At 35.7% G+C, this 60,948-nt stretch overlaps 6 protein-coding genes across 8 annotated transcripts in view; 3 read left to right on the top strand and 3 right to left on the bottom strand.

Moving 5' to 3' along the window:
* Window positions 1-1,964: 1,964 nt before the first annotated feature.
* On the top strand, window positions 1,965-3,581 carry LOC112775155 (F-box/LRR-repeat protein At3g26922-like). Its single transcript, XM_025818634.2, has 2 exons — window positions 1,965-3,039; window positions 3,242-3,581. The coding sequence occupies exons 1-2, from the start codon at window positions 2,134-2,136 to the stop codon at window positions 3,536-3,538; spliced, it is 1,203 nt and encodes a 400-aa protein (XP_025674419.1). The 5' UTR covers window positions 1,965-2,133; the 3' UTR covers window positions 3,539-3,581.
* A 15,315-nt stretch (window positions 3,582-18,896) lies between these two features.
* On the bottom strand, window positions 18,897-20,081 carry LOC140182097 (uncharacterized). Its single transcript, XM_072228204.1, has one exon. The coding sequence runs from the start codon at window positions 20,079-20,081 to the stop codon at window positions 18,897-18,899; it is 1,185 nt and encodes a 394-aa protein (XP_072084305.1).
* A 404-nt stretch (window positions 20,082-20,485) lies between these two features.
* On the bottom strand, window positions 20,486-21,298 carry LOC112777774 (uncharacterized). Its single transcript, XM_025822164.1, has one exon. It carries the CDS (start codon window positions 21,296-21,298, stop codon window positions 20,486-20,488), a length of 813 nt encoding a protein of 270 aa, XP_025677949.1.
* Window positions 21,299-46,398: 25,100 nt separating this feature from the next.
* LOC112777772 (uncharacterized) lies at window positions 46,399-46,857 on the top strand. Its single transcript, XM_025822162.1, has one exon. The coding sequence runs from the start codon at window positions 46,399-46,401 to the stop codon at window positions 46,855-46,857; it is 459 nt and encodes a 152-aa protein (XP_025677947.1).
* A 1,780-nt stretch (window positions 46,858-48,637) lies between these two features.
* LOC112775147 (uncharacterized) lies at window positions 48,638-53,238 on the top strand. Of its 3 annotated transcripts, none has more exons than XM_025818623.3 (5): window positions 48,638-48,879; window positions 50,314-50,664; window positions 51,220-51,324; window positions 51,429-51,738; window positions 52,953-53,238. In XM_025818623.3, coding segments are annotated over exons 1-5 (894 nt in total). In that variant the 5' UTR covers window positions 48,638-48,752; the 3' UTR covers window positions 52,954-53,238. The 3 variants fall into 3 exon arrangements, with proteins under 3 accessions (XP_025674408.1, XP_025674410.1, XP_025674409.1); XM_025818624.3 differs by having other exon boundaries at window positions 48,658-48,879; window positions 50,341-50,664; XM_025818625.3 differs by lacking the exon at window positions 51,429-51,738.
* Window positions 53,239-59,887: 6,649 nt separating this feature from the next.
* Window positions 59,888-60,948, bottom strand: part of LOC112779420 (uncharacterized) — a 9,921-nt gene continuing 8,860 nt past the window's right edge. The window contains exon 9 of the mRNA XM_072228011.1: window positions 59,888-60,948. This exon is cut by the window's right edge and continues 2,994 nt beyond it. The gene's annotated coding sequence lies outside the window, so the exon portion shown is untranslated.

Raw genomic sequence — 60,948 nt, 5'->3', positions numbered from 1 at the left:
TAAATCTTATTAAATTACACAAAATATGAATTAATATTTAATTTAACTTTTGAAATTTAAAGTCAGATTTAATTTGATCCTTAAAATTCAATATACTTAAATTGAATCCTAAAATTTATAATGACAACTCACGTTAATCTTTGAGTTAATCTCGTTAACTCTTAAAATTTATTAGAGCTCTGGAAGTTTGATTATTGTTTTTAGAACTACAAAATTTTTAAATTGAACTTATTATTATTATCTTCATGAGAATGTTAGAAAGTCAATAAAATTTCTAAGAAATCTAATAATAATTCTTAATCACATAAAATTTAAGTGAGAAATTCAAATCTTACCAAATTAACATATAAAATTAATACACCATTCACAAAAATCATCTCAAAAGTTAACATAAGTTATTATTGTAAATTTTAGAAGACAAAGTGAATCAATTATAATTTTAAGGATGAATTTAAATTTGAGAGATGATATCTTATGCATAATAAATTTAATCAGTAAAACTATAAATTCTAATACCTGATTACATAGACAGATCAATCTAATGAAATTTTAGAATTAATTTTACCACCATAATACATATACACAAAAAATAAGTATTCTTACAGAATATGCATTAAAAATATCATTTTTGTTCAAAAATAAAAGAAATATATTTCATAAAACAATACATATTTTATAACGAGAACGTAAAATACAGTTAAATATAGAGTTTAATGATAAAATCTTTAGTTTGATTTCTTATATATTTCAAATATTAACTTGATCGGTTTTTAATTTTAACTTCTTCTTTTATTTATTTATTTTTTAAATTAATCCTATCAAATTTGGTAAGAGTGTTAATGGGTCGGGTAAAATTGAGTTTCTCCTAACTCTAAATATACATCCAGTCTATTTTTTAGACCCTAACTCAATCTTAGATCCGATAAATTCTAAACATTTTCTGGTCACAACTATATATACCGGTCCAAACCAGGTGCAAACCAGATCTTTAAAACTTTAATATTAATTTATAAAAAAATTATTTATAAAGAAATTATTTATGATGCACTTATTTATAAAGAAGACACTTGTTACCGAAAATCAACTATATATACCGGTCCAAACTAGGTAAAAACCAGATCTTTAAAATTTTAATATTATTTATAAAAAAATTATAAAGAAATTATTTATGATGCACTTATTTATAAAGAAGAAACTTGTTACCAAAAAGTTGACATCCATATTTCAACTTAAATTTTTCATAAATTCTAATTTGATGCTTCTTTGATCTATTTTCTAATTCAACAAGTGTAATTAAAAATAAAATAATAAACTTATAATTAATATAACACAATATTAAAATTAATTTAAAACATATATACTTTTTTTAATTCTCTTAGGGTGTACATGAGTCGGGTGAAACCGAGTTTATTTTAACCCGGATCCGGCCTGAAATAATAATCATGTCTATTGTTGAGATTCTTATCCAATCTTAAATATGGTGAAATCACACCAAAGTAATTCTTAAAATATTCAAAATCAGACCTAATCTTCCGGCTTAACCATGTGCACTCCTATGATTTGATAGGATGAAATATCAAATACAAAATAAATAAATCAAAACAAATTCTAGATTTCAACCAAATCGTACCAAACATATAAAATTTAAAATTTAAAATTGAAAATAAAAAATTTTGATTGAAACTCAAACTATATATATTTACAACCAATAAAATACACTTAAATCTAGAATTTTAATAATTAATCTTCAGCTTGATTCCTATATATTTCAAATATTAACTTCTAATTTTAATTTTATCTCCTTTCCTTTTTTTAGAAAAGTGCTAAGAAATCAATAAATTTTATAATTTGTAATCATTAATTAATTATTATTAATATTTTTAATAATATAAAATTAAATTTAATAATATAAGAATAAAATTACTTACTCTTTTTCTGCTGATAACTGCTCACCAAACTCCCTTAAACTTTCTCTATTTTCTATTTTTTATTTTTTTAAATTAAATATCAAATACAATAAATTAACCAAACCCTACCATACGGTATATTTTTCATAATATATATATACCACCACCACCTGTAGAAAAAACCAAAGAAAAAACAGTAACACAACCTTTGCTCTAGTCTACTTCCATGGCGGAACGAGACTCAAAGGCGGCAAAAACAACAACAACACCAATTATATCAGTGGCCGACGACGACATTGACAGAATCAGCAGCTTACCGGACTGTTTACTCTGCCACATCCTCTCCTTCCTCCCAACCCCAACCCCCGTGATTGTCGCCACCACCAGCGTCCTATCTCGCCGGTGGCGGAACGTCTGGAAGGATATGGAAGTCTTCAAGTTCCAACAGAAAAAAAAATCGCAGAAGTCGTTATTTTATTCTGTTAAATCTGTCCTGGCCCTCCGCAGACCAGGCCGTATTCGAAAGTTTCGCCTCCAAAGTGACTTCAGCGAAGCAAACTTAGTAACTGTCAAGAACTGGATCAACGCCGCCATGGGGCCACAACTCGAAGAACTGCACCTTCTCCTCTCAAGAGAAAATAATGATAATCTTCCATTGGCTCCCACTTTATTGATCAGGAACAGTATCGCGGCTCTCTCACGTGAATCGTACCTCTTTTTTCCATCGCTGAAGTCTCTGTCTCTGAATCTCGGATCTACTCGGAATGTGGATGTTCTTCTCTCTCGATGTCCCGTTCTTGAAACTCTGAATCTTAAGCTCTTCATCTCCACGTGTCCTGATCTGCGCGTGCAAAAACTTCGCGTGGCTTCTTCTTCCTTGAAGAGTCTTACCATCACCGCTTTGAGTAACTATGTAATTGAGGGATTTGAGTTAGACGCGCCGTCTCTTGAAAATCTTAGTCTGTTATTCAACAGAGAGTTGGAGGGGTTTTCTGTTCGTAATTTGCACAGCGTGAGAAGCGCGTCTCTTGATTTTTGTGATACAGCTGGTGGTTATTCTGTGATCGAGCTTGCCATGAAAATACTTGAAAAGTGTCGTGTTCTTAAAGATCTTACAGTTCACAGGAGAAAGGTTTGTTTAGTTCACTGCTACTCACATTATTAAAATAATTTTAACTATGAACTTCGATAATAGTTAATTGGTATATGAATACTCAGCTATAAATTTAGTTACGATTTCTAAATTACACTCATACATAGATTATTGAGATTTTTATTTTGGCACTCCAAGCAATGTCTTTGTTATATATTGATTTTTTTTCTCTTGCTTGAAGCATGCATATTCGAAGAGATGGACAGAGCCGATCGAAGTTCCCAGTTCTCTGGTGTCACACTTGGAAAACTTTACATTTTTATTGTTAGATCAATTTAAAGAAGACCGAGAATTTATTACTTATATTCTACAGAAAGGGTTAGTTTTAAAGTCAGTTATTGGATACAATACTGATTGTAATTCATTACTATCTCTCTTTCCAGGTGGATCTAAGAAGTGTCAATTTAACTATGTCCATCCTTATTATCAAGGTTGTAATTTAACGTGGAAACTCATCAGGTGTGTTAACTTTATGTAAAGTTAATAACTGAGAGGCATCAGATCAGATGAAAATTTAGTTAAATCATTTAACGATTTCAATTATCAACTTTATATAAAATTGACTGCATATGAATATATACATCCTTGTTATTTTGCCGTGCTTGAAAGTGTAGCTTATAAAGTTATAATCCTTACTTTAAAATATTTTGGTAACTATATTCTCTAAATATTTAATTTCTATATTTAACTGCTTTTAATTTGATTTCCTCTCACAACTTTTGCAATGAATTTATTTATGGTGTCATTGAGTTATAATTCAAATAGTATAATCTCCTCATACTCACTTAAGAAATTGCAGATTCGAGTCTCTTTATTTTTGTTTAAAAAAAAATGAATTGATTCATGGTGGACGTTAAATATAGGAACTATAAAGAAGTAGAGTAGTGCTAGGGAGCCAATGGCCTAAGCGTACAATGGGTACAATGGGCTAAATCTTTGGTTTATGAATAAAATGAACATCATCTATACTATCCAGAGTAACCATCCGGACCATATGTCCTAAAACCACTCATCCCAAAAGCATAACCTGACAGGACAATGTAACACTAATAATCATATCTCTAAAACTTTCTAAACCTTCATTGTACACATTGTACGCTTAGGTCATTGGCTCCCTATACTTTCTCAAAAGATGTAACATAGAGAGGGTGTGAAGAAAAGTGGAGGTGAAAGTAAAAGAATTTAAGAGTTATAATGTGTCTCTCGCAAACCCTTCCCCTCACACCCGCGCCCCACCCCTACTCCCCACAACTCCCCCTCCACCCATTCTCCCCCAAACCACCGCACGCATTTTGGCTCCCTCGTGCATCCGCAATCGCCGCACACATCCGTATTTTGTCGCGCCTCTCCAACCACCACACGTAGCCCACCTTCATCGCGCCTCTATTCTGTCCGTGGTTGCAGGCAGTGTTGGAATAAATTAATTTTCAATATCCCAGATCATCCATATTGAATCATCAAAAATATATATCATACTCGAATGCGGAAGCGTACCTGAATTCATAAACATAAATCATACGACAGGAAGAGTTTGGATCTTGTGGTTCTTTCGATCTTCCTCAACCAAAGCCTTCTGTATTTCTAGGAGGCTGAACTGCAACTCTTTTGATGGGGAAAGAGTAACAAAGGCGGCTTTGGTATATTGGGGACCGAAACCCTGAAGGTCTATTTATATTTGAGCATGACACCCATTAAACTCTTAAGCCCAAATAAAATAGTATCTAAACCCCAAAAGATAATATATCTAAAATCCAAAAAGATAATTATCTAAGGAACAAAAGATAATATCTGGTTTTATTCTCATTTAATTCCAAATCAAAAGTAATAATGACTTATTCAATTTAGCATTTATAACAATAAATGAGATCACCATTATATAAGTCATTTAATTTTGAAATAGCATAATTTGTGATTATAATTAATATATGTATTGCCCACAAATAAGTTAGGAAATCAAATAATTTCCTAACAATCTCCCACTTGGGCTATACATATATTATTTCTTGACATAATCACATCTTTATAAACTTTATGCGCGCATCTGAATGTTATTTCTTTCATTACTTTAACAATCTGGTCCGTCTCATACATTAGATATGGAACTACCGCAGCTTTTATCACATTAAATGCCGTGACTAAACCACGCCAATCACCATCCTAATATACTTAACGACATAGATCAAATTTGGATGAGTAATATGGAAATTACATGCCAAGTGATCTCATGCATGTCTATTTCCAGCTGGTCCAACTTTATTGAGATCAAACATAATATAAATATTGCAAAATGAACATTTCACATAACATGAAATAAACCATCAACTTAATTCTGCAGAAAAATAACTCAATATCTGTCATAGGACATATAGCATAAACTCCCACTAAACCAAGACATCACAACTATTGACACCCATCCGAGCAGTGTGCTCTTGAAAGACTTTAGGGATCAATTCCTTGGTTAATGAGTCTGCTAGCATATACTCTGTTTCTATATTTCCTATGGAAATCTGTTTTTCTTGAATTTTCTCCTTGACAACTAAGAACTTGATGTCTGTATGCTTCGATTTTGTCAAGCTCTTATTGTTATTGGAGTATAGTACTACTGACTTATTGTCACAAAATATCTTTAATAGCCTTTCAATGTCATCCACTATATGAAGCTTAGTGACAAAGTTTCGCAACCATATGCCATGAAATTGGAATCAGAGTACCTAATGATCTCCAAATTTTCTGATCTCCGATAAGTAAGCATGTAATCCTTTGTTCTCTTTAAATAACGCATTACGCGTTAAACAGCTATCCAATGATCCATGTCCGGATTGCTCAAGTATCTACCCAACACTCCCACCATAAATGATATATCGGGATGTGTGCAGACTTGTGCATACATTAAATTCCCTAGTGCTGATGCATAATGTTTATCATGCATTGCTGTCATCTCAAGATCATTTTTAGGGCATTGCTTGAGACTGAAATTGTCTTCTTTAGCTACGGGTGTGTCCATTGGTCTACAACTTTTCATGCCATATCTACTTAAAATCTTTTCGATATAGTTCTTTTGTGACAATCCAAGAATACCTTGAGAGCGATCTCTTAGTATCTCGATTCCTAATACAAAAGAGGCATCACCAAGATCTTTCATTTCGAATTTGTTCGATAGAAATTTCTTAGTTTCATGCAACAAACCTATATCGTTAATGGCAAGTAGAATGTCATCAATAGATAAGACCAAACAGATGTATTTACTCCCACTGAACTTGCGGTATACACACTCATCTATGATATTTACCTCAAAACCATGAGGTAATGACTTGATGAACATGTGATACCATTGACGGGAAGCTTGTTTGAGATCATAGATGTATTTTCTCCTTTCTCTATTAGATCTTCTTAATGACACTTCTTGAGGTTGTTGAGCTTGCTGTATGGGTTGGGGTTGATGAGGATTCTCATCATTTTCTTGTACTGTAGCAGTATCTCGAGCAACAACAATATTCTCATTGTTCTCTTGTACTATAACTGGATCTACAGTAAGATTCTCATTTTGCTCTTGTACTATAACTGTATCTTGAACAACAATAGGCACGAGGACCTGATCATTGTCAGCTACAGAATCCTCATCAAAAGCAACATTCCTAATATTTCCTTCCCCCCAAACTCAACATCCTCAAGAAATCTCGCATTTCCCGTCTCAAAAATAGACCTTGATGCAGGATTGTAAAACTTGTACCCCCGTGAACGCTCAGCGTAACCAACAAAGTAGCAACTAATTGTCCTTGAGTCCAATTTTCTTTCATGCGGCCTATAAGGTCGCGCCTCAGCTGGACATCCCCAAATATGCAAATGCTTTATACTAGGCATTTTCCCAGTCCAAATTTCATATGGGGTTTTGTTAACTGCTTTGCTTGGCACCCTATTAAGGATGTACACTGCGGTCTTTAAGGCTTCTCCCCAGAGTGATTCAGGCAAGGAAGAATGACTAATCATACTTCTCACCATGTCCTTAAGAGTTCGGTTCCTTCGCTCTGCAACACCATTCATGCTAGGTTTGCCTGGCATAGTGTATTGCGGAACAATACCACACTCCTCTAGGAAAAGAGCAAAAGGCCCAGGACGTTGCTCACCTGAACCGTCATATCTTCCGTAGTATTCACCACCACGATCAGATTTGACAGCTTTAATTTTCTTTCCAAGTTGAAGTTCAACTTCAGCTTTGAAAGACTTGAAAACATCCAAGGCTTGGGACTTTTCATGAATTAAATATAGATACCCGTAACGAGAGTAATCATCTATGAACGTAATAAAGTACCGTTGTCCATTCCAAGAGACAGTAGGGAATGGGCCACATATATCAGTATGTATTAGTTCTAAGACATCTTTAGCTCTCTCGGCATCTAATTTCCTTTCGTTTGTCCTTTTCCCCTTTATGCACTCAATGCAGACTTCAAAGTCCGCCAAATTTAGGGGTCCGAGAATTCCATCCGACACGAGCCTCTGAATTCTCTGTTTAGAGATGTGGCCTAGGTGTTTGTGCCATAATGATGCCGAATTCTCATTCAGTTTTTGTTTTGTACCCGTTTGCAGTATTTCATTATTATAGGAATTTAAGTTAAGCCTATATAGATTATCCACCAAATGACCAGAGCAAATATTATTCGAATTATAAAAGAGACTGACTTTATTGTCTCCGAATGAACAAAAATAACCTGATTTGTCCAAACGAGAAACAGAAACCAAATTTCGTCTAAACAACGGTACATAAAATGTCTCTAATAAATCCAAGTAAAATCCACTCGTGGAACATAATCTAAAGGTTCCTATAGCTTCGACTGCAACTATATTTCCGTCTGCCACGTAGATGTATCTTTCAGCATCACTTGGCGGTAGGCTCCACAGGCAACCCTGCATAGTGACACTTACATGAGTAGTAGCAGCAGAATCTACCCACCAAGTATCAACAGGTACATAACTTAAACTAGCCTCAGAACAAACGAAAGTAAGAATTATACCCTTCTTTACACGCCAAGTGGCATATTTGGTACAATCCTTCTTCATGTGTCCCACCTTCTTACAGAAGAAACAGGTTGAAACTTGATCCTGTTTCTTAGCCTTTTTCTGCTGAGAAGGCGCATCCGCAGTAGTATCACGCTTTCTTTTATACTGAGAAGATAAAGCCATGTGAGCACTGAATTTCTTAGTAAAGAATTTCTCAACATCCTTTAGGAACTGTTTGGCATCTTTATCCTCAGTAATTGAGCCCCGAAACGCCTCATGAATTGAGCGTTTCATGATCATAATGCTCATTCGATTGGATCTCTCCCACTTCTCTATTTTAACCTCATTGAGGTTTTCCGGAGTGGAAGTGGGTTTCTCCTCTCGAAGAACTATATCTAGATCCATACAACCGAGGACAATCTCCACGGTATCTTTCCAAACTTTAAGGTTTGAACCATTCAGCATAGGAATACTGCTAATTTGCGCAGAAACATTGGTAGCTAAAGCCATAGTTTCTGGATTAGAACAAAAAGGAACATGCAGTAAACATTAGTTAATTAATGGGTAAAAAATCCATATTGAGATATCCAGCACAACATTAATTTTCAATCTTTGGATAGAAAAATTAACTGTAAGTGATACTCTCATTGCAGTAATCAAATATTGTCAAAATTCCTGTCACACATTAAGCCTTTCTTTGGACCGACTTAATGCGCACATGGAAACTTAAACTTCGCAACCTATTTATTACCGCATATATTTTCTATTAATTGGCCAAACAATAACCTTCCTTTGGGCCGATTATTGACCGCATAATTAATAGAAAATAAACGGAAGTGTGCAATGCTTATTATTTGGCCAAACAATAAACTTCCTTTGGACCGATTATTGTTCGCATAAATAATAAGTATTACTTTATTCTTAATTGGTTATACCCAAACATGTATTTACTATCAATATGTGTATGTAATTCGGCCAAATATAGACCTTCCTTTGGGCTGACCAATATTCGCATGAATTACATATCATCATATTCCTAATGTTTTGAATAAATTAATTTTCACAAAAGAGGCTACTTTGGCAGCATAATGTTCAATCAATTTATTTCAAAACCAAATCTTTATAAAAGAGATGGGTATAATAATCCTTATATCCCAAAAGGATAATCTATTAATTTGTATTAAATTAATAGCACATAGAATTAAAATTAAAACAATCATAATAATACTCTACTAATATTTTAAAATAAATCAATTATTATTATATCAAAACTGGATACGATAACATATATATTTTGAAACCAAATGCCAAGAGTTCATATACGGTCACAATGAACATAAATATTATGAATGCCATATCATATAAAAGAAGGTAACCAAAATATGCTTGTTATAAGCACGCAATAATATATATATGATGTTGCACGTATATATACAAATAATTGCAATCCAGGGCGTTTGCGTTAAAACAAATAATCTTTGTGCTCCTGGATCAATACCAATTATATATGACACACATACATATATCGATCCAAACAAAATAATATAACGCTGATATTTTTTATGACTAAATCATGGATGGCTCTGATACCACTTGTTGGAATAAATTAATTTTCAATATCCCAGATCATCCATATTGAATCATCAAAAATATATATCATACTCGAATGCGGAAGCGTACCTGAATTCATAAACATAAATTATACGACAGGAAGAGTTTGGATCTTGTGGTTCTTTCGATCTTCCTCAACCAAAGCCTTCTGTATTCCTAGGAGGCTGAACTGCAACTCTTTTGATGGGGAAAGAGTAACAAAGGCGGCTTTGGTATATTGGGGACCGAAACCCTGAAGGTCTATTTATATTTGAGCATGACACCCATTAAACTCTTAAGCCCAAATAAAATAGTATCTAAACCCCAAAAGATAATATATCTAAAATCCAAAAAGATAATTATCTAAGGAACAAAAGATAATATCTAGTTTTATTCTCATTTAATTCCAAATCAAAAGTAATAATGACTTATTCAATTTAGCATTTATAACAATAAATGAGATCACCATTATATAAGTCATTTAATTTTGAAATAGCATAATTTGTGATTATAATTAATATATGTATTGCCCACAAATAAGTTAGGAAATCAAATAATTTCCTAACAGGCAGTCCAGTCTTGTCGTGCTTCCATCGCACCGCTGCAAGCAATCCAGCTTCATCCTCTATTGCACCGCGGTGACTGCCTCTGTCCCACTCTTGTATCGTCGTCTTCCATCGCGTCCCTCCCCTGCCGTCAGTCTTCTTCTCTTTCTCCTTCCCCGATGCGGAACACCCTCCACCCTCCATCAATCATGCGTGTCTTTTGAATTTGATGAATGTTACTTTTTATTGTGTATGAATGTTTTTTGTGTTGCGGTGCTTAGATCCAATGTTACTGACAATATTGAAAGCGTGACAAGAGAGAAAGGAGTAGAGTGCCTACGATAAAAATAGGATAATAGAAAAGATAAAAAATATAATTAAAAATAAAAATGAATAATTATATTGAGATTTTTTTTGTATGTTCAGTGAATTTAAAATGCAGTCCATTATTTATATTATTTGTATTTTCTATTGTCTATATAACAGAATCAAATTGGATTTAAGTTGAAACACATCTTAATATTTGAGTTTGTCTTTTCTATGCAGTCAAACGCAAAGTAATGTTCCATAACTAATAATATATAATTTATATTTTAATTAATATTTTTATATTATATAATATTATTTTTATTCGATAATTATTTATTTACATGAAAAAATAATGAACACGTAATTATTTTATATATATATATATATTAAAAATATTATTTATATATCAAAATTAATTATTATATATTTTTTTATAAATATATATTATTTAATTTATTTTTAATATATATTTTATATTTTAACATATATTTTATACTAATAACTAATTATTGCTAACGAATTATAATTTAAAAGCCAAAAATTAAACAAAATCACATTAATTTATATTAATAATTAATTTTAAATTTTTTAAATTCAAAATTTAAAAAAATTTAAAATTAATTAAGTAAACCTAATTAAAACATATAAAAATCTTCTTCTTCTCTCTCACATTAACCTACCCACCTCCAATAATCACACACACATATCTCTCTCACCAATACTGCTGTGCTTCGTGGTGATGGGTGGGTTTGATTCTTATGCTTCTGTTAACAATGCCATGCTCACGAGTTATAGCAAGGAGGGATTCTTGTGTGAGGCGAAAAGGCTGGTTCATAAGATGGGGCTTGGTGGGAGGGATGAGGTTTCTTGGAACTCGATGATTGTGGTGTGCGGACAACACCGCGAGGGATCGGAAGCGCTAGCACTGTTATGTGAGATGGTTAGGATGAGATTGGAGGTTGACATGTTCACTATGGCTAGTGTTTTGACTGCCTTTACTTCCCTCAAGGATTTGGCAGGGGGATGCAGTTTCATGCTAAGATGATTAAGAGTGGGTTCCATAGAAATTCTCATGTAGGATGTGGTTTGATTGACTTGTACTCGAAGTGTGCAGGGGCATGTTAGAGTGCAGGATGTGGACGATGGAGTTCCTATTTTGTATTCAACACACATGTTTGTAATTAAGGGTTTGTTGCAGATGTTGCTCTCTGTGTTTTGGGATATTAGGTGCCGTTTTGATGATTAAAGAGACTGCAAAATTATAAAAAAAAATATTCATTTAATATGAAAAAAATATCCTAATACTTAACAAAAGAAACATTCAATTATATTTTAGCAAAAATAATTAAATATCTATAAAATTTAAAAAAAAATATGAAATTCTTAAAAAAATAGAGACATTCACATTTGCAATACAAAAAAATTCGAAAAATATATAAAAGAACATCTATTTAGTATGAAAAAGAAACATTCTGATACTTAGCAGAAGAAACATCCATATATATTAACTCGTAGAAATTTGTTAATACCCTTTTGGAGCCACTCGGATAAAGATGCTTAAAACGTCTCGTTTTAAAGATATTTTCAAGTAATTAAAATTTAACACATATAATTGATTAAATCGTGTTATTTTTGTTAAAATTAGGTTAGACAAATTGATTTGACCAAAAAATGGTGAATCAAATCTTGAATTGGTCTAAATTAATATTATTTTTTATAGAAAATGACTAAAATACTTCTATTATATATATTAATTTTAAAAATCCTAAATTTTAACTAATTTTTTTATTTAGGATTTATAGTTTGAATTCAGAATTTATAGTTTATAGACTAAATTTTAAAATTTTAAATTTTACTATTTTAGAGTAAATAATTTAATATTTATAACTTAAATACTAAACAAATCAAATTTTCACGATATTCAAATATAATATTTCTTGTACTTCTTAGAGTACATTTTTAAATTTAAACAAAATCTACTAAATCGTATACTTTTACATACTTGATGATAACTACTCTTCAAGCCATTATTTGAAATGTTTGAAATAGTTCAAAATTAAAAATCTTTTTGATATTTCAACCATAAAATTAATTTTGAATTTCTACATATTTTTATTTGAATCAAACTAACTGAAATCAAATGGCCAACACAACCTAACTAGCACTACTGCCATAGTCAAACAACACAGAACCCGGCTTACAAGACCTTTGACCAAGTCTCTCCCATGCTACCATGGCAGAATCATGTAGCAACAAAAGAAGAAAGCTTTTAGAAGATCCTAAACAAATCAATGAGACAACAACAACAATAGCTCCGTCTAACGGTCAACAAAATTGACAAGATCAGTACTCTACCGGACTCTTTGCTCTGCCACATCCTGTCCTTCCTCCCAACCACAACTTCTGTTGTTGCCACCACCAGCCTCCTCTCTCGCCGGTGGCGCGACCCACCCAATCTTCCTTTACCAATGGCAACGGTGAATCTCAGTACTATTGTACGGCCAACACACCATTATTCGCCTCGGTTGAAAATTTTCTTTCCCTCCGCACGATACGTGGCTTTCGAAAGTCATGGCTTAACGCCGCCATTGGATCCAACCTTGAAGAACTACAGCTCAATCTCTTAGTAGAAGGAAAGCAGAATCTGGTGATGCCTCTCACCATATTCACTTGCACGAAGCTCGTGACTTTAAATTTGCGTACTTTCGGCGTTGCCGTTACAGCACTAGACCAAGTCTCATCCTTTCACCTTCCATCCCTCCAGAGATTGTCTTTGCTTCTCAAATCTTCCAATAACCTCGAAGCTCTTCTTTCCGGTTGTCCAGTTCTTGAAACCCTAAACTTTCAATTATCCACCTATGCCCTAACCCTACTATTGAGTGACTCATTTAAAATTGTAACTGTTCTTACCAGCTTGAGCCGAGGTATAGGTCGTCCTCCCGATAAGGTCGGCAAACTCCTAAGGCGCGATGCGAACCTCGTCGGCAAGGGAAGAGTTGGAGAGGTGGGTACTTGCAAAGGCACTCCGACGCTCAAGTCAATAAGAGAATGTGTATGAAGACTTTTTCTTAGAAAAGATTGCCTACCTCTTTTGTTCCTGTTTCTCTCTTTTATACTTGCTCGGGTAAAGATGATTGTTTTGTCCTAATCGTAACGTCTGGGGAGAGAATTAATCATATGTCCGACGTTATGGAAATAAATGCCGATTATTGCAAATGTTCGGTTATTATCGTGGGTACGTTACCGAGCTATAACTCGCAACCGATTTTACTGGTCATATCACAGCCCACAAGCTTAGCCTGGCCTTGAGGAGACGGGTTGAGCTTTTTGACGAGTTATAGCTCGGTATACGGAGCCCCCAGGTCAACGTGGCTCACTCAGGTTTACTTTTAGGGTATAGAGAGGTGCGAAGTAACTTTGAAACATTTTGTTTCATTGGGCGTTGTGCGTAGTCATTATTATGACTTGGTTCAACTTCCAAAGTTACTTCGTAACCGTTCTAAGTGGCTTTAGGTAAACGGCGTGGATTAAATCATGGAACTGAAAGGTTCATTTAATTAGTGGCTTAGGTTCAAGATTGACTCTCTGCGTATTCTGTTTAAGTGGGAAGCAGCAGTTTTTCATAGAAGCATGAGTACCAGAGGTTAGTAAACCTTCTTTACTTCTACTGCTTCTAATCTTTCACTGAGAATGGGTGATAAAAAGAAAAAATTGTTACCTCAAGTTGAAAATGATGAGGATTATAGTTGGGTTGAAAAAGACGTTCACATACGTGCTTCCTTGTTTTTTGATATTGAGAGTGTGAACAGGGTAAACCTGGGTAGAATAGTGAGGACTGGGTTTCGGCTGGAACTGCTGCCATGCAGTTGGTCTGATCGTGTTTTTCATAGAAAAAATGATTTTCAAAGCTTTTATATGTACAGTTGTGTCATGGAGGAATTGCGAGTTAAGCTTCCTTTTACTAGCTTTGAGTGTAATGTGTTGAAACAAATGAATTGCGCCCCCTCTCAAATACACCCGAATGGCTGGGCTTTTATCAGATGTTTCCAAGCTCTAATGGATTTTCTTGAAATTGAAGCGGAGCTGGAACTGTTTTTTTTTTTTTTTTTGTTTATTCCAAGCTAAAGGGGTATGGAAGGGTCTGTGGATTAATTTAAATAGTACTCCAGATTTTTCTGTCTTCAAGCTTTATAAATCGTCTTTTAAAGATTTCAAAGAAATGTTTCTGAAAGTAAAATCGGTTGATGAGGAATTTCCGTTTTACGTTGATGAACATTTGGGGAAAAAATTTCCCATGTACTGGTGTTGCCACCCGCAACACATACTGGGTCCTGAATTCATAAACGGTCGAAATGAATGTATAATTTCGTTTCTGATAGAGATGGTTGGTAAAGGTGGTTTAATCTCGGTTTTTGATCCGCTTTCTTGGGAGGAAGATAAGACTTCTGTTATAAAATATTTCGGTAAGAAGTTGAAAAGATTGTTCTTTGGTTCTGATCTTTAATATCTTTGATGGGCTGACCAAATAATGTTTTTATGTTGCAGCTGGCAACTTTCCTGGGGTAACTGCATCTAGCCTAAGGTCTCGATTTAAGACCAAAAATTTTGAGGGATCGTCATCCAATCAAGACAAGATTGATGGAGGTGCCGAAGTTAATCAGCCCCCGCCGAGGAAGAAGGCGATTGTTTTCAAAAAGAGGAAGTCAGAATCAGTTCTGCCAGAAGAGGTACAAGGTAAGGACGAAAGCGTTCAACTGGAAGATTTATCAAACTTTTTGATAAAACAAGATAGGCTACACGTGTTTGAAGAGGAAGGGGAGGGTTCTTCAGTGTGGAATAAGAAGTTTCCTTTCAATGTTGTGGCCGATGAAGTCGTTCAGACTATGACAAACATTAAGCGAGTGGAGGAAGTGGGGGATATAGGGGTTGATCAATTTCTACAGGTTGTTGTTTTTTTGTTCTGTGTTGTTTGTTTTTTTTTTTTGTATAAGAAACGTGTTTGATAACCAAACATTGACCTGTAAATATCAGGTACTAGGATTTCGATTGGCTAGCATCGGGCAGAGTCAGGAGAAAAAACATAGAAAGTCAATCTGTGAGGCTTCCCTAGTTGCCGAGTTAAAGGAACAATTGTTGCTGAAGGAAACAAGTGTGAGTGATTTAAAGAAAAGGGTGTCTGAGGTTGAAACTGAGTTGAAGGTGGAAAAAGAATGCCATGAAAAGATTTCTGGTTTGTTGAAAAAGAAGGAGAATGACTTGACGAGTTTGAGTGATCAGGTTATCGAGGTGTCGGCGAAAATGAAAGAGCTTGAGAGTCGTAAGGAAGGGGATATCTTAGATGCTTTCGCTGAGGGGTTTCAACGAGCTGTTAATCAAGCAAGGTTTCTAATTCCTGATGGAGATTTTTCCGCTATGGATCCCGGCAAGATAATTCGGGATGGTAAACTTGTTAACGACAAAGAGACTGTCGAGGAGGGAGATGATAATTTGGGTGACTAATATCTTACATATGTAGTGTTAGTAGCTTGTTTTTTGCATAACTGAAAGGTTCACTTAGCTGTTCGAAGTGACTATTTGGCTCCTTTTGCCAAACTTAATGTTCTGTATTTATTGGTAAAAAACTATTTTGATTAGGGTTGTCTGTTTCCTAATCATATATTTTGTTGCCCTGAGTTGGCTTAAACGACAGTTATAATTATGTTTTTCGCGCATTCGTATTATAGTAATGCGACTTTTGATATGATCGGTTCCTCCTTTGAAGGAGTGTAACGTTGTATAGAATAAATTCCTTTCGGAAAAAAGTAATTGGCTTAATGAATATATATGAAATAAAAAGTTACATTTTATTAATACAGTACCTGTACAATATCGTTTCACGGTAAGACAGCCTCATTAAAACCTCCACGAGCAAAAACCCTTTGGGAAAAAATTCTCATGGTAGGAAAAAGAGTACTGGCATGCTGCTTTATTAACTGTAATATCGTTTCAGGGAGCTGACGTTCCATGTGCTAGGAAGTTTAGTGCCATCTATTTCTTCCAATTTGTATGCTCCTCGGCCTAGGACTTCATATATTCTGTACGGACCATCCCATGTTGCTGCGAGTTTCCCATGGGAGGGAGGTCGGCGAGCTTGTTCGGTTTTTCTGAGTACTAAATCACCAATGCTGAAGGATCTTGGGATCACCTTCCGCCCATATCGTCGGCTAAGTTGTTGTTGTAATGCTCGGTGCCGAATGGCTGCTGTTTCTCGGACTTCTTCGATTAGGTCGAGCTCTGCCTGCCGAGCTTGATCGTGTTGTTCGGCTAACGTCTGCATTGAGCCCTGGGACACTTCTATAGGAATCATAGCTTCAGATCCATAGACCAAACGAAATGGGGTTTCCTTGGTTGTCGAATGAGCTGTAGTATTATATGCCCATAGTACTTCTGGGACAAGCTCAGCCCATAATCCTTTTGCATTGTCAAGCTTTTTTCGTAAAGCCTGGAGGATGACCTTATTAGCAGCCTCTGCTAGCCCATTGGACTGTGGATGTTCGACGGAGGAAAAGTACTGCTTTATTTTCAGATTCTGCAAAAAAGTCTTAAAATTTTGGTCGATAAACTGTCGACCATTGTCAGTTGTAATGTGACCGGGTATACCAAATCTGCAAATTATGCTTTTCCAAACAAAGCTTATCATTTGTGTTGATGTGATTTTTGCCAAGGGTTGTGCCTCGATCCATTTAGAAAAGTAATCAATTGCAACTACCAAATATTTTACCTGTCTTGGAGCGATAGGGAATGGTCCTAGAATATCGATTCCCCATTTATCAAATGGCCAGCTTACCACTGAATGATGAAGACGCTCTGCTGGTAGATGAATGATCGGCGAATGCTTCTGACAATTATTACAGGTTCTGACTTTGTGTTTGCTATCTTCCCATATCGTCGGCCAGTAAAAGCCGGCTCGAAGAACTTTCTGTGCTAGGCTTCGAGCTCCGGAGTGTATTCCACAAATGCCCTCGTGGGCCTCGGATAAGACAAGGTCGGCCTCTGACCTGTCCAAACATTTTAACAAAGGTCGAGAGTATCCTCGCCTATACAGAATGTTACTTAACAACGTATAATAGGAGGCATGTCTCCTGAATTTGTTTTTATCTTCAATTTCTTCTGGAATGGATCCAGAACGGAGGTACTGAATGTAAGGCTGTTGCCAACTGTCTTTATTATCAATGTTTAAAACATTAAATGCATCAATGCTTGGTTTATCTAGAGTTGATTGTAAAAGGGTGGCAGTGTGGGCTTGTGTGATTGCTAATTTTGACAGAATATCTGCCCTGTGGTTTTGCTCCCTAGGTATGTGAATAACCTCAATGGTTGAAAAATTTTTTAGAAGTTGTTTGACAATATCTAAGTATTTCAATAAGATCGGGTCTTTTGTTTGAAAACTGTGGTTCACTTGTTGAACGACTAATAATGAATCACAGTAAACTTTTAAATTATCAACATGTAAATCGATGGCTAACCTGAGCCCTGCTATGAGGGCTTCATATTCGGCTTGGTTATTGCTGGCCTTGAATGAGAATCTGAGAGAATGCTCGAGAACTATGCCATCCGAGATTTCGAGTAATATTCCAGCACCAGCACCCTGAGGGTTGGAAGCGCCATCTACGAATAAGGTCCACTCTGTACTTGATGCATCTGAGCATGGTTCCGTGAGTTCAGTAACGAAGTCAACTAAGTATTGGGACTTGATCGACCCTCTTGGCTGATATTGAATGTCAAATTCTGACAGCTCAATGGCCCATTTAATCAGCCTTCCTGCTAGCTCAGGTTTTGAAAGAACCTGCCGTAAAGGTTGTCCAGTTCTAACAATGATCGTGTGGCTCTGGAAATATGGTCGGAGGCGTCTCGATGAGAATACTAGGGCCAAGGCGAGCTTTTCCAACCTTGGGTAGCGAAGCTCGGCGTTCTGTAAGGACTTGCTCACAAAATAGACTGGGTGTTGGGCCTTATCTGTTTCTGTTACAAGAGCAGAACTAATTGCCACATCAGCAATAGACAAATATATGTATAATGGCTCGCCGAACTTTGGTTTTTGTAAAATGGGGGATTTTGAAAGAAATTCTTTTAAGCTCTTGAAAGCCATTTCACAGTTTTGGTTCCATTCAAAATGTTTTGCGTTCTTTTTTAAACATTGGAAAAAGTTTGAGGATTTAGGTGCTAAACATGGTAAAAATCTAGATAGAGCGGCTAATCATCCTGTTAGCCTTTGAACCTCTTTTATTGTGGATGGACTTTGCATGTCGAGTATTGCTTGACATTTCTCTGGATTTGCTTCAATTCCTCGGCTAGTGAGGATGAATCCGAGGAACTTTCCTCCCTGAACCCCGAAGGCGCACTTTTCTGGATTTAACCTCATATTGTATCGTAGGATTTGCCCGAAGATTTGGCTAGGTCCTGGACATGGGAGTCGCCGAGCTTGGTTTTGGCGACCATATCATCAACGTAAACCTCTATATTCCGGCCTATTTGCTGCTCGAAGATCTTATTCATCAACCGTTGATATGTTGCCCCTGCATTCTTTAGGCCAAAAGGCATAACATTATAGCAGTAATTACCATTCTCAGTTATGAAAGCCATTTTTTCTTGATCTGTTGAGTGCATAAGGATCTGGTTATAACCAGAATATGCGTCCATGAAGCTTAAAGTACCGTAACCACAAGAGTTATCAACCAAAGTATCAATACAAGGTAAAGGGTAAGCATCCTTAGGACATGTTTTATTTAGATCAGTGAAATCGACGCACATGCGCCACTTACCATTACTTTTTCTTACCATAACCACATTGGCCAGCCATGTTGTGAACCTGATTTCTCTGATGAAATTGCCGTCGATTAGCTTTTTCACCTCGGCTATTGATGCTTGTCGCTTTTCGGTGCCGAGGTTTCTTTTTTTCTGGGAGATCGGCCGAGCTGCTGGATTGATTGCCAATTTGTGTGTTATAACAGACGGATCTATTTCTGTCATATCAGCAGAGGTCCATGCAAATAGGTCGGCATTTTGCCGTAAGAAACTTGCAAGGCTTTTTCTATCTTCAGTACTCATTGAGGTGCCCACAAAAGTGAACTTCATTGGGTCATCATTTAGAGTGATCTTTGTTAGCTCTTCATTTGGCATAGGCCGATCTTCGAAATCAGCCCGAGGGTCAAGTTCGGCTGGTATTATTTGTTCTGACTTTATGGAGTTGATCTGTGATTGTCCGACTTTTTTGAGGGGCTTTAAGCTCGTGTTATAGCTTTGCCGAGCTTCCTGGAGGTCTCCGTGAATCGTAGCTACCACATTGTCCTGCACAGGGAACTTGACGCAAAGGTGAAGAGTAGATACGATTGCTGCAAATTTATTTAAAAAGGGTCTACCTAAAATGACATTATAAGGGCTAAAACAATCAACTACAAGATATTGAATATCTTGCGTCCTATATAATGGTTGCTCACCGAGTGTGGTTTGTAACCACACCGATCCCAGTACAGGAACTCGTTCTCCTGAGAATCCGACCAAGTCTCCAAAGTACGGCTGCAGAATATTATTGCTCAGCTTCATCTTTTCAAAGGTTGTGAAAAATAAGACATCCGCACTGCTTCCTGGGTCGAGTAAAACCTTTCTTACTATCAGGTCTCCTAAGTGAATAGAGATGACAACAGGGTCATCTAGGTTGGTATCGACACCATTGAAGTCGGCTGATCTGAAGGTCACTGCTGGGACATTCGTCAGTGGCGAGGATTGTTTGGGGCATCCGTTACTGCCAGCATGGCTCTATAAGTGCATTTTCGGGCCGAGCTTGTGTGTCCTCCTCCAGTGTAACCCCCTGAAATACAATTTATTACTCCTCTAGGTTGGGCCGGTGCTTTTTCCTTTCCTTTTGAGGATGTGCCAGCTGCTGATGTATCGGGGGCGGGGATAGTGTTCTTCTGGATATGCCCTGCGATGAATTTGTTGAGATGCCCTTACCTTGCTAGTCTTTCGAGGAGATCTTTAGCAATGACGCATTCGTCGGTTGTGTGTCCGTGTTTCTGGTGAAAAGTGCAATATTTCGATTTGTCAACGCTTTTTGATTCTGGATAATTGCCGGCTTTGCGAGGAGGCTTAATTAGCTTAGAGTTGAGTATCTCCTTGATAATGTCGTCCCTTTTTGTGTTGAATTGAGTGTATGAGTCATAACGAGGGACCGGCTTAAATGCTTTTTTGCCATCCCGGGGTTTATCGTCGTCTTTGCTTGTGGTTGATCTTTCTGTCCTCCTTGCTTGCCTGAGTTCTTCGACATCAATCTGACCTTTGGCTTTCTCATGAAACTCGGCTAAAGTTTTGGGCTTTGTCACAGCGATAGTTTCCTGAAATTTGCCGGGGCGGAGGCCGCTTTTAATGGCGTGGAGGTGGACCTTTGGATGGAGGTCGGGGATCCTCATGGCGACCTTTGTAAAGCGGATGATGTAATCCTTCAGGCTCTCTTGTGGTCCCTGCTTAATAGTCGTTAAATAGTCGGAATTGTGGAGGTATATTGCGGACGCTGCAAAATGGTCTTCAAATTGGCCAGCTAACTCCTGAAAACGGGATATCGAATCTGCAGGCAAAGAGCAAAACCAGTCAAGTGCAGGACCGTCTAAAAAAGATGGAAAACATCGACAAAGAATTGGATCAGATGCACCATTAACAATCATAATAGATCGGAACTTCTTGACATGTTGCTTTGGGTCGCTCAATCCGTCATATAGGGTTAGAGTCGACGGAAGAGTGAATTGTCTGGGGAGCTGAAAGTTCATTATATCTGCTGTAAATGGCCCTGCAAAGTTGTCAGGTTGTTCTTCTTCGTTGTCAGGCTGAGCTTCTTCAATCTGGTGATTTCCTTCATTGTTGCTTGAGGTGTCTCAGAAACATGAGTTCGTTTGTTGTTCTCGTGATCATTATTATTGTGTTCTAAGCGAGCTTGTACCAATTGGGCGAGTTGGTTTTGCATTCTCTGGTTATCCTCCGCCATTCGTTGGTTTGCTTGTTGAAGCTCGGTCACCATCCGTAAAAGCTCGGATGGAGTAGGCGGGGGAGCGTCAGCCATGAGAATGTAAAAAGATTTTGGGGCTTACCACAAGTGATGTTTCAAATTTTCGGGCCCCACGGTGGGCGCCAATGTTCTTACCAGCTTGAGCCGAGGTATAGGTCGTCCTCCCGATAAGGTCGGCAAACTCCTAAGGCGCGATGTAAATCTCGTCGGCAAGGGAAGAGTTGGAGAGGTGGGTACCTGCAAAGGCACTCCGACGCTCAAGTCAATAAGAGAATGTGTATGAAGACTTTTTCTTAGAAAAAATTGCATACCTCTTTTGTTCCTGTTTCTCTCTTTTATACTTGCTCGGGTAAAGATGATTGTTTTGTCCTAGTCGTAACGTTTGGGGAGAGAATTAATCATATGTCCGACGTTATAGAAATAAATGCCGATTATTGCAAATATTCGATTATTATCGTGGGTACGTTACCGAGCTATAACTCGCAACCGATTTTACTGATCATATCAGTAACATTGAAATATTGGAAGAGTTAAATTAAGATTCTAGTTTGGCTTCTTCGGCGATGGAGTTGACTCTAGCTGCTTGTGATCTTATGGATTTTAATCATTTGCTACGACTGCAGCTTACTCTTCAATATTTCGAAAGCGAGGTTGTCATGGACATGCTCGGAAAATGTCATGTGCTTAAAGATCTTACAATTTTGAGGCATCAGGTTTGTTAACTTCTAATTTAATGCAATTATTGTTTGCTCACTACATTTATTTCCATCACTCATAGAAACTACTCTTTTGATCGTCAAATAATTCATATAAGAAAGGTTAAGTATACACAGTGACAGTGACGGAGTTTAAAACAAAATTTTAAGAAAAATATTTAATATAAAAATATAATAATAATATTTATATTAAAATAAAATTTATAAATATAATTATTTTTTTAAATTTGTTAATAATAAGTGTTACGGATCCGACCCACGGATCCTACGCCCGGAATGGTCCCCGAACCCGGTTACCCGGGTCCGACCCGCTTCGCCCTTCTAGAAGGCTCGGAACTGGCCCTCTAGAGCTCCTAACCAACTTTCAAATTCAAACGTCTCCCTTATCTTAGCCAAACAAGATAAGATAAGATAACTACCATCACCTATAAATAGAGGACTCAGGTCCCTCCAGGTATTCATTCATTCCTCACACCTTATACCTCTTAGATCCATTCTGACTTGAGCGTCGGAGTGTCTTTGCAGGTACCTCCCCCCATTGCTCCAGTCAAGTGATCCGGCATCTGCCTCAACCCGCAAGTTCTCAATCCATCTCTCAACCCGTACCAGAGACATCTTGTACATTGGCGCCGTCTGTGGGGACTTTGCAACGTTGTGGCGGCTTGGCGGATAACCCAGAAGAGCAATCATCAAACTCAGATTTCTTGCGTGTAACTGAGAGCAAAAAGGAATAATGTTTTCTTAACTTGCATCACCTTTACATATTTATGCATCCTTTCGCCCTACTCCAACGGCGAAATCCAAAGGAATAATGTTTCCTTAACTTGCATCACCTTTGCAGGTTTATGCACCCTTTCGCCCTACTCCAACGGCGAAATCCCAAAGGAATAATGTTTCCTTAACTTGCATCACCTTTGCAGAGATAACACACCTTCGCCCTACTCCAACGGTGAAATCTCAAAGGAATAATGTTTCCTTAACTTGCATCACCTTTGCATGTTTATGCACCCTTTCGCCTACTCCAACGGCGAAATCCAAAGGAATAATGTTTCCTTAACTTACATCACCTTTGCAGCGATAACACACCTTCGCCCTATTCCAACGGCGAAATCCCAAAGGAACAATGTTACTTGCAATTACCTTCTTAGTGATAACACTCTTTATGCACTCTCGCCCTACTCCAATGGTGAAATTCCAAATCCTCTGAGCCCAAAGTCTCGCCTCCCTTTAGTGGGACACCTCCACCCCTTGGACCCTCTCATTCACCACTCCCTCATCCGTCTCTCCAAGCGCCATGGCCCCATCTTCTCCCTCTACTTCGGCTCCATGCCCACCGAGGTTGCTTCTTCTTTTGAACTCTTCAAGCTCTTCCTCCAAACCCACGAGGTCACCTCTTTCAACACTAGGTTCCAAACCTCTGTCATCCGCCGCCTCACCTGTGACAACTCTGTCGCCATGATCCCCCTTCGGACTTTACTGAAAATTCATAAGGAAGCTCATCATGAACGACCTCCTTAAATGCTACCACCGTGGCCAAGCTCAGACCTTTCAGGAGCCAATAGATCAAGAAAGTTCTCAAGGTTCTTGCACAGATACGGGGGGACAGCCAAATCGTGGCGGCATGACGGAGAACCTCGAGGAGCAATCCTTCACCCGACACCCCAACTCAAACCCACAAAGCCCAACTCCCGAACTCCAAAGATAACACTCCTCCCACCCACGGGAGGATAATAAACGCGGCACATCGCCAACCAACCACAACCTAGCAACAACCAAGAGAGGACAACCATCCTCCCACTGAAGCCCGGCCACCCGATGGCCTAGGAGAGAAGGCGGTCCAGATAATCCAAGAGTTGTGCCTCAGGGTGCAAAACCTCAAAGGCCGAGTCATACCCAAAGAACGGTACCACCCGGAGCATACAAGTCAAGCGACCTCCAGGACCTAATCTCATCGCGATACCAGGAACACCAGGCCCCTGAGCAACAACACTGCAAACAACACGATCGCAACGTTTCCCTAGACCCGAAACACCGACGCGGAGAAGACGACCGACGGTACCATCGGGAGGCCAAACAAGCAGGAAACATGCACGTGATAATGGAAGCCATCCCGTTCACAGAAAAATCCTTGAGAGCCAAACTTCTGAAGGACTTCAACAAGCCCACTGACATGAAATAGAACGGGACCAACGATCTCGGAAACACCTAACGGCCTTCGAGGCCAGGATGAACCTGGAAGGAGCCGCCGACATGATCCAGTGTAAGGCCTTCTCGATAACCTTAGCTGGCCATGCGATCAAATGGTTCAACGCCCTCCCAAACGGGTCCATAGCCAGCTTCCACGATATTACCAGAAAGTTCATGGCCTAGTTCACTATCAAAATCACCAAAGTTAAATACCCCATTAGCTTGCTCGGAATTACCCAAAGACAAGACGAATCTACGAGAAAATACCTAACGGTCGATGGACTTATGAATAAGGACTTCTAAAAGTATCTCACCGCGAAGCCAGTCTGGACTATGCACGAGATTCAGAGCGTCGCTAAAGATTACATAAACGATGAGGAGGTGAGCCAAGTCGTGGCGGCCAATAAACGGCAGAACGACAGTACGGCACCTCGCCAAAACACCCCACCAAGAGAAAACCGAAAGGAACACTCCAAACCGACAAATGCTCAAATTACACCCTCTTGTTAGCTCCCATCACCGAGATCTACCACCAAATAGCTGACCGAGGCGTCCTTCCGAAGGCCCGACCACTTAAAGAAAGAACGGGCGGCAACAAGAATTTATATTGTGACTACCACCGAGGATACGGGCACAGAACACAATACTGCATCGACTTAAAAGACGCTCTAGAGCAAGCCATACGAGACGGCAAGCTCTCCGAGTTCGCCAAGATCATCAGGGAGTCTAAGCGCACAGAAAGAGACAGATCACCAGAGAGGGAAGGACGCAACCCAAGGACACAAAGACAAGCCCCTCGGGAAAGTCCAGAAACAGACCTGACCATAGTCGTCAACGTCATAACAAGCAAGGATAAGCCGGAAAAGTCGAAATCGGCACTAAAAAAGAACTTCAAGGTCCTGGCAGTCAGAAACCAAACCCCAACAATCATCACCAATAATGCGATAACATTCTCCCCCGAGGACTGCCAATACGGCACCTCGGCAAAAGATGCCCCTTCGTTATCTCCGCAAAGATAGGAACCGGGCTGGTCAGAAGAATACTACTCGACACATGAGCAGATTCCAACATCCTCTTCAGGGGATCCTTCGACAAACTCGGGCTCCGAAACGAAAACCTACAAACCCACCATAATGGGGTAACCGGGCTTGGGGATAACTTCCTTCAACCGGACGGCACCATCACACTTCCCCTCACCATCGGAGCCGGGAACCAAAGAAAGACCATCCTCTCCGAATTTGTCATCCTCAAGAACTCCACCACCTACAAACATCATCCTCGGGAGAAAGACCATTAACAACCTCTCGGCGGTCATCTTCACCAAATTCTTACTCATGAAGTTCCAAGCCGATGACGGCACTATCGGCACAATACACAGAGACCGGAAAGTCGCGGTAGAATGTGAGAACACCAGCTCGACCCTCCGCAAGAGATCCCGAGATGCGGCAGGCATCTTCCTCGCCGACCTCGATGTACGCCAAGACCAAAGTTCGCGCAGAACCGTGCGATGAAACGACAAATAGGCAGAGTGGGACCTTGCAGACAAGGTCAGGAGCATAGCACACCTACGGGAGCTAGCCCTAAAACAAAGAATAAGTCTAAGGTACAATGGCAGCACGGTACGATGAGACTTTGGACCAGGAGACCTCGTCTTACGACAAAACGATATCGGTCCACCCACTCCGGAAGAAGGGATGCTCACGCCCAACTGGGAGGGTCCCTACCAAATTAGGATAGTAATCGAAAAAAGAGCCTACATGCTCGAAAGACTAGACGGGACCAAGCTTCCAAGATCCTGAAATTCCACTAACTTACGGTGCTACTATATGTAGAAACATCCTTCCAAAGCAACAAGATTGAGGTCGTTTAAGACTATCTCTTTATATTTTGCCTTTTTTACTTGCATTTATTGCTTAAGTCATTTAATCATATATTTTCTTACTGGGCACTCTTTCCTACCCACATTGGGAGGTTTTAACGAGGCCCAAACCATAAATGGAATTCATTTTCTCAAAAGCATTGCCCCGTCCGACGGCACGAACCAAACGCGGCTACATAGGAATCGATTACCCCGAGGCCAACAAAACGGATATCCAAATAAGTAAACGGCTACACGGGAATCGATCACCCCGATGCCAACAAAACAGATATCCAAATAAGTGAAAAGGCTACCCGGGAATCGATCACCCAGAAGCCAACAAACGGATATCCGAATAACAAAACGGATATCCAAACGGCTACACGGGAATCGATTACCCACGGATATCCAAATAAGTGAACGGCTACCCGGGAGTTGATCACCCCAGAGCCAATAAAACAGATATCCAAAATAACAGAACGGATATGCAAATAACAAAATAGATATCCAAATAAGTAAACGGCTACACGGGAATCGATTACCCGAGGCCAACAAAATGGATATCCAAACAATAAAATGGATATCCAAATAAGTGAACGGCTACCCGGGAATCGATCACCCCGAAGCCAATAAAACAGATATTCAAATAACAGAACGGATATCCGAATAACAAAACGGATATCCAAATAAGCAAACGGTTACACGGGAATCGATTAACCCGAGGCCAACAAAACGGATATCCAAATAATAAAACGGATATCCAAATAAGTGAAAAGGCTACCCGGGAATCGATCACCCAGAAGCCAACAAACGGATATCCGAATAACAAAACGGATATCCAAACGGCTACACGGGAATCGATTACCCACGGATATCCAAATAAGTGAACGGCTACCCGGGAATCGATCACCCCGAAGCCAATAAAACAGATATCCAAATAACAGAACGGATATCCGAATAACAAAATGGATATCCAAATAAGTAAACGGCTATACGGGAATCGATTACCCACGGATATCCAAATAAGTGAATGGCTACCCGGGAATTGATCACCCCGAAGCCAATAAAACAGATATCCAAATAACAAAACGGATATCCAAATAACAAAAACAATGACTCGAAATCGATCACCCGCAAAGCCAACAAAACAGAAATCCAAATAAGCTAAATAAACAAAGTCTTGAAATCGGCCCACCAAGAGGCCTAAAATAAGTTCACAATAACAATCCAAAAAAGGCCACACAAAACAAGCATGAGCTGACGGTCTTCCAACTTGCGGAAAGCCAGACTGACCAACATCCTACCAATAAATGCAGGATGATGTCACGCCCTTTTCAGGCCCCTCACAGTCTCCCAAACTACAGAGAATCAGACTCCCCAATGACTTAGCATTGAGACCAAGAAAGCATACTCTCATGCTCCGAGGACAACTGTTCCAGACCCGATCTCCGGGCCCTTCTTCAGAACGGTCATCAAGCTCGGCATGTGATGAGACGTCCAAACAACGTGCTCCTCGCCTGACCATGAAACGGCCAGGAACTCCCCAAATCCTCGACCTCGACTGGAAAAACCAAATAAATGATCTCCTTGCCAAACCACAAACAGCGAGGAAAAGGTTCCTCCAGCGATGAGACTGAGCACTCTCACTCTCTCGCTCCGGGGGCAACTGTTACGGATCCGACCCACGGATCCTACGCCCGGAATGGTCCTCGAACCCGGTTACCCGGGTCCGACCCGCTTCGCCCTTCTAGAAGGCCCGGAACTGGCCCTCTAGAGCTCCTAACCAACTTTCAAATTCAAACGTCTCCCTTATCTTAGCCAAACAAGATAAGATAAGATAACTACCATCACCTATAAATAGAGGACCCAGGTCCCTCCAGGTATTCATTCATTCCTCACACCTTATACCTCTTAGATCCATTCTGACTTGAGCGTCGGAGTGTCTTTGCAGGTACCTCCCCCCATTGCTCCAGTCAAGTGATCCGGCATCTGCCTCAACCCGCAAGTTCTCAATCCATCTCTCAACCCGTACCAGAGACATCTTGTACAATAAGATAATAAATAAATAATTCTACAGATAAAAAATATAAAATAATTTATAATAGTACTTTTTGAGTTCTTAGTAACTTAAAATCTTCAATAATTCAATGAGAAATAAACTTTTTAAAAATTTATAATATTTATTAAATTTTTTTATCAATTTATACAAATACAATAATATCAATACTTATTGAATATTTTAATATTTTTTATTATATAAAAAATTAAATTAAATAAATAGTAAAATATAAAATAATATTAAATTAAATAAATAAAAATATCTAATTTTTTATATTTGAACTCAAATGTAGAGGGAGTGTTTCTTGTTGAATAGAGAGCTGCGAAATGCGATGATCCTTTTCTATTCTTATGCGACGATTTTTTTTATTCTTATATTTTTTTGTTAGATAACTTTTTTTGCAATAAAGTAAGAAATGAGAATTAAAAATGGGTGTTTTAAGTTATAATAAAGTATTTGAACCAACTAAATTATTTTTTTATTTTTTAAAAAAGTACTACTAATTTTTTTATAAAAAAATTGGGAAAGTCATGGCCCTATTGTCTCAACTAATAAGTTCCACCCCTGATTATACATAAAAAATAATTAGCTATATTAAATCAGTATTATTTAATTATTTTTAATAAATATTTTATATTTTAATATTTATTTTATATTAATAGTTAATTTAATAATTAATTTTTAATATACATTTAACATGGTTAAATTTGTATAAACCAAGAAGGGATAGTTAAATAATTTTAGTGACCGATTTTGATTATGTTGATCTTCAACATTTGGGCCAAATTTTAATTTAGTTTCCAACATTTTAAACGTCATATTTTTCTCTCAAAAATTTTATTGTTGTCTTACCATTAAATTTTTGACACTAATAATTAACAAAATGAGTAATGTTACTAGTTAAGTCATATCTCTTTCTTGAAAAAACATAACTAAAACTTTTAAGTTACACTTTTTCTCCTTAATTTTCTTTTGGTACAAAACTTTAAATCTTAACAATAAATCATCAATGCTTTAAAATTGAAGAAAATTTTTTTATATTAGTGATCGTTGATGAGTCAATTTTACTGACATACTGAAATTGAATGTTATAAACTCTTTAATATACAAATTACTTGTGTTAAATTTAACGGTGGAACAAAATTAAACCCGCTTAAAATTTTGTTGGATTGAAATAAGATGTTTGAAAATTTTAAATTAAAATAGGACGTTTGAAATTTTAAGATTAAATTAAAATTTAATCTAAATGTTGAAAATTAAAATAATATTTTACTCTTAATAAAAAAATCTCTAAAATAATAATTATTGACTGATTTTAACAACGAATTGCTTGACAAGTGAGATAGATAACTAAGTTGATATTATTTTATTTTGTTGTTCTAGAAAGGTGAATCACAAGAATGGACAGAGCCCGAGGAAGTTCCTAATTGTTTTGTTTCACATTTGGAACGTGTTACATTTTACATGTATCATGACTCGGAAGAGGAAAAAGAATTTATTACCTATATTCTAAAACAGGGGCTCATTTTGAAATCAGTTAAAATTTGGGCGGATCCGATGGGATTTGATGTTGTTAGCACTGATGAGGAAGAGTTATATCTTACACCAACTGGATCTAAGATATGCCAACTTGAGATTATATCATCTTAGCTTGTTAAGGTATCATCTCTATATCTATTCGAACTATGGGCCATGTTACATTTCTTGTCTTTTTTTGTGACATATAATCCTTACTTTATGGATCATCAATTTTGGAATCCAAATTAATCTATATATATGTTGACCATGCAATAATTGTGTTGGAATGGTAGATTGATAGTTGATGGCAGTGTTTGATACATGTATGTATGGATGTATTGTTGTACTGTATGTGTTAATAATAATTAAGGTAATGTTTGTTTTTAGAGACTAAATCTGCAATTGAGAGATTGGGATCTAGTCTTATATTTAGTGGTGAAAGATTGAAATTAAAATTTTAGTTCTTTCCGTATTTTTAGAAAATAATAAAAAAAATTAAAATTTTAATGATATTTTTTTAAAAAAATATTTTTATTTAATTTTTTAAATTCTAAATCTATTCTTTAATTATCGTTGGGGTGTATTTCTGTAATCGTTGGGGTGTATTTCTGTAATCGTTTGAATTGAATGGACGCAGGTGTTCTGAATTGAATTGATAATCTCTAAGAGGAGGAAAAGAAAGAGTAGGAAAAAAAGAAGTGATAGTTCTTGTAAAACTTGAGAAGGGGGGTTGAATCAAGTTAGCTTAAAACTTAAAGTTTCAAACTCTGTTTTTGCTGTTGATTGAGTTGCAGGAGATTATTTGAAATTATCTCATACGCAGAACATAAAAAGAGCAGAGAAGAGGAGAAAGAGGCCACCATGTATCCTGGTTCGGATTCTCAGTGCCAGGAATCCTACGTCCAGTCTCCACCACAAACCATGGTGGAATTTTTACTATTAATTCTCAGGTTACATACACCAATACTATTGAATTACTCCCTAATTCAACTTGTATCTACCCCTAAGCTTTCTTCACCAAAGCTTAGCAACTCCAAAGTGATGTCCCAACTTGGAAGGGAAATCTAAACAGATTCAATCTCATCAAGTGCTAACCCAACTTGGCAAGGGGAACTAAGCCTAGTTCATAAACCCAAATTACATAAGAAATTAGTGGCTATTTTGCATCACTTTTGCCTTTTCTCTCTTGGCTTTTGAACCTCACATAATTGCCTTTTCAAAACAAAAAATAACGCAAGACAGCCATAACACAAAGATCAGAATTAAGCTTGAGTAAAAGAAAAAGATTCCAGCTCAATGTATGAGATGGTGCTCTGTATGTGTGCTCTCTTTTTCTTGACTTGAAATGGTGGAGTGAAGCTTGTTATATATCTTCAGCTTGTCTTCATTGTAGCTTCATCCTTTTGCTTATCCTTGCTGCCCGTTGGAGCTGGCACAGTTAGCAAGCTGTCCTTCTTTATCATGCTTCACAACCCTTGCTGCTGGAGGAGCTCGTCCACCACCTCTATGGTCCTTTTCCTTGCTTTCTTCCTTGGCATGCTCTTCTTTTGTATTCTGCTCTATTTTCTTGCTGCTGCCGCTCTGTGCTCTTTGCTCGTTTGTCTTTTGCTCAACCACGATCCTAGTATTGCTCAGCTGATGTCCTTGGGTTAGTGGTTGTCCTAGTGTCTTTTCTTGCTTTTATAGAGCCACACCTATCCTTGCATGATACAGGTGTCCTCTCATAACAATTGGTAAAACATATAAACATTTAATTGCTGAATGGTACTATGAGAAATTGTTGGACTTGTTGACAGCACTAAGGAACAATGTGAGATGTTCTTCTATTTGCTGTGATGAGCTGATGCAGCATGAACTAGAGTATTTGAGCCTGCAACACTAAAAACACTCATCAAACAATATTGGGCTTTTAACCCAAATGAATGTTTGTCATCATAACTTAACCCAAAATCAAACTAGGCTCAACAATTTTTTCCTTGATGACAAACATGATAAAATAGAAAAATTAAGAAAACTAATTTGAAAGAGTTAAGAACACTTCCCTTTGATGACATTTGGATTTTGAGTTGCTCCCCCTCAATGCTAGCATTACTCCCCCTTGATCATGGCTCACATCTTTACCTGGACAAAAACTTTAAAAACAGCCAAGACCAATATTTCCAAGTAATATATCATAGTAATGGAAGCATAGAGCAATTAACACTAAGCACAACACAGGATAAATTATAGCACCACAAAATATTGTTCTTAACTATTACTGTTAACCCCTAAGCCAAAGCTAACATTCCTTTTCTTTTCTCCCCCTTTTGTCATCAAGGGAGGAAACGAAAATAACCTGCACAAAATTTGTTAGTGGCTGGTGCATATAGTTTAAGTAGCATAATATTTAAGGTCTTTACAGTCATCCAGAAAATTAAACAAGTGCAAAAAGTACACTAAGTCATCAATAAAAATTGAAAACGCCCCATAGTTTTCAATAAAGAAAAGCCCATAGTTCCAGAGACTGCTTCAGCACTTGATGCCCATCATTCATTATGGTCAGAATTGAATCCATTAGCTTCATAGTGACTTAATGAAGTTTACTCATCATCTGCCAAAAAAAATCTCACCGCGATTTATGAGGCAAAACACGAAAGATCTCATTATTTGAATCATTAAGAAAACAAAGATGAAGCAAGAATGCCCAATTCAGTTCGTAACTTGTAGAACATCTCCTATATCAATGGTTTGGTGAAAATATCTGCTAGCTGACCTTCAGAGTTAACAAACTGAATATCTAAATTTCCATTTTGCACATGTTCTCTTATAGAATGAAATCGAACTTCAATGTGCTTTGTTCTTGAGTGCAAAACTAAGTTTTTGGAAATATTAATAGCACTCATGTTGTCACAAAATAGTGGAATATTAGAGACATTTAGTTTATAGTCAGCTAGTTGAGTTTTCAGCCATAATAATTGAGAGCAACAAGAGGAGGCTGCAATGTACTCAGCTTCAGCTGTTGAGAGTTCCACTATAGCTTGCTTCTTGCTAGACCAAACAATGAGAGATTGCCCAAGAAAACAGCACATGCCACTTGTGCTTCTTCTATCAATCCTGTCCCCAGTAAAATCTACATCACAGAAACCCACTAATTGAAAGGAATCAGTCTTAGGAAACTATAACCCATAATCAGTGGTACCAAGTACATATTGGATGATCCTCTTGACAGCTGAGAGATGGGACTCCTTAGGCTTTAATTGAAACCTTGAGCAAACTCCATCACTTTGGATGATATCAGGCCTTGAGGAGGTTAGATACATCAAGGATCCAATCATCCCTCTATATCGTGTCTCATCAACATCTCTACCATGTTCATCCTTATCAAGCTTGATATTAGGATGCATGGGAGTTCCCATTGGCTTAGCAAAGTCCAGCCCAAATTTCTTGACAAGTTCCTTTGTATATTTTTCTTGATGGATGAATATACCTTCTGCATTTTACTTGATTTGCAAGCCTAGAAAGAAATTGAGCTCTCCCATCATGCTCATATCAAATTCATTAGTCATAAGCTTAGCAAAATCTGCACACAAATCCTCATTAGCCGAACCAAAAATTATATCATCAACATAAACTTGCACAAGAATAAAATGATCATGATAGTTCTTAATAAATAAAGTGGTGTCAGTGGCTCCTCTTTGAAAATTGTTTTTCAATAAAAATGAGCTAAGCCTCTCATACCAAGCTCTAGGAGCTTGTCTCAAACCATATAGGGCTTTAGCTAGTTTGAAACATGGTTAGGAAAAGATTTGTTTTCAAACCCAGGTGGTTGAGCCACATAAACCTCTCTATCTATTATGCCATTAAGAAAAGCACACTTTACGTCCATTTGGAATAGCTTGAAGCCACAATGAGCTGCATAAGCAAGGAGCAATTTGATGGCTTCCATTCTAGCTACTGGTGCAAAGGATTCATCGAAGTCAATCCCTTCTTCTTGATCATAGCCTTGAGCAACCAATCTGGCTTTGTTTCGGACAATGGTTTCATCTTCACCCAACTTATTTCTAAAAATCTATTTAGTGCCAGTGACTTTCTTCCCATTTGAGTGAGGCACTAATGTCCAGACCTGATTTTTCTCAAACTGCTGCAATTCTTCCTTCATAGCTAACACCCAAGATGGATCAGCAAACGCTTCTTGGATGTTTTGAGGTTCAATCTTTGATATAAGAGCTAAGTTGTTGGATTCAGCTCTTCTCAAAGATGATCTTGTTGATATTTCTTTGGAGGGATCACCAATTATGAACTTCTCAGGATAGTTTTTCAGAAACTTTCATTCCCTGGGCTTTCTTGGTTGAGTTGAGGATTCAGGTTCCTCTTGATCAACAATGGCCTCTTCATCAGTGTTTTCTGCAGTGACAGGAGATAATTCCAAATTGTCTCCTGCAAAATTTGAGTTTTCGTTGCTAACAGGTGCAACTTCATGAGAACTTGAATTTTGAGGAACTGGCTCAGCATTCTTGGATAAATCAGCTTCAAAACCTGGACTATCATCAATGCAAACACTGGGAACATTGTTAGACTCATAGAAAGTGACATGCATGGTTTCCTCAAGAGTTTTGGAGTTTTTGTTATAGACTCTATAAGCCTTGCTATTTGTGGAATAACCCAGAAAGATGCCTTCATGTGTTTTAGGATCAAATTTTCCTAAGTTTTCTTTGATATTCAGAATGAAACACTTGCAGCCAAACACATGAAAATAACTAAGATTGGGAGGATGCCCTTTCCAAAGTTCATATGGGATTTTCTTCAAAAACTTCCTAATGATGGTTCTATTTAAAACATAGCAAGCTGTATTCACAGCTTCAGCCCATAAGAACTTGAGGATTTCATATTCACATAACATAGCTCTAGCCATTTCTTGTAAACTTCTATTTCTTCTCTAACTACACTATTTTGTTGAGGTGTTCTTGGACAAGAGAAGTTATGTGATATGCCTTGTTCATCACAAAAGGATTCAAAGAATTGATTTTCAAATTCTTTACCATGATCACTTCTAATTGAAACAATTTTTAAACTTTTTTCATTTTGAATCTTTTTGCTGAATTTCTCAAAAACAAAAAAAAGTCTCATGTTTATGAGCAAGAAAGAACACCCAGCCAAATCTAGTATAGTCATCCACAATTATCATGCCATAACTCTTTTCTCCAAGACTTTGAGTCCTAGTTGGTCCAAACAGGTCAAGATGCAACAAATCCAATGGTTTCTTAGTAGAGACATCTTTCTTGGGTTTGAAAGAGGTTTTAATTTGTTTACCCATTTGACAAGCATCACAAATGATGTCCTTATCAAATTTTATATTAGGAAGACCTCTAACTAAGCCTCTCTTTACAAGCTTAGAAATTTGGAACATGCTAGCATGTCCTAACCTCTTATGCCACATCCATTTTTCAGATTCCATTGAAGAGAAACAAGTCACATTTTGAACTTTTAGATCATCTAGGGTGATACCATAAACATTGTCACTTCTTTTGGCAACAAATAAAACAGTCCCTGTTTTCTCATTTATGACTCTACAATCAGATTTTCTAAGGGTTACAACATATCCAAGATCACACAATTGACTTATGCTCAATAGATTATGCTTTAACACATCAACTAAAAAGACACTATCAATGCAAGTTGAAAAATCTTTGCCAACCTTACCAATGGCAATTATTTTACCTTTACCATTATCTCCAAAAGTGACAAATCCTCCATTATACTTGTTGAGTTTAATGAAGACAGTATCCCTTCCGGTCATATGCCTTGAACAACCACTATCAAGATACCACATGTCCATTTTCTTCTTGGATGCAAGGCAAACCTCATCTTCATCATTATGATCTGCCATCAGACATAGTTGAGCTTCTTGATCTGAGCTCTCTGAGCCGGTGTCGTTCTCCAAGTCCTCCCATGTTTTCATCATCACCTTCTTTTTGTCTTTCTTAGATTTTTCGCCTTTCTTAAGTTGAGGGCAATCTGACTTGAAGTGACCAGGTTCCTTGCAGTGATGGCATGTGAACTTGACTTGATATTTCTTGACATCTTTGGATGAAGAGCTTCCTTTGCCTTTGCTTTTGTATCTCAATAGCCTTCTCATTTTTCTTGCAAAGAGCACCATTTCTTCATCTGAGAAACTGTCATCAGATTCTTCTTCTTGGGCTGTCATTCTTGATTTTAGTGCTATACTTTTCTTTTTGTCATCTTTGTCTTGAGACATGTGAGTGGTTTCATAGGCCAGCAGCTTGCCTCTCAGCTCATCATAGGTGATTTTGATCAAATCATTCCTTTTAGAGATGGCTGTGCTTTTTACTTCTCATTTCTTAGTAAGACTTCTCAAAATCTTTCTTACTAGAGTTTCTTCAGAGTAGTTCCTTCCCATGGCGTCCAGATTGTTGATGATTATTGAGAACCTTTCGAACATTTGATCGATGCTCTCATCTTCCTTCATACTGAACATTTCATACTCCTTCATCAGCATGTCAATTCTGGTTTCCCTCACTTGTTTAGTGCCTTCATGAGTGAGTTTGAGCTTGTCCCATATTTCTTTAGCCGTTTTGCACCTTGACACCTTTCTGAACTCTTCAAAACTAATTGTGCAGTGCATCAGGTTGATTGCTTTGGCATTGAGTTCAACCTTCTTCTTTTCTTCATCTGTCCATTCACTGTCTTCTTTTGCCACAACTTCTCCATCAGCATTCTGTTTAGTGGGGACATCTGGTCCGTTGAGAATGATCTTTCAGATGTTGTAGTCGATTGACTGCACGAATATTCTCATTCTTTCTTTCCAGTAAGAGTAGTTGCTGCCATTGAAGTAGGGAGGTCTATTATTAGACTTCCCTTCAGTGAGAGTGAACGCCACGATGTTGGGACTCATGTTGTTGGCCATGGATCTTTGCACAAAGCTGTGAAGCTTGACTCCTTGAGACCTTACTCTTGATACCAATTGATGGTTCTTGTAGAACTTGAGAAGGGGGGGTTGAATCAAGTTAGCTTAAAACTTAAAGTTTTAAACTCTGTTTTTGCTGTTGCTTGAGTTGCAGGAGATTATTTGAAATTATCTCATACGCAGAACATAAAAAGAGCAGAGAAGAGGAGAAAGAGGCCAACATATATCCTGGTTCGGATTCTCAGTGCCATAAATCCTACGTCCAGTCTCCACCACAAACCATGGTGGAATTTTCACTATAATTCTCAGGTTACATACACCAATACTATTGAATTACTCCCTAATTCAACTAGTATCTACCCCTAAGCTTTCTTCACCAAAGCTTAGCAACCCCAAAGTGTTGTCCCAACTTGGAAGGGGAATCTAAACAGATTCAATCTCACCAAGTGCTAACCCAACTTGGCAAGGGAAACTAATCCTAGTTCATAAACCCAAATTACATTAGAAATCAGTGGCTATTTTGCATCACTCTTGCCTTTTCTCTCTTGGCTTTTGAACCTCACATAATTGCCTTTTCAAAATAGAAAATAACGCAAGACAGCCATAACACAAAGATCAGAATTAAGTTTGAGTAGAAGAAAAAGATTCCAGCTCAATGTATGAGATGGTGCTCTGTATGTGTGCTATCTTTTTCTTGACTTGAAATGGTAGAGTGAAGCTTGTTATATATCTTCAGCTTGGCTTCATTGTAGCTTCATCCTTTTGCTTGTCCTTGCTGCCCGTTGGAGCTGGCACAGCTAGCAAGCTGTCCTTCTTCATCATGCTCCACTACCCTTGCTGCTGGAGGAGCTCGTCCACCACCTCTGTGGTCCTTTTTCTTGCTTTCTTCCTTGGCATGCTCTTCTTTTGCATTCTGCTCCATTTCCTTGCTGCTGCCGCTCTGTGCTCTTTGCTCGTTTGTGTTTTGCTCAACCACGATCCTAGTATTACTCAGCTAATGTCTTTGGGTTAGTGGTTGTCCTAGTGTCCTTTCTTGCTTTTACAGAGCCACACCTGTCCTTGCATGATACAGCTGTCCTCTCATAACAATTGGTAAAATATATAAACATTTAATTGCTGAATGGTGCTATGAGAAATTGTTGGACTTGTTGACAGCACTAAAGAACAATGTGAGCTGTTCTTCTATTTGCTGTGATGGGCTGATGTAGCATGAACTAGAATATTTGGACCTGCAATACTAAAAATACTCATAAAACAATATTGAGATTTTAACCCAAATGAATGTTTATCATCATAACTTAACCCAAAATCAAACTAGGCTCAACAAGAAGAAAAGACTTATAATTAAAGTTTAGATCCTTACACGTGACACTTTATAGTTTGTTGTTCATATGATCATATCACATTAGCGCGCCATAATAGTAAAACTTATATTATTAGAAAGGTTTATGGTGGAAAATTCTATATATTTTGCATGTTTATCGGTCTTTTTTTTTTTCCAATCGTGAAATTCTATTTAAGAGATCAGATTTGTTACTCTTACAGCTGGCGGAGTTTGATTAACGTAATTGCACACCTCGTTGCATGGTTATTACTAATTCAAATATATTTGAAAGATAATAAAAATTAATTAAAAATAATTAAAAATAATTTTATTTTATATTTATTAATTACTTTTAAAAAAATACATAATATTAAATATAATAAGTAAGTAATTTTTGATATTATATACATAAAATTATAAATATTAAATTAAATAAAATAACTGTGATTATTATCTCGTTGTCATTACTCTTACTAATTATCGATCTTCATTCAATGCCGTGCCTTATTGTAGTATGTATCACATTATAAATGCACATAATAAATTTAGACTAACTTCAAAGTTTGAAATTAAACTACTTAATTTAGAAGCTGTGGGCTTCATTACTTCACTTTAAGAATATCTCTAAATAGATTAAAAGTACGATAATTATTGCATGGATTTATTAAATTATAAAACTTAAGCACCACAAATAATTATTTTAATTATTTAAAGAACTTTAATTCAATATAAAAAAATATTATTTTAACAGCACAAAGAAACAAGCAATAGGTATCTTTTTGTGTTGCCTTAAACAAGTTTTCAGTTATTTCTTATACGCCAAAAGGAGTCTTTTAAGTATATGTGCTTAAATGTAATGGAATTATTCCATGATTCTATGATAATATACATAGATATAAAATTTATGAAAAAAATTATTTATTTTAAAAATTTTAAAATATAAATTTATCATGTATACCCTCATTCAATAGCCATTGAATTAATTTAAATTTTTTAGATTATAAAAATTTTGATATTACATCATAATATCATTTATTCTTATCAAGAATATATTGCAAATATTTTTTTATTGAACAATTATAGTGTGACTAGTCGTTTACTCTAAACCGTGTTTTTTATTCCAAACGTTCTATTTTTTAAATTATCAATTTTTTTTTTAAATCACAAATTATCAACTAAGTATAAACATTTCTAGCAATTATACGAATAAAATTTATATTATGTTATCTTCTTCCAATTTATATGTATACTACTCATCTGTTATACCTGATTGGTATTTTATTGTCCAAGTTTAAATAATTAACCTTAGCTTGTGATTTATTGTTGACTATATATGTATTAAATTAGTAAAAACCAATCATATGAGTTTTGAAAGTTGGTGGCGAAAGTGACAGGTCTTCAAGAACGAATTCTTCAAATCCAACCCCGGAAAGAATGTGATGCCCTTTGAGCTTCTCGTTACAAATTTGCATTTGATCAAATCTATGTAATTATCCTTCATAGTTAAGTTAATTAATAATCCGGTCTCTAATAATATTTCATAGAATATTCCGAGATCAAATTGTGTTATTATTTAATTTGTAAACTTGTACGGACAAGAATAAATCAAATATTGAAAGGTAAAAAGCACCTTTCCTATGAATACCAACCTCTAATCTATTACGTATATATATATGTTCGTCCTTTACAAAAGAAACAAAAGGGATTATATTTTTTTTTCGTTATTACATTAATTTATTGATTTTATTCTATCTGGCAAAATTAAGGAGTAAAAAAAAAATTAAAAGAACACAAGAAAAATATGAGATTTTCAAATATATAATTTATGATAAATTAAACTGCCTTATATATTCATTATTTTAGAGTCATTATTTGGTGAATCATGCATCTTATTTACTCAACTAGATAAATTATTTTATCACTTATTCATCATTAGAAGATTTTATATAAATATAAAAAATTAATAAACACTATAAGAAAAATAGACTATTACTATGTTTTTAAAACGTGCCGAAAAATTAAAAAAAAAGTATAATAATAATTTTTCGTCACTTTTTTAAACTATTAACACGCTTTTAAAAGGATCATAATTATAAGTGTGTCAATTGCTCTATCATCATATTTTTATTGATTTATTGATATAATTTTTTTTGTCACGCTTTTATCTATTGCCACGCTTTTACAAAGATGAGTTAACTTATTAGTAAAAGCGAGTTATGTTTTGAGCAAATTTTATTCTAATGATATGCTCCCTTGAATTAAGTTTTTTGATAAAAAAAAAAACAAAAATTAGAAAAATATTTTTCTTGATTTCTATTGGTTTGAAACTTGCTGTGCAATCCATCCTACAAAGTGTTGACAAAGTCAAAAGTCAATGAAAGCAAGTTATCACACGCATTGGAATACTAAGTTACTTGTCTTAGTGCAACTCAACAGCCTCATATAAATAACTTCGATATAAAATGCAAACCTTCTTCAATAATTTAACAAATATCTTTCAACAAACAACTGCCATGTCGGTGAAGAAATCTCTATCACTTAACGGAGGAAACGCCATTACCATCCTTAAGGGCCAGAAGCCGGCGAAACGCGGCCGGTTCAAGCGGTGGTTTTCGTCGGCGGAGGAGGTGTCGTTGGAGCCGGGGAAGAAGCTTAAAGAAATGGACTCAAACAAATTGAAAGATGAGATCAAGAAGTGGGCTAAGGCTGTTGTAGCGTATGCACGCCAAGTTAGTGGCCGTTTTGGAACTTCTAGAGTCTAGAGGCAAGTGATGATACTCGATCATATCGCAAATTCAATTTAATTTGTTACCTAGATTATTTTTTATTAGTAATAAATATAGGCTCAATTGTAATTAGTTAATTATTAATGACTAACTAATTACAATTGAGTCTGTATATCTATTGTTAATGAAAAATTATCTAGGAGCACAATTGTTGTCGATTTGGTGGGAGAAATTGGTGATGGATTGGAGAGTTTAATTTGAAGAAGAATATTATGAGTTTTACATCAAATGTTAGCGGGAATTTGTGCATATCCGTTAGAGAATTGGTTGTTGATGTATATATATCTTGGTGGGAATCAAGGCGTGGATCACAAGAACTATAGATACGATGAATTCATTGAATTGTATGGTGAATCTCAATGTAGTAAATTATGTGTACATTATTATCTAGAATTGGCAATTTATTATATTTTTTATTGAACTTAGAAATTACATTGTGGTGTCTGAAATGTATTTTTATAAAAAAAATAAAAAAAATTAAGATTGATTTTGGTTTTGTATTTGTTATTTTTGTTTTAATTTTTAATATTTTATATTCTTTAATTTTGTAAGAAAATAAAAATGAGAATAAAAATAAAATTTTATAGTTTTTATTATTCTCTCTCTTTTTTTTCACAAAATATTAAAAATATAAATATAAATATAAATCCAATACATCCAAAACCATAATAAGTGATTGTTAAAGGACTTTTCCTTAAAAGTATTTTCTTGATTGTTAAAAGTTTTTGCGTGTTTAAACATCTAAATTGATTCTTAAAAAAAAATTATATGATATATTTTGATTTATTTTTAATAATTTTTTATTTATCAGAAATTTTTTAAAATTATTTTTGTCAAATAGATTTCTTTCATTATTTTTAATCAAAATTTTAACATACATGTTAGACAAATAAATATATAATAAATTTTATAAAAAAATAATTAGGTAAAGGATTATTATTATTATTATAATAAAAAAATTAGTACCTCTAAAATAATAAAATTATCAATCTGTCTAATAAAAATAATTTTTGGCAATTTATAATTTTATATATATATATATATATATATATATATAATTGTCATTAATTACGATTGTGTTACAAGAGAGAGAGAGAAAACCGTTAGAAAAAAGGGGAGCAACAGAAAAGGGATCTAACAAACTTTCACATGGAAGGAGAGGAGTGAGAAGCCAATATGAAGGAGCAGCAGGGGACTGAGAAGGGCATGGAGATTGTGAGAACCTTCTTTTTGCATCTATCTTTCATTCTCTTTGTTCTTCCTTTCTATTTGCTTACCCTGTGCTGATTCATGCTTTTTCTGCGCAGATGAACTTGGAACTTCTTGTTTTACCCAATTTTGCAAACATTTCCAATTTTTCCATTGATTCTATACCTTATACACTTCCACAGATTTATACCTAGTCTTAATTGTGTACTTCCATACAGCTATACGTTTGTTCCTTTTGATCTGGTAACAATTGGTGCTCTCATTGAGTCATGGCAGAAAATACCCGATTACAATCGATGCAGGCGGCTATCACCAAATTGACTGAACAGGTTGATGGCTAGCAAGAACAACTCACGGCGATGGCACAATCTTTGGCAGCGATTCAAGCCCACCTAGCCCCGAGAGTGGAGGAATCTCCAAAACCATATGCTCATCCCTCTGTCTTTGCTCTGCCACGCCAGATGAAGGTGGACTTCCCACGCTTCTCCGGCGGTGATGATGTGCTACAATGGATTTTTAGGGCTGAAAGATTCTTCAGGATTTATGATATTTCCGAGGATTAAAAACTCGACATAGTTGCGGTCAGCTTAGAAGGCAGAGCTCTGGCTTGGTTCCAAACTTGGGAGAAATTTGAACAGGTATATGACTGACTTTCTCTGTCTACTGCTATTCAAATTCAATTTGGACCATCACAGTTTGAGAACCCTCGCGAGGAATTGTTTAAGCTGAAACAATCTTCATCAGTCACAAAATACTTTGATGCTTTTAATGATCTGGCCGCGAGAGCGTATGGATTGGATGATACCCTGTTGTTAGACTGTTTTATTGGTGGGTTAATCCCGGAACTCAAACGCGAGGTCAAGTCTCGCTCCCCCACATCTCTGTGGCATGCGGTGTCTTTGGCCAAACTGTTTGAGGAAAAATTTCTACCACAGCCCCAGCGTTGGTGGAACTCACTCTCATCTCCCCCTTATTCGAAATCGCCCGCTACCCTTCCCCCCAAACCTCCCCTCTCGCCCCCATCTACTGTCACCCCGCCACAAAGTGCCCCTTTACTACCCACACCCACTAAGCCAGGGACCTTGCACAAATTAACCCCTACTGAGATTCAATTTCGACGGGAGAAGGGGGTGTGTTTTACATGCGATGAGAAGTACTTCCCTGGCCACAAATGTACAGCCAAGCATTACTTCCTAATTCAGACAATGGAAGAAGTGCCATCTGAGGAACCAATGTTAGAGGAAATTCATGAGATTAAGCAGCCGGAGGAGCCTTCTGAGGTAGTGGCAACACCAGAACCCTTGCACTTGTCCTATAATGTGCTAACAGGGAGACCGACCAAGAGGTCTATTCGCTTCTCTGGGACTGTTCAGGGCAGAGAGGTCCGAGTTTTGATGGATGGTGGTAGTTCGGATAATTTTATCCATCCCTCCTTAGCCCAACGTTTGAATCTGCCCATTCACCAGGCTCCACAATTTCAAGTTGAAGTTAGGAATGACGCCTTATTACAATGTGAAGGGGAAGTCCGACAGGTGCCTGTGATGATTCAAGGCCACACTCTGTTCATCACAACTTTTGTCCTCCCAATAGCGACTGAGGAACTTGTTTTGGGTGATGTTTGGCTCGAGACTTTGGATACTCATTTGGTGAATTATAGGAAGAAATTCATTACTTTTATGGATGGTAATAAGCTTGTGACCTTGCAGGGTGAATTGACTCACTTACCTACTCAAGTTCAGTTTCACAATCTCAAGCGTTTACATGCTGCACAAGAGATTTTAGAATTATATACTCTCCAGTTACACCCTATACCTGAAGAACCTCGACTGGTACTAGACCTGCCCACTTCCATGCCTCCGGATTTGGAAAAGCTATTGTACTCCTTTAAAGAGGTCTTTGATACACCCCACGGGTTACCCCCGGTGCGTTCTCGTGATCATAAAATTCACTTGCTGCCCAACTCGGCACCTGTAAAGGTGCGACCTTAGCGATACCCGCATAGTCAGAAATTCGAAATTGAGAGAATTGTGTGCGAAATGCTGGCCGAAGGGATCATACAACCAAGTGCCAGTCCTTTCTCTTCTCCAGTCCTTCTTGTTGAGAAAAAGGATGGCTCTTGGCGATTTTGCACCGACTATCGGGCTTTAAATGATGTGACCATTAAGGACTCTTTTCCTATGCCGACTGTGGATGAACTTCTGGATGAACTTTGCGGTGCCCAGTACTTTTCGAAATTGGACTTGCGGGCAGGATATCATCAAGTTCGTGTTAAGACAGAGGATCGTTACAAGACGGCGTTTCGGACTCACCAAGGCTTGTATGAATGGTTGGTAATGCCATTTGGCTTGACCAACGCTCCAACTACCTTTCAATGCCTTATGAACTCGGTGTTTGCTGCCGTGCTTCAAAAATTTGTGTTGGTTTTCTTCGATGACATACTAGTATACAGTCCAGATTGGCCCTCTCATTTGGAACATTTGCGACAGGTGCTATCCATATTGAAAGAGAATGTTTTATTTGCCAAACTTTCTAAGTGCTCATTCGGGCAAACACAGGTTGATTATTTGGGCCATGTGGTATCACGGGAGGGTGTCCTGGTCGACGAGTCAAAGGTGTAAGCTATTACTCAATGGCCACTCCCTACATCACTCAAACAATTACGTGTTTTTCTCGGTTTGGCTAGCTATTACCGCAAATTCATCCGGAATTTTGCTATCCTTGCGAGTCCTCTAACTGATCTCCTAAAGAAAGATGGTTTTGTCTGGTCTGATTGTGCCACAATGGCTTTTGTGAAATTGAAGGAGGTTCTCTCTCATGCTCCGGTATTGACTTTACCTGATTTTTCTAGGCCTTTTGTTTTGGAAACTGATGCATGTGGAACCGGAATTGGGGCTATTCTAAGCCAAGACGGTCACCCCATTGCTTATTTCTCCAAAAAGCTAGCACCAACAGCACAGAAACAATCGGCATATGCACGAGAAATGCAAGCAATTCTCGCGGCAGTGACTAAGTTTCGACATTATTTACTAGGCCATAAGTTTGACATCCGCACAGACCATAAAAGCTTGAAGGAACTCCAAACGCAAGTCATTCAGACACCAGAACAGCAAACTTGGTTGGCCAAACTACTTGGTTATGATTTCTCCATAAAATACAAGCAGGGGTGCGAGAATAAAGCAGCAGACGGATTGTCCAGATCATTCTGGCAGCTCTCCACAACTTCTTGGGCATTACTACCGCTCTTAAAGGATGAGCATCAACGGTTTCGGCCAGAAAGTGAATTTTCTAAGGATGAGATGAATTCTGGTAAGCTGCAGAACCGTGGTGGATTTTGGTACTGGATTGACCGATTAGTAATTCCAAATTCTTCATCTCTGGTAGAACACCTGTTACGAGAATTTCATGATTCAATTGTGGGTGGCCATGGCGGCGTGCAAAAAACATTATCTAGATTATCCGCCCAATTTTATTGGAAGAACATGGCGCAATCAGTGAAGGACTACATCAAATCTTGCTCCATTTGTCAACAGGCCAAATACAGCACCCAACCTCCGGCCGGTTTGTTGGAACCTCTCCCTATTCCGACACATATTTGGCAAGATCTTTCGATGGACTTCATCACCGGGTTACCCCCAGCCCACGGCTGCTCCGTCATATTGGTGGTGGTAGACCGTTTATCAAAATTTGCTCATTTCATACCGCTTCCGGCTGATTTCACAGCACCAAAAGTGGCAGAGGTCTTTCTTCGCGATGTGGTGAGTGTCCATGGTTTGCCTTAGTCCATTGTCTCGGATCGGGACAAAGTCTTCACGAGCAAGTTCTGGGAGCAGTGCTGTAAGGGACAAAGTATACGCTTGGCTAGAAGCTCGGCGTACCACCCGGAATCTGATGGCCAAACGGAGGTGCTAAACCGTTGCCTAGAGATGTATCTGCGGTGCTATACGCAAGAGAACCCGAAGGACTGGTATAACCTTTTACCGTGGGCGGCTTTTAGATATAACACTTCCTTTCACTCCTCTATCGGCATGTCACCATACAAAGCAGTGTTCGGCAAGGACCCTCCTCCTTTATTGCGATATGAGCCCCACCCGAAGGATCCCCCAGCTCTACAAGAACAACTACTCCTGCGAGACTCGGTGTTAGCTTCCTTAAAACTGAACTTACAAAAGGCCCAAACCAGAATGAAGAACCAGGCAGATAGCAAACGCAAAGAATTAGAATTTCAAGTGGGAGATTTTGTGTACGTCAAACTACAACCTTATCGCCAGCGATCTGTGGCCCTGAGGCGGAACCAGAATTATCCATGCGTTATTTTGGTCCTTTTTCCGTCATTGCTCGAATAGGTAAGGTAGCCTACAAGCTGGAACTCCCCAATACAGCCCGAATCCACCCTGTCTTCCACATATCTCTGCTCAAGAAGTGTGAAGGAGTCCCATCACCAGCTACCATCCCTTCTCCGCTGCTAGTAGATGAGAAGGGCTATCAATTACAACCTCAGACAACCTTGGGGCATCGGATGATAAAAAAAGATGGCAAGTGGATTGAAGAAGTTCTCATTAAGTGGCAAAATACCTTGGGAGAGGAGGCAACGTGGGAACCCTATGAAGAAATGAAGACACAATATCCTAATTTTGACCTTGAGGACAAGGTCCATTTCAATGGAGGGGGTAATGTTACAAGTGAGAGAGAGAAAACCGTTAGAAAAAAAGGAGAGCAACAGAAAGGGGATCTAACAAACTTTCACATGGAAGGAGAGGAGTGAGAAGCCAATATGAAGGAGCAGCAGCGGACTGAGAAAGGCATAGAGATTGTGAGAACCTTCTTTCTGCATCTATCTTTCATTTTCTTTGTTTTTCCTTTCTATTTGCTTATCCTGTGCTGATTCATGCTTTTTCTGCGCAGGTGAACTTGGAACTTCTTATTTTACCCAATTTTGCAAACATTTCCAATTTTTCCATTGATTCTATACCTTATACACTTCCACAGACTTGTACTTAATCTTAATTATGTACTTCCATACAGCTATACGTTTATTCCTTTTGATCTGGTAACAGATTGTCATTAATTACGTGCACATTTTTATTTAATTTTTTTTTATAAAGTCATAAACTGACATAATTAATTTTCCTATCAACATACATATATAACATATGGATACTATTTCTCAAACAGACATTACACGATGTATTGATCTAATGTTCTTTCACACATACTTTAGTTGTTAGATTATTTAAATTGGAATCTACTACTTCGACTATGCTAGATTGCTTGCAAGCATTATTGATATAATATTGTGGTTTCCGTATTTTAAAAAGACAAAGTTAAAAGAATATAAAATTCCAAAAGCAAAAATAGGCGAATTAAAAATATATATTCTTACTTTTCGCTAATGAAAAAAGTTAATATATTAGCCAAGTACTGTTTTAAATTTTAATGTTTAAATTAAAAATTTAATTATTCCGTTGATTTTTATAATTTTATCAAATTTTTAATTAGATTTTATATATATTTTTTAATTAAATTTTTATATTATATAAGATTTTATAACTAATAACCTTTTAATTATAAAATTTAATATCGTATAAGAACCTAATTAAAAAGAAAAAATTTATAAAGACTTAATTAAAAATTTAATAAAATTATTGGGATAATTAAACTTAAATTAAATTCTAATTTAATATCTAATGTATGAAATGTCTTTTTTTTTTGTCTCTAACACTTTATTGTGTCATTTTTGTTTTTTGTTTTTTTTGTCAAGATTAAAATTTTTTATTTAAAAATTCATCTTTTTCTATTATTATAATTTTTATTGTATATATTATTCTATCAATTTTATTACCAAATTACTACAATCACCACAACGACTACCACACTTATTATGTGATTATTAGTTTATTACTACTCCTTAAAATTAAAGAAATTGATGATGAAAGAAAAGAGGATATTTAGAAGGAAAAAAATTAACTAAAAAATAAAATAAAATAAAATGAATAGAAAATAAAAAGTCATTTCAAAGAAGGTTAAACAAAATGATTACTTAGTCCTAAACATTAGTTTACCACTATTAAGCACAGACACATTTTAGACACGACACTCATCGATACTCGTTCGATATACATGTTTGTTGTGTCCAATTATATCTTAATAAAAAATAAAAAAACTTTTTCAGACACATTTGAACACACCTAAATATCATTACATATCAGCGTGTCTAATTTTATTCTTAATATGTAATTTTGAAATAAATTTAGAAATAGTATATATTATTATTTATCAAAACAAATATATTTTAAATATTTTATATAATTAAAATAAAATATTAAAAATAATTAAAAAATTAATTTATATTTTATAATATCAAAATATCATTATAATTTATCTAAAAAATACTTTATATTTTATATATATGTATTCTATATCTTATAAAATTTTAAAATTCGTGTGTTACCATATCTTTCGTATCGTGTCGTATCTCATATCCGTGACCGTTAATCATACGTTTACCCTATCAATATATATCTTCCTTGATATACATGACTCTTGGCTTTCTATATTGGCTAGATAATTGATTAAACCTTCATAAAATAATCATTTGCTTGCGAGAGAAGGTATTGATGAAATGTTATGATGGATTCCTAACATTATAAGAAGGTATTGATGAATCACTACATTCCATTCAAGCCAGAGAGTTACAACATGATTAACCCAAAGCTCTACCTTCCCTTTATTCTTCTTTTTATTTTTCACTTATTCTCTCATGTCTTGACACAAAAAATATCTGAGGGTAAGTATGATCTTTTCTTTTCATTTCAATTTTGCACTCAAACAAAACAGTTGTACTATATATTGAATAATTTTTTTCCATCTATTTTATGTAAAAAATAATTACCCTGAAATTAAAAGTAATTGTATCTTAAACTTTAATTTTAGAGAATTCCATGTTAATACTATATCTTGTTAATTATATCCTTTATATACTTAGAAAAAAATAATGTAACATATTTATTTAAAATATAAATATTTTTTTCAATTATATATATTTATTAATATATGCATCATTAAAAAATCTTCATTATTTCTCAGAATTATGAATAATATATATATATATATAGGTATAATACCAATTATTAATTTGGTCCATGAGGTTTTCACTAAGTAATCAAATTGTTTTTTGAATTTTAAATTGATTAAATAATTAATACTACTATGACTAGCCATTAGACTAGCTGATACGATACTAAAAATTTTGCATTAAAAATGGAGAAAATAAAAAATATTTTTAGAAATATTGGATGAACAATTATTTTTTTAAATCAAGTTTCGACTAAGTCTCTAAAACATTATTTTAAAAAAATAAAAAACAAAAAAACTTTTGAAGAAAACACAAAATTTCTTATAACCAACATAAAAATGTTTGAGAAAACTATTTTATAAAAACACAAATATTTTATATAAATAATAGAGTATGATAAGAGAAGAAGAATAATAAATATATTGAGAAGAAAGAAAATAAGAAGGAAAAAAAAAATCGCAATAACGGTGAAGAAGGGAAAAAAAACATGTTAGGAGACAAAATAAGAGGAGAAAAAAAAGAAAAAAAAAGAAAGAAAAGAAGGCGGGAAAAAGAAGGAGAGAAGATAAGAGTGAGAGAAGAAAAAGAAAGAACATTAATTCTATGTTTTGGACTTTTTGAGATATTTTATTTTAAATTTGATTTAATAAAAAATGACTTATTCACTTATCAGTGTACTCTTGTATTTTTAGTTTTTTACATATAATACAAAGGCCAAGAAAAACACATTACATTAAAATTGCCTTTACTTAATATATAAATCCTAGAGTTAAATTTATGGTAATCAATAATAGAGAAAATAAATTATATTTCTAATTGATAATTGAAATTATTTTAACTTTGCATCTTACCCAAATATATCCATTCATTTCTTTTTAAGCAACAATTGTCTGCCATCTTTTTTTTATTTTAGTAATATTAGAAAGATAAAAAAATAATTTAAATTTATTTTATTTAATATTTATTAATTTTAACAATGATTAACAAATATTAAATAAGATAAATTTAAATTTTTTTAATTAATTTTTTGTTATCAAATATTTCTCTTTTTTTGGAAATTTTTTTCCTTCTTATTATTTTGGCATGAAATTTAACTTTAATTTTAATTTTTGGTTGTTAAATTTTCATCCTATCCTACTTATTTAGTTAGCTATTATCTCATTTACCACCAAGGCGGATTCATAGTATATCCAACGGGATTAGAACCAATTCCTGTGCCGCCTCCGGGTTCACCTCCGCCACCCCCTCCACCTCCAGATTGGCCGCCTCGTCGGCCGCCGCGTCCACCTCCTCGTCCTAATTTGCTACCTTATCATACAAACTTGTTGGGTTACCATTCTAATGCCTTTCAAGGGATTAAGAAAAACCCCATATATACGTCTCACCTAGTTGGTTACTATCCTTATTATTATTATCAACCTTATTATATTCCTTTTCTGGTGCCTTCAACTAGAAGCAATCACTATCCTCGTGCCTTAAGCATGCAAGATACTATTGGTAAGAAATTCTAATATTTAAAACTTATTTTCTTTCCGCCACAGCCTTTTAATATTACAATTAGTATAACTTCATCTTAAAATGTTACTTATTATAGGTAACATATATATGCAGAGAGATTAATTTTGATGTATTGAAAATGTAAAAAAAAATTAGAGCAATGCTAGGGGACCAGCAACATTTGTGATTAGTAGCCATCAAATAGCCATCAATGATGATTTAATGGTGTGAGATTGTTGTGAGATTTCATCTAATGGCTCACCTTTCTTTGCTGGTTACATGCTGGCCAAAATTCAATAAAATTGCTGGTCTCCTAGACTTTTCCAAAAAATTATACGATTCTAATTAAATTCATATGTTTAGATAAAAATTTTAAATAATAAATTTAAAAAATAATTATTTTTGTTAATTTAAAAATATACAATTATATAAACTTTTTTTGTATTAACAATGTATAAAAATTAAATTCATATATCTAAAATATCTTTGCTTAACTAGGTACTAGTTTTATTTGTTCATTCTCTCTTTTTAGCCCCTTAATTTATGTAAATGTAGGGGTAGAATACTTTGACAAGGATGCCGGAAACAATTTTTTCAAGCATCCAACATTATTGTTGAAGGATTTGGAAAAAGGACAAAGACATGACCCTGCATATGTAGGTATGGTGAATTTCCAAATAATCTTGGTTGCTTCTTAAATTAAAATAATTAATCATCATTCCAAGGACATTCCATGGATTATTCCTTCTTTATTACTCCTTTAGTTAGAGATGATCCCAGTTACTACTATCAAGGAGGAATAATGGTGTATCCAATGGAAATAGAACCAATTCCGACAGTTCCATATCCAAATCCACAACATCCTTCTCCGATTCCAACCATACCAATTTCGCCTCCGTCTCTGCCTCTGCCTCGCCGTCCCCGTCCCCATCATCGTCAACCTCCTAGGCTACGAAAAGTTAAACAAAACCATGAATATCAACCTATTTCTTCTTTGATGCCTTCAACCAAAAGAAATCACTATACTCATTCAGCTACGTACCCATCAAGCCTTAAGCATGGTAGATTTTATTGGTGAGACATTCTAATATATTTATTAAAACTTAATTTCTATCTTTTCTTTTTCTCCCGTAGCTTCATTATTATATAAAATTTGAAAGTATAATTTCATGTTAAAAAGGTTTAATTATTCTTATGGTTCTTATAATTTTATCAAATTTGTAAATAATTTTTTTTAATTAAGTCGTTATACTGTTTTTAAGTTTGTAATTAAGTTCTTTTTATGTCAAAAATATTAACAATAACAGAATATTTCTTTAAAAAAATATGTAGTCAAAGATTTAATTAGATTCTTAATTGTGAATACCTTCAATTTGCGAAAAAAATAGTCAATTAACTCTAATATTTTTTACACTAACAAGAACCTAATTATAAAATTAAACCAATATAGGAATCTAATTAAAAAAATATATAAAAATCTATCTAATTACAAATTTGATAAAACTATAACAACTATCAGAACAATTAAATCGGCTAAAAACAAACGTTTTTCATTTTTTTTAATAATTGAGGAGGAAGCTCAATCCACATATACTCTAAAAACTAAGGAAATGAATTTCTAAAATATATATGTACAATTTTGTTAGAGATGTAACAAATATTAACTAATTAATAACCAATCAACAATAAAATATTCTCACATTCAATAAATCAAAAATTGCACATCTAAATTTTAAACTTACATAAATATAATGATGAAAATTTATTATGTGCAATTAATTTCATGTTGTGAAATTAATAGCTGAGAACAGTTAAATAATTTGATTAATTTAGCTAAATTTTTATCTAACAATTTTGAGTTATTAATTTTATGTGAAGTTAACTGCACCTAAATTTTCACTAAATAATTAGAATGTAAAAATCTTACCATCTTAATTAATCTTACATTTGTCATTATTACACACATTTAACTATAAAAGAGTGCATTAATATATACGTAGATATAAAGACTATCTTGGCTATTTATTTTCCTATTAGTTCACTAATTTTATTTCTTTATCGTTCTCTATCATGTCCTACATTTAGTTATTTGCACTAAAGTGCATGATAACTGAACTTTTTATTAAAATCATAATCTTATTCTAATTAGCAATATTTCTTGTCAAAACAAACTAAATTTGTTATTATTATATCCTCAATATATATATATATATATATATATATATATATATATACACACATGGGTTTGGGTTCTCTATCTAACTAACACAATAATAAAATCTTAACAGATAAGTATGAGGATGATGGATATGAAGTGAGGCATTCAGAAGTTGACTGGGAAACTTTCATGTATTTGCAACCAAAACATCTACCATGACACATAGCTAGAGTTAAAAATATAAAAAAAAAAAAAAAAGAAGAAGAGAGGCTACGCACACATTACTATGAATTAGCTAATAATGTGACTATGTGAGTCTGTGCATGGAAATGTAGATATTAGCTATGATGGATTGTTATATAACTTATTTATACATGTCCTAAATAATAAAAGTATGCAGCACTGTTCTTCTTTAATAGTTTTTCCATGTTTTATATATATTGTTATGATTAGTTTCTGCTAATTTGTTTTTCGAGTTTAAATACAAAAATTGTAATTTTATATAATTCGGCACGTAGAAATAATATAAAATTGTTCTAAGTACCACGGTCAATTAATTTGGGAATATTTTGAACTTATAATGTAGGATGAAATTGACTAATTACATATTGGAAATTAAACCAAAAGTGAATAAAAGCAAATTATAAACACAAGAAGTTAATTGAGAAATTCAATATGAAGAATACTAAGGCATTTGATTTCGCCAAATTATTGAATTTTAGTTACTATATATTTACCCAACTATTTAATAGTAACTTTTGGGTACGATTGCCAATGAGTAATAGCTCAAATGACATAGATTCTCCATACTCAATTAAGAGGTTGCGGGTTCGAGTCTCCTATCTTTCCAAAAGCCAATGAGTAATAGCTCAAATGGCATAGACTTCCTATACTCAATTAAGAGGTTGCGGGTTCGAGTCTCCTATCTTTCCAAATAAGCCAATGAGTAATAGCTCAAATGGTATAGTCTCTCCATACTCAATTAAGAGGTTGCGGGTTCGAGTCTTCTATCTTTGATAAAAAAAAAAATTTGGGTACGATTATAATAATATATTTACCAGAACATTTAATCTTTAATTGTTAGGATTTGGTTGAATTAGTCCCACATTGTTTAGGATAGCAAATGGAGTGGGTGGCCTAGGCTATAAATATGAGGCTAAGTTCTCCATATTTTTTGCACCAGTCGAAAACACTTAAAGCTTGTATCTGACTTTTTTTTCCTTTATACTCTTTGATTAGAGAGTGTTGTGAGGTGTAGTTAAATATTTGCTTTGAGAGTGTGGGTGTACTGGGGTGTTGGTGTTAGAGAGAAAGAAGTCTATGTGTTGTAACAATTTTCACATAGTGATATTCTCTGGTTGTCATTTGACAACGGCCGTGATTTTTTCTCCAGTAATTGGAGTTTCCACGTTAAATTATTGTCTTGTGATTGTGTCTATTTTATTTCTCTGTGAAAGGTATTTTCTCAAGGGGGAATGGTGTATTATTCCCAACATGTGGTATCAGAGCCAAGTTCGGTGGGATTTATTCTTAGTATGCTCTGTGGTTGCAGCCTAGTCTGACCTTTCACATCAGAAAAGAATTTTGTCCTGTGGCTTGAGGTTGATCTTTGGTTGCTATTGTTGTTACTGGAAGGCAGTGTGACACTGTGAGAGTGCAGTTTGGAAAGGTTCTGGCTAAGGAAAGACTTGGTATTTAAGTGTGTCCATTGTGACCCACCTCTCTTTCCTGGGGACCCTTCCTAGTGCACGGTCTACAGTTGAGTTATACTATTTCAGTATACAGTTGCAACAATGTCAAGATATTCAAATGCTGTGAAGCTTGAAATAGAGAAATTTGATGGAAGAATCAATTTTGGCTTGTGACAAATACAAGTCAAGGACGTGTTGATACAATTAGGTTTGCACAAGGCGTTGAAGGAGAAGATCTCTGGTATGAAGGATGAAGAATTGGAGGAACTAGATTTGAGAGCTGCAAGTGCTATTCACCTGTGTTTGGCTAAGAATGTTCTTGCAAATGTGCAAGGAATGAAAACAGCCAAGGAACTTTGGGATAAACTCGAAGGGTTGTATCAGGCAAAGGGCATCTCAAATCGGTTGTTATTGAAGGAGCAGTTCCATAATCTACGCATGGATCACAATATGAAAATCTTCGACCATCTTAGTGCTATCAATGGTATTGTCTCTGAATTAGAGGCAATTGGAGTGAAAATTGATGATGAAGATAAGGCACTGAGGCTCATATTGTCTCTTCCTTCTTCCTATGAGTATATCAAACATGTTTTAATGTATGGGAAGGAAACTCTGAATTTTGAAGAAGTTGCCAGTAAGCTCATTGCTGAAGAAAGAAGAATGAAAAATGAGGGTAGCACTTCATCAGATTTGGCGCTTGTAGCTAGAAGTGACAATTATGGAAAATGAAATTGTGGAAGGAGTGTAACATACTGAAAATGTGGAAAGCCTGGGCATGTAAAAAGAAATTGTCCAGTAATGCGATTTCAGAAAAAAGGCTCTCAATCTGATACTTACAATATTGCTCTCTTTATGAGAGAAGATGATGTTCTCTAGAAGACAAGAAGTATCCTCATGGTATTGCCATACTGCCATGGATAAGGATAAGTTGTGGCAATCGGGTCCACAATTGCACACGGGCATTGGTTGGCGTTGAGATACAAGGTGTGTGGCGAAGTTATGTCGATGACTGAAGAACTTCCAGGAAAAGCCAATTTGGAAGTTGCACCATGAATTTTCAGCAAGGTTTCGATCTGTACCAAGGCGAAATGCTTGGAGTGGTCTAATTCCAAGTGAGTATACTTTCATGGTGGAGTATGATAGTTCTCTGAACTATAATTGTCGGTGTTGACTATGGAAGCTGAAGATGTGTGACTATTTCAATCAAAGTGGAGATTGTTAGGATTTGGTTGAATTAGTCTCACATTGCTTAGGATAGCAAATGGAGTGTGTGGCCTAGGCTATAAATATGAGGCTAAGTTCTCCATATTTTTTGCACCAGTCGGAAACACTTAAAGCTTGTATCTGACTTTTCTTTTTCTCTATACTCTTTGATTAGAGAGTGTTGTGAGGTGTAGTTAAATATTTGCTTTGAGAGTGTGGGTGTACTGGGGTGCCGGTGTTAGAGAGAAAGAAGTCTATGTGTTGTAACAATTTTCACATAGTGATATTCTATGGTTGTCATTTGACAACGGCCGTGATTTTTTCTCCAGTAATTAAAGTTTTCACGTTAAATTCTTGTGTTGTGATATTTTATTTTTCTATAAAAGATATTTTCTCAAGGGAAAATGATGTATTATTCCCAACATTAATTAATAGAAGTTCTGATAATATATCAGAATATTATTTCTATCAAAAGTTTGAGCAAAGAACTTATGAATGAACAGAGCAACAATGTAAAGACAGTGAACCAAGATGTTACAGCAAGCACATCATTATTTCATAGTAGCCACTTAGATAAAGATATTAAAAATGTCTTTTTTTAAAGATATTTTTAATAATAAAAAATTTAACACATATAACTAATTAAATTGTATTATTTTATTAAAATTAGATCAGAGAAATCATTAGTTTAGTCAATTTAATCTGGCCTAATTTTAACAAAAATAACACGATTTAATCGATTATATGTTTAAATTTTAATTATTCAAAAATATCTTTAAAAAAAAGACGTTTTAAACGTTTTTACGTGAGTAACTCCCTACTTTATATTGCACTCTTATGCACTAAAATTGAATAAATTTCTAACTAATTATGTTACTTGACACTTAAGGCATACCACCAACTAACCAATTTAAATTCTATTAATCATTTTCATTAGCCTATTCTCTATGTCATTATTACCTTCACTGTTATCCTTCTTACTTAGTAAACAAATTTGCCATCAGATTAAAAAAGATCTATATATTTTTTGTTGATTGACTTGTTGTTTAATAAAGTGCAAGTCAAACTCAAACTGTTTGATTTTATTACATAAAATTGACTGATATTATCACAAATCACAATAAAAAATAGTCTTAGATTAAAGAGACAGAAATTTTGAACTCAATCATGATATTTGTATCCAAATTAACTTAGAATGGTTACTTACTAAGTCTTCTATACTCAATCTTCAATGCTTGACCGGAAACATAGTATTCATATGTTAATCTTTGATATTATCAATGTCATAGTCTCAGTCTGAACCTTAAAAAGCAAAAAGCCCCAAATATTTGATGATTCTTTTCACACAATTCTAGTGAGAACTTAAGGGTACGTATTAATTGATTTTGTTTACAGGAAAAGAAATCTTAGATTTAATTAGTATTATATTAGGATATTTGATTATTTTTTACTCATTTTATTATTATTATTATTATTTACATTTTTCATCTATTCACCACTTAGTTGAAGAAAAATAACTACTTTTTATTCTCTCTAAGAAAAGTCCTACTCCTTTATCTTCATTTTTATAACCATTATTCTCTCAGCACTTGTATTCTTCATCTCTTTACTTCCGCTGCACATAATTCACATTTCATCTTCGTTTTAATCAATTAATAATGGCTTCCATAACCTCATCAACAGTCTTGCATAGACTAAATTCCAAAGGCATCATAGGCATCCATTCATTGTTCCTTGAATATACTTCTAACTAATTATAGTTACTTGACGGTTAAGGGCATACAACCAACTAACCAATTTAGATTCTGTTAATTATTTTTTCTTTGTCTCTTCTATAGTTATCAGACCCGGTTCGAACCGGTCGATTCAACCGGAAACCCGGTCATCCGGTTACCTGGTCGGACCGAATCACACGTTGAACCGAAAATGCAATTGATCCGGAGAAACTCGGTTCACTCGGTCGAATTTTGATGAAAACCAGTGATCCGGACGGGTTATTTGACCTGGTCCGGATAGTACATAATTTTTTATTTTATTTTTTATTTGTATACTAAAATGGCGTCGTTCTAATATCCCTCTTTTCGTTGAAATGAAACCCTAGGCTATCCCCTTTCCTATTGTCTCACATCTCTGATCTCCCTAATGGCAGTAATGCAGTATCTCTTGAGTCTTGAGAGTTGAGTGAGTGTCTGAGACTCTGAGTTCATCAATCGGCCTCATCAGTCACGGCCGATATATAGGTAATGCTAGGTAGACAAAAAAAAAAAAACCAGAATTTGCCTTATTTAGCATTAATTAATTGTCGCAACAATTAATGAATGCTAAATAAAACAAGTTATGGCTGTTTTTTGCGGATTTTCTTTAGTTACCAAACATTTCCGAAGATATATTATCATGCACGATTTTAATAACTTAAAATGCTTGAAATAAATATCATAAGAAAATAGAATTATAACGGGTTTAAGTAATAAAAAAGGAAAAACTACCAAAAGTACCCATGAAGTTTACGAACGCTGATAAAAGTACCCATAAACTAAGAAAATTAACGATGTATCCATGAAAGATGGGTTCCGTATGACAAAAGTATCTAAATCATAATTTTTTGTTGATTTTTTAATAAAATTCCTAAACTACCCTACACTCAACCTCAACTCACTTTTTCAACCTTTCATAACTCAATTTGCACCAACTCTTGCCATGGGGTCCAAAACTAGTCCTACAATAAACCAGACCGAAATCAATGGTAGTGTGGTGGTGGTAGAGGATCGGACCTCAACCGATCACTCATAAGTTTATAATCCATACCCAAACCAAATTAATCAAACACCAAAAAATACTTAAAACATAAAAATTTTCAAATCCATTCATCCAATTTCAATTCACTTTAGCAAAACTAGAAGTAGAAACAGCCATCAACCATAAAAAATCAACAAATTCATTCATCCAATTTGAAATTTATTTCAGCAAAAATCAGAAGTAGAAGTAGCCATCAACTGGATCTTCTGTAAATCAATCTCAGCCTTCATAAGAAAAATAAAATAAAATGTTTTAAAAAAAAAGAAATACATTTTTCTTCGCCGACTGTAACATCGTCAATGGCAGAACCTCCATCCACAGTGCCGCCTCCCTTTCTTCTCTGATTTCTCTTTACCGAACCCGCTTTTTGCATGCAAGAGCACCACGACCCCTCTCTCTTATCAGGTGTGCGACGACAGTATTCTCCTCGGCTGGGTCAGTCGCGCCACGACGACGTTCTACTCCTCGGCTGCAACAGGTGCGCCACGGCGACATTCTCCTCAAGTTGGGTCACAGGCGTGCGATGAAGGTGTTGTAGTCACCTTAATAGTGAGAGGGAGAAGCAGTGAGAGGGGAAGAGATTGGTGATAATGGAGTAGGTGGATGGCGGACGACAATGAAGAGGTAGGATGAGAGTTCTGTGATTCTGTGAGGGTTTTTGAGAGAGGGATAAGTGAGGAGAGAGGAAGAAGAGAAGAGAGAGAGTGACGGTAGAATGGGATTAGGGTAGGGTAGTTTGAGAATTTTATTAAAAAATTAACAAAAAATTAGGGTTTGGATATTTTCTTCGTACGAAACCCATCTTTCATGGGTACAACGTTAATTTCCTTAGTTTATGGGTACTTTTGCCAGCGTTTGTAAACTTCATGGGTACTTTTGGTAGTTTTTCCAATAAAAAAATTATAATTTTAAAATATGAACAAAAATTATAACGGGTTATATTTTATTATTATTATTGAATAATGAATAAGAATTAGAATTATATTAATATTTTTAAAATTAATATAATTAAAATATCTAAAAATATTTAAAATTAATGTGCGTTATTAATATCATTATCACACATTATTATTATTATTATTATTATTATTATTAAAAGTATTTTTAATTGATAATTGATAAGTAATTTAATAATGCATTAAATATTGATTTGATATAATTATAATGAAGATATGTTCCTAAAGTAGTATAATTATATATTATTCATTAAATATTAATTATAATATAATTACAATAAAGATATTTTTTATAAAATAATTTAGAATAAAAAAAATTTCACTCATTTTGGAGGGAAACGGAAGCGTGAGAGATCGACGTCACCTTTAGTAATTGGGAAAAAACCCAATTTTAATATATTAAAGTAAACAAATAGATAGATATTAACTAAATCTTTTATTTATTTATTTTTTGGGGATTTCTCTTCCTTTTTTTTTTGTCAGACATTGAAAAGTTTTTAAATATAACATTGATATTTTAGTAATGTTAATCATTAATTTTAATTAATATTAATATTATATATATAATTAAAATCAAAAACCCTCTCTCAATCTCATTTCATTTTTCCCTCCAAACCCGCCTGACATCTCTCCCGCAGCTCTCTCTCATTTCATCTCCTTCCATCCTTTTCCCTCCAAAGATTACAACAATTCTTTGATTTCTTGGTGTAATTTCAACGCAGATAACTATTTCTTCTCAGCTTAGCTTAATTTTTCTTGCTGCCCTCTTTCTACACGGCCTCTCGCCGGTATTCTCCTCTGTTCAACGGCGGCGGTAGGTTTTTTTCAACATTATTCTTTATTTATTTTAACCATTTGGGTTTTTTCTCACTCTACTAACTTGGATCTTGTCTTTCGTTGAAATGAAACCCTAGGCTATCCCCCTTCTCCATTGCCTCAATCTCCCTAATGGCAGTAATGCAGTATCTCTTGAGTCTTGAGAGTTGAGTGAGTGTCTGAGACTCTGAGTTCATCAATCGGCCTCATCAGTCACCGCCAAAGTCACCAGTCACTGCCGATACCCCTCAGCCAACCTCGTCTCTCCGTCACCCTCGTCGTCACTCTCCGCGGCGTGGTTCCTTCTCCCGGCCGTCACTGCTTCTCCCCTTACCTCGCCGTGCTCTGAGTTCATCAATCGGCCTCATCAGTCACCGCCGAAGTCACCAGTCACCGCCGATACCCATCAGCCAACCTCGTCTCTCCGTCACCCTTGTCGTCACTCTGGGTTGTGCTTCTACTTCGCTGCTTTTGCTTCTGTCCTTTCTTGGTGCCTCACCTGGTCGTCAGAAAGCTCAGAGTGCTCTCTCAGGTCAGTGCCTCTGCTATTGACCTATTGACTATTGTTATAGAATCTGTTCTTGAATTGGTATATTAGTTAAAATCTGGTTGATATATTAGTTTAATTTGTTCTTGAATTTTAGTTAAAACTAGTGTAAAACCC

Source organism: Arachis hypogaea, chromosome 19 (assembly GCF_003086295.3).
Source record: "Arachis hypogaea cultivar Tifrunner chromosome 19, arahy.Tifrunner.gnm2.J5K5, whole genome shotgun sequence".
Classification (NCBI taxonomy): domain Eukaryota; kingdom Viridiplantae; phylum Streptophyta; class Magnoliopsida; order Fabales; family Fabaceae; genus Arachis; species Arachis hypogaea.
Note: the sequence above shows the minus strand (reverse complement) of the source record. Positions and strands in the feature narration are given on the sequence as shown.

Bases quoted from the DNA above. Each gene is read 5' to 3' on its own strand.
- LOC112775155 (XM_025818634.2), top strand. From the start codon at position 2,134: ATGGCGGAACGAGACTCAAAGGCGGCAAAAACAACAACAACACCAATT. The intron at 3,040-3,241 runs GTTTGTTTAGTT...TCTTGCTTGAAG, and splicing joins TTACAGTTCACAGGAGAAAG to CATGCATATTCGAAGAGATG.
- LOC140182097 (XM_072228204.1), bottom strand. From the start codon at position 20,081: ATGAAGCTGAGCAATAATATTCTGCAGCCGTACTTTGGAGACTTGGTC.
- LOC112777774 (XM_025822164.1), bottom strand. From the start codon at position 21,298: ATGAACTTTCAGCTCCCCAGACAATTCACTCTTCCGTCGACTCTAACC.
- LOC112777772 (XM_025822162.1), top strand. From the start codon at position 46,399: ATGCGTTATTTTGGTCCTTTTTCCGTCATTGCTCGAATAGGTAAGGTA.
- LOC112775147 (XM_025818623.3), top strand. From the start codon at position 48,753: ATGAATCACTACATTCCATTCAAGCCAGAGAGTTACAACATGATTAAC. The intron at 50,665-51,219 runs GTAAGAAATTCT...ATGTAAATGTAG, and splicing joins AAGCATGCAAGATACTATTG to GGGTAGAATACTTTGACAAG. The intron at 51,325-51,428 runs GTATGGTGAATT...TTACTCCTTTAG, and splicing joins ACATGACCCTGCATATGTAG to TTAGAGATGATCCCAGTTAC.